The 72,089-nt window shown below is 30.3% G+C and overlaps 3 protein-coding genes and 1 long non-coding RNA gene across 20 annotated transcripts; all 4 read left to right on the top strand.

The window, feature by feature from the left end:
• The first annotated feature begins 7,638 nt into the window (after positions 1-7,638).
• LOC111288005 (endo-1,3;1,4-beta-D-glucanase-like) lies at positions 7,639-16,856 on the top strand. 17 transcript variants are annotated; one of them, XR_016341647.1, is made up of 10 exons: positions 7,666-8,074; positions 8,255-8,332; positions 8,484-8,505; positions 9,956-10,082; positions 10,395-10,485; positions 10,666-10,755; positions 11,979-12,079; positions 13,131-13,267; positions 13,812-13,937; positions 15,311-16,856. XR_016341647.1 is itself a non-coding variant. In XM_089759792.1 (9 exons), exons 1-9 carry the CDS (start codon positions 7,927-7,929, stop codon positions 13,843-13,845), a joined length of 828 nt encoding a protein of 275 aa, XP_089615918.1. In that variant the 5' UTR covers positions 7,667-7,926; the 3' UTR covers positions 13,846-14,115. The 17 variants fall into 17 exon arrangements, 8 of the variants coding, with proteins under 8 accessions (XP_022734478.2, XP_022734479.2, XP_089615923.1 ...); XR_016341646.1 differs by lacking the exon at positions 15,311-16,856 and adding an exon at positions 14,481-14,773 and having other exon boundaries at positions 7,667-8,074; XR_016341645.1 differs by lacking the exon at positions 15,311-16,856 and adding an exon at positions 13,511-13,634 and having other exon boundaries at positions 7,677-8,074; positions 13,812-14,115.
• Positions 16,857-31,684: 14,828 nt separating this feature from the next.
• Positions 31,685-33,804, top strand: LOC111287420 (thioredoxin reductase NTRB-like). Its single transcript, XM_022877968.2, has 2 exons — positions 31,685-32,895; positions 33,498-33,804. The coding sequence occupies exons 1-2, from the start codon at positions 31,833-31,835 to the stop codon at positions 33,566-33,568; spliced, it is 1,134 nt and encodes a 377-aa protein (XP_022733703.2). The 5' UTR covers positions 31,685-31,832; the 3' UTR covers positions 33,569-33,804.
• A 136-nt stretch (positions 33,805-33,940) lies between these two features.
• On the top strand, positions 33,941-40,138 carry LOC149519256 (uncharacterized). The gene is made up of 3 exons (XR_016341643.1): positions 33,941-35,254; positions 39,128-39,238; positions 39,663-40,138. It is a non-coding gene; the product is annotated as an uncharacterized LOC149519256 (long non-coding RNA).
• Positions 40,139-43,662: 3,524 nt separating this feature from the next.
• HSP60-2 (heat shock protein 60-2) lies at positions 43,663-56,785 on the top strand. Its single transcript, XM_089760248.1, is given in 22 exon segments — positions 43,663-43,690; positions 44,420-44,550; positions 45,106-45,157; positions 45,160-45,196; positions 45,198-45,262; positions 45,481-45,656; positions 45,789-45,827; positions 45,829-45,882; positions 46,043-46,147; positions 46,240-46,305; positions 46,472-46,516; positions 54,414-54,491; positions 54,599-54,697; positions 54,790-54,858; positions 55,021-55,098; positions 55,202-55,302; positions 55,411-55,520; positions 55,612-55,715; positions 55,895-55,942; positions 55,944-56,020; positions 56,104-56,181; positions 56,312-56,785. Coding segments are annotated over 22 exon segments (1,746 nt in total). The 3' UTR covers positions 56,418-56,785.
• The last annotated feature ends 15,304 nt before the right edge of the window (positions 56,786-72,089 follow it).

The raw sequence follows: 72,089 nt of genomic DNA, 5'->3' as shown, positions 1-72,089 counted from the left end.
CAAATAGGGGAGGCAGGCACTTCTTTCTGCCTATTTAAATCTAAATATGAAGGAACAATGAATGATTATGACCTAAAACCAATTAATGAATATAAGCTAGTATTTCCAAATGCTCAGGTTCCATTAATCCCAAAATAGAACATATAGCTAGCCAATCTACTTTTTTTTTTATCCACTGCATATGGATGTGGATTTGATAAGCTAGAAACACATTAATATCATCTTAAAAGACATAAATTTTCAAACTAATCCTCATTAAATAAATTCCAAGACATGAATTATTGTCTTGAACAATGTGTATGATTCATAAAAACAAAACCAATGGCTGAAATGTTATCTAAAAATGAGGAAACTCTAATTTAGGTAAATTATAGTGAGAATTTTTTAACCAAATTTTTAGTTGTACCTAGCAACCGAATAGTTGAATACAACTTCATATAGCAAAAACAACTTTTTTTCCATTGATTGGAGTTGATGTTATTAAGGTCCTAAATAAATATCATGCAAAATGTGATTGGTTTCATCAATCATTCCACCCCTACCATTTTCTATGTTGTAATAACACCTTATTATGTCATATAACCACCCATATCTTAGTTCTTTCTAGTATACAATATTTCTATTTCACTAAAATTACCTAATATGCATATGAGATAGAACAAGTGAGAAAGAGGCATAGGATTTTTTGTTCATTTTTTATCTTAATAAAAATAGACATGTAAAGGGAAAAAAAATTAGGAGAAAGGAGAAGGATGGTGGAAAAAGGAAGGAAAAATGAATTTTACATATTTACAACTGAATTTTGAAAAACAAAGGTAACCCAATACGAGTTCCACCAATAATTTAACTAACCTTTTTTCAGATAACAGATTCAAGAAAAAAAAATTAACAAAATAGATTTGATTAATTAAAAGAAATAAAAAAAATAAGTAATTCAAGATATATAAAACAATCAAAATGTCTATTGCTATGGCAAGATCAATCAAAACTCAAAGTAATTAAAATTGAAAATTGAAAAAAGAAAGCAATTATGATTACCTTGAAAAAGAATTTGTACAAAGCGTCAATAAGAAACAAATTAGATTTGTTTTTATTTTGATGTTTATGGCCTATATTTGCAATGAAATGAACTAATGTTATATATAAATTGTTAATTGAAGCTAATATGCCCATCTGCATCAAACTTGTAAATAGAGTAATTAAAAAAAGGATTAGATGTGATGGTACATAGTTTATAAATTAAAAATGAAACTTGATTCATAAGTAAAACAGATGAGTTAGGGACACGTATATCAATTATATGCAACTATAGAGGCAAACTTTGGATTAAGGCCAACCTTGAGAAATTCACCATTCAAGCATTCTTAAAAAAAAATATTAGTAACATACAATAATAGGTAATTGACTAAAAAATTAAATCCATTTAATTAGTTCAATTGCAACCATTTTACTAAAGTAATAGTAAAGGTAAGCATTTTAGTCAAAAAAGCATAAATAAGAAAGAATATTTTCTTATCCTCTCTAACTAAGGAATAGAGACTTTCATTGAAAGATTTTACTAAGTAGGAGTTTAAGTAGTTTTAGCTTATAATGAAGTGGCCTTTGACAGGAAGATCTTTAGTGGGAAGAATTTTGTTAAGAGCGAAAGCAAAGTTACCCAACAAATAATGCTAAGGTTGTGAAAAATCTTACATTAGCTTAACTATTAACTTCTCAAACCAGTCAATCAGCTTGGAGCTCAATCTTTTTTGAGGGCTTATAAGATACCTCCAAGATTTTATCCCACTACTCTATCATCTCTGGTAAAAGCCAACAAAAAAAAGCCAATTTAGAGCTAAAAGCACATATGAAACCCAATAATTCAGAGCATTAGTTTAGAATTCAAATATTCAAAAAATTTAAAAATTTTTATTTCAAGTTGCTAATAAATCAAAATCCTTGCATCTAACATTACATCATCCAAAATCCAAATGCAATTGATGCAAACTTGACATGCAAAAATTTTATAGGCAACAGAACTAACCCATATAGGTTTTTCCCAACCAAAATTAGCTTCATATAAAGAAAACCCATATAGTCAGACGTGGACATACTAGATAAGTGAATGGTGATAGAGAGGCATACTCATGCTTTGGTTGGTGAAAGAAAGATTCAAACCTAAACGAACCAGATAAGTAATTGTTTTAGATATGCTTGATGATGGAGTAGCTAGCAATGTGGTGACTTTTATGATGACAGTGGAACCACTAGCTGTGGCTATAATGGTATCATATTGATATAATGGCATGGTTGTCAAACCTAAATATGACGTCCAATGTTGAGGTCTAAAAAAATTTATGGAGAAGTCAAAAGATGGTGATGAGTCTAGATAGGTTGGGTACTTTTCCATTCATGCCACCAACCACTAAAGCAATTGAGATATCAGTTTAGGCGGCAGAGAGTGAAATGGCAAATGAAAAAGCTTTGGTAAACAACAAAAATGAGAAAACAACAAATTAAGCAAAGCAGAAAGAATATGAATAAAAAATAAACAAAAAAAACACATGCAAGAAAATTTCAAACCCACATAAAATTCACAATACAAAAAAGAAATGAAAGGAAACCCAGAATTACAAAATGAAAGAAAAACAGAAGAAAAAGAATGGCAAAGAAATTAATTAATATTAAAACTACTTTTGAGAAACTTTTAGAGAATTTTCCCTTAGTTTTTCAAGTCCAAAATTACCCTTTAATTCCTTTCTTTTTACATTGTCAATATATTCGTTCAATAGTTAAAAGAGGATAGTTTTTATTTAAAGTTATAGATTATTCAAACTATGAATAATTAAAATAAATATTAAACCTATTCACCAATACACAACATTCTAAACTACTAACAATTAATAGAAACCTTTATATATTAAGGCTTAAAGACTATTTTTTATTTATAATTCTTTGTATGATTATCTATATCTTAGACACATTAGCTAGTATAGTTTTGATGTAGCAAAATTTTTGTTTTTCTTGAATAAATAAAATTTTTTTATTTATAAAAAAAAAAACTTATCAGACAATTAGGTGCAAAGGAATTTTTTTTCATGCATTTTCAAGCAACATGACGCATGCCCTTTTCATGCCTTTATCATAAAAAGATAGTAAATAATATTGTTTTTCAAGTTTATATTCCTACTAAAAAGGAAAACTTTAAGTTGGCATTTGGTTGGTGGAAAATAGGATTTCTGATTGGAATTTTATTTTTCATAATATGATACTTTTTAGTTTGATTGATTTTTTTTTTTACATCAAGAATCTTACATTTCTAATGGTATTAAAAAGGAAGAAAATAAGGGGAATCTGAAGCCCTCCTTGATGTTTTTTAATAGAGTTAATTATACTTTTCATACATAAACTTTAGGAATATAAACAAATTGATACCTAGAGAAATAAAATGTACAATTTGCATCTTGAATTTTCAAATAATGTACAATTAGCACATTGAACTTTCAAATTATATACCATATTAATCGAAACTCTAACACCGCTAACTGTATCAACTTATATATGTGAAATTTGACAAATATTATCAAGTTATTTGTTAACTACACATACCATCAACATCTTTTTTCAATATACATTAAAATATATATATTTTTCACTTGAACCGTAAAAACTTTCTGGGATCAATCAATCATTTTTGTCATGCGATATCCATTTGAAGGTTTTTACAAAATATTTAATATTTTATTTAACAAATAATATGCATATAACAAAATTATATTGATTACATAACATATAAGCGATTTGAGTTAATAATATTAAAATTTGGATTAAAATAATACATTATTTGAAAATCTAGAGTGCAAATTATATTTTAGATGCTAATTTATACATTTTCTCAAAATTTAGATACAAAGTAATGATCTCATTCTAATATTTCTCCAAAATATTATTTGTCATAATATTTGCTTCAAAAAATATTAGTTTCGATCCATTTTATCATTCAATATCAAACAAATTACATACCAAACTAACACCCAAGCTAACACATGCAAAGGCATCCCAAGCTCAATCCTAATCGTAGCCTAATGTACCATACAAAAGAAAAAAAAAAAGAATATACAAAAATATTATGCTTTCTAAAAATAAAAAAGGCAGTTTAATGTATTATACAACAAAAAAGAATATAAAAAAATATATTTTCTCAAAAAAATCATAGTCTTAAAACAAAAGATTATAATTTTTCATAAAACTATAGCCTAATATACAAAAAGACTAATTTTACATAAAACTATACATATACACAAAAGACTACAATTTTTCAAAAAATTGAAGTCTAATATTAAAAAAAAAACAATATTTTTTTTATATATAAACAAATAAACAATTTACCTATTTACAATAAATAATTTATTAATAAAAAATCTAAGCTATGTTGCCTTCCACTATACATTTGACTACCTTCCTTGGAAGTTCAAAATATATTCTGTCAAAAAAAAAATCCCAAATACCCTTGAGTAATCGATCCAGGTATTTGCTTTATGTAGAATAATAATTAGACTTCACACACAATTTAACATTTTATTTAATAAATAATATGCATATAACAAAATTATATTGACTACATAACATATAAGCTATTTAAGTTAATAATATTAAAATTTGGATTAAAATAATACATTATTTGAAAATCTAGAGTGCAAATTATATTTTAGATGCTAATTTATACATTTTCTCAAAATTTAGATACAAAGTAATGATCTTGTTCTAATATTTCTCCAAAATATTATTTTTCATAATATTTGCTTCAAAAAATATTAGTTTCGATCCATTTTATCATTCAATATCAAACAAATTACATACCAAACCAACACCCAAGCTAACACATGCAAAGGCATCCCAAGCTCAATCCTTAAACACCTAACTTAAGGTTAAATATCTTTTTTATATAGAAATTACTTCCCTTTTATTTTCTTTTTCCTTTCTACTTTATTTATTTTTTAATAAAAATATAATAATTAATTAATAACATATGTATATATTTTTAAAATTTTTAATTTTTTGAAATTAAAATATATTTAACAAAAATTTTAATTATTTAAAATTATTGATTTCTACTTTTGAAACATTTTTATTATTTAATTTATTTTACTTGTGAAATCATAAATTTTCCTATGTAGTAGTTGTATTTTAAAAAAATGTAAATTAATAAAGAATTTTATTATGATCCAAAATATGACAACCTTGTACACTTGTTTGAGTAGAATTTAAAAAGAAATGTTAGAAGAAATTATAATATATTTAACAATTTTTTTAATTCTAAAATAATTATTATTTTTATTTTTTAAAATTATAATATATTTAACAAATTTTTAGTTCTAAAATAAATTTTATTTTTATTTTTTTTAAGTAATTCCACAAAAGATTATAATTTTTCCAAAAATTGTAGTCTAATGTACTAAACAGAGAAAAGAATAGACAGAAAAATACTAAGTTTTCTAAAAAAGGTCGTAGCCTAATGTACCATACAAAAGAAAAAAAAAAGAATATACAAAAATATTATGCTTTCTAAAAAAAAAAGGCAGTCTAATGTATTATACAACAAAAAAGAATATAAAAAAACATATATTTTCTCAAAAAAATCATAGTCTTAAAACAAAAAGATTATAATTTTTCATAAAACTATAGCCTAATATACAAAAAGACTAATTTTTCATAAAACTATACATATACACAAAAGACTACAAATTTTCAAAAAATTGAAGTCTAATATTAAAAAAAACAATTTTTTTTTTTATATATAAACAAATTAGCAATTTACTTGTTTACAATAAATAATTTATTAATAAAAAATCTAAGCTATGTTGCCTTCCACTATACATTTGACTGCCTTCCTTGGAAGTTCAAAATATATTCTATGTCAAAAAAAAAAATCCCAAATACCCTTGAGTAATCGATCCAGGTATTTGCTTTATGTAGAATAATAATTAGACTTCACACACAATTTGATAAAATATACATATACATATTTTTAAAATATTTATTTATAAAATTATTATTTAATATATAAATAATTTAAATAAATTTAAATTATTTATTAATTTTATAAATATTAAATAAAATAATTTACATGTTGTATAAATAAATAATTTAACACGTTCAATAAATAAGTAATTTAAATATAACTCTTTGTCATGTGTAATTCACGTAACATCAATTAATATTATAATTAACGATAATATAATAAAAGTTAAAACATTAAAAAAAATTTTAAATTATTATTATTATTTTAAAATAAATCATTATATTTTTATTACATCTAAACAAATTTTTTATTTTAATTTATATTTAAATAAATCCTCATTTTACATGAAAAATAATTTATATTAAAAGATTATTTAGATATAAATTAAAAGTTTAAGATTTATTTAAAAATAAATTAAAAATTAAAAACTCATTTAAATATAATAAATTATAAAGGTCTATCTAAATAAAATTTTAAAATTTTCTTATTATTTTTATGTAAAATATCAATAAATATCTTAAATTCTCTTAAAAACATGAAAATCTCTCATTTTATTTCAGCTGAATCCAAATATCTACCATTTCTTGAAATCATTAGATATAATGATGAATGGAATCAAATTCCCAATATAACTTATCCAACCAAACACCCTATCTAGCGATGATGTAAGAATCTTTTTCGGTCAAAAGGGTCAACTATTATTTTCTAGATACCCCAAACAGAAAGTTAGTGTGTGCTTGGTTTAAAAAAATAAAAGCTGTTTTTTATTTTTATTTTCGTAAAAAATAGAAAATGAATTAGAAAATTTGTTTGATTAAAAAAATAAAATAAAAATTTAAAAATAAAAATAAAAACAAGTCAAAATAAAAAAATTGTTTTGATTATTTTCAATGAAAATTTAAAAGAGGAAATGAAAAAGTTGAAAATATGCAATAAAAAAAATTATTTTGATTATTTTTCATGAAAATGGAATGGAGGAAAAGGAAAAGTTGAAAATATGAAATTTGAAAAATTTTTATTTTATTTTGAGACAAATTGCTAAGGAGCAGGTTCGAATCTTGAGATCTCCAAAATAATATTTCTACAATCGTAAAACCCAAAAACACTTACAAAAGTAGCATGAAAGCATCCAAATTTTCCGGATTCGAATCATGAGGTCTTAGTGCCTAACCGGTCACCACTTGTATTGCTTGAAGTCTTGAAGTTCCCACTTGCTTCGAAATTCCCAGCATGAAAGCATCCCAAAAAAAAAAAAAAAAGTAGCGTTTTTTGTGGGTTCATTTTTATTTTTCATATAAAAATTGAGTTTTTTTTAAAAGTTGATGATATTTTATCATTATATTATAAAATTTACAGTTATTGAATGATTAATAAATTTTTTATTTGAATTTTTATGTTTATTTTAATTATAATTTACTTTTATTATTTAATTATATAATTTTAAAAGATGTAATTTATTTAATTGTTATTTTAATATTTTTTATTTTAAAAATACACGTACCAAATATATTCTCACAAATTTTATATTTAAAAATAAATTTTTATTTTATATAGAAAACATATCTTTTAAATTTCAAAAAATAAAAAATAAAAATAAAAATATATATATTTTCATAAACTAATCGCAACCTTAATGTTTCCAAATTGATTTTTGCTTCTCGAAGATACCTTCACTTTCCTAGCCAAACGCCTCCAAATATGGTGACGCCACAGATGATGTACGAATCTTGTTTTGAGCGTTCACTATGATTTTCCTAATACCCTAAAACAGAAAGTAAAATGTTTCCAAATTGATTTATGCTTCCTTTATCGTCACACTACCATCTTATAAAAAAAGTGACGTACATTTTTGCCCTTTTCATTTCTAGTTAGTGTTTTTGTTTGATCAAACAAAAAGGGTAAAGTTTACTTAGAAAGAAGGGAGAATGTCAGTTTCTCAGTGCTGCTCAAACCCACCAACATTGAATCCTCGAAGTGGAGTTGGTCATGTTGAGGAGCTTGCTGGGTTCATGACTTATGTCACTGGATCTTTTGACTCCAAACTTGCTGTTCTTCTTGTCTCTGATGTTTTTGGTAATTACCCATTTCCCCCAAAATTTGCCCGACTCCAAGCTCTTCACTTTTTTGTTCACATTTCTGCTTCAGTCTTTAATTTGGGTTTTTTTTTTTCTTTTGTGTTTGAACATATTCTATCTGGCTTTTGTTTGAAATTGATGATGCATTGCCTGTTTCATTGTTCAAACAAATTGGTAGAGCAGAAGGACGTTAGGGGTGCTTGTTTCATTGTTCCTCATCCATCTGTAACAGATTTTTTCCTTTATCATGGTTTTGGTATTCTTTTACTATATATTTACTTTCATTTAGCATTGTTTCTGCAATTGTATGTCTTTCCTCCATGAAAATGTTGTCCTCATGATCATGATAATCATGGCCATCATCTCGATTATCTGCTAATTTCGTTGTTCTTGTCGTGGCTCTGCAGGATATGAGGCACCAAACCTAAGGTAAGACTAATTCTGCAAGTTAACCAATTTTTGCTGATGTTTTGCCTTTATTGTCTCTTCTATGACTCCTGGAAAATGTAGTCGTTACTTTAAAGATGTTACTTTTCAAATCTCATATTGATACTTGTTCTTCTGTGGGACAGGCTGTCCCAAATCTGTGTTTCATTGGATTTCGAATTCCATGTTTTTGCTCTAGTTTTTACTTTTCCATTCAAAAATAGATTTTATTATACTCTTTTTTTTTTTTTTTATCTTGAAGAATAATTGAAATCTTCTGGTACTAATATTCCCTGATACATTTTGTCCTTAGGTTTTATTTACTTACTCCTCTATTGCCTGCCTCTTTTCCTAAAAAGTACATAACCATACTGAGATAACTGGCCAGTGAAGGAAAGAGCTAAAATCTAGAGTTCTCATTGACAATTCACTTAGGCTGTTGCTCACTGTGTTCCCATTGTTATTATTAGCTCTTAAAGTCATCACATTAGTATTATCACTCTTTAAGGAATTAAGAAATTAATCTAATCTGCCCATGTTAATTATGGAACCAAAATTTTCATCTATCAGCATATCAATACTGGAATGTGTGTAGTGTATTCCTTTGCTTTAATACCTGTTTGGCATTGCGACTAGAGTTGCATTTGATCACAATTATTGAATTTGACGGTAAATACATTGCCCGAACAAGTTAAAATTTGCAGTAAATAATCCCAATCACAAGTGATTTAATCTTAATCACAAAAGCAGGTAAAAACTTGCTTTTGCAATTGCGTTGAGAGCTTTCAAATGCAATTTTATATTACACTCTCCAATCGGAATCACAATGCCAAGATAGGCCTTATTATACTTATATCTCAGGCAAGGCTATTATAACAGAAAAAAAAAAATTTTTTAGTGGTTGGAATAAACAGTATAATAATTCAAGTTTTTAAGATAGAAAGGCGACATAGCAAGGCTGTTTGACATACTGAATGCTTCTGGCAGTCCATCAATGTGGTCGCACATCTCATGACATTCAATTTTATGACTCACCGACATCCGGCGAAAATTGTATTAGATGATATATCTTGCTTCCATTTTTCAATAGTTGTATGGATTGATTGTTCTTTTATTGAAGTGTTCTCTCCTATCGATGCTGGTTATTCTTGGCTTAAAATGTGGAGTGACCTCTCATTGTAACATTTAGAAAAATGAAAATAACTACTTTTGATATGAGAATACGGATTCTGAAAATTATAATTTAGCAAATTAAAATTTGGCATGCCTCTAACTGATTTTTGGTGCAATTAGATTATTTTATGGGATTGTGATAGTATGGGAGTGAGTCTGTGGTAGGGTGGCTGGTGGCATGACATCAATTTATTTTAACTACATAGTTTGTTCTATCTAGCAGCTAGAGTTGAATGGTACAAGCTTCTGGAGCTAATTTCAGTTGCTTTTGATTGTATAGAAAACTTGCAGACAAGGTTGCAGCTGCTGGGTTCTATGTGGTGGCTCCTGACTTCTTATATGGAGATCCCTATGTTCCCAAGAGATCTGGTAGACCTTTAGGTGTTTGGCTAAGGGACCATGGAGTGGTTAGTGGCCTTTTGACATATACCTGAAATTGTTTATGTCTAGTTGTATAAGAAAGGACCTTATTTGATTCTTAATTTTACTCTTTTTAGTTCCAATTCTGTTTTAGACTCTCCTAAATTTATAGAATGTCTTTAGTTTCTTTACAATTCGATGTAGGTTTGATTTTGAATTTACGGGGTGCATTCTGGCTTTGTTCACCACTATAGTAACTGCTATTTTACTATATCTCTTTACCTAGACAATAATCTAATGCTTAATGTTGCATCACTTTTGAAGTTTTATGCTCTGAAGCATTGCAATTGCTCTTTTAGGATAAAGGTTTGGAGGATGCAAAGCTAGTAATTAATGCTTTGAAAAGTAAAGGGGTTGCAGCAATTGGAGCTGCTGGCTTCTGTTGGGGTGGTGAGTTTTCATTTATGCTTTATGTCTTAAGTGGTTTCATTAGCATATCTTTACTATTTTTAGACAACCATGTGCTGTACTTTTGCAATTGCATATGATTTAACTATTTTATCTTTTCATCAGTTTAAGGATCACTTTATTACCTGAGATGGCTAATATTAAGTCTTTGGGTTATCTCAGCTAAAGTTGTGGTTGGACTAGCAAAGGATGCTCTTATCCAAGCAGCTGTGATGTTACATCCTACATTTGTGACTGTGGATGATATCAAGAGTAAGATTCTAGTTTTTTGAATATTTCAATTATGATTTTCTCATTTCATTAGCAAATTGTTTTTGATTTAGTGACTTTAAGGTTAGGTCTGCTGAGCTTTAGGGTGGAACATCCGGTTGAACTCCCTGCGAAATGTTTTGCATAGGCTCTTGCAGTAGGATTCAGTTTATTTTCAGTAGGCCATATTGCCTGAGCAGTTTCTAAATGATTAATGTCATTTTAATTGAAGATTCTTATACCATTTTAGTCAAAAAGATTCTCTCTTGCCACTGTAACTGTTGTGTAAAGTGTCTGAAAATCTTAGTCACTCTAGACCTACTTGCCCAAATTCAAGAATATGAAGTTATGGCTACCCTCTCTCTTTTCTCTAGTGGTTCTTATTTTGACAACCCATTTTGAAGAATCAGGAAGAAGCACAGCAAGGCACATATCTGAAGTCAACTCATCAATGGTCCGTCAATTCACCATCACAATATTTGTAACCTAATACAATTAGCAAGATCATTCCACCGTCCAGAGATGAGAAAACCTGGCCTTATGTGATGATCGCCAACAGAAACTGCATGTTGTACAGTATTGCCAAAATTCTTCTGTCCTAGAATCAATAGTTCTTTTTCCATAAACTGTAGCATGAAACTGTTGTGATGATACTTACTCAAAAGTTGAAGTTTAGGTTTGGTTGGTGTTATTAGCTGATTCTCTAAAAGAGTTTTTGTATTTTACTAGGATTATTTTATCATATAAAGATGTATGTTGCCGTATACTATTAGAATCCCTTTTGACTTGAAAATGGATAAAATATATAGTTTATCATAGCATATCAGATGCCAGATCTCTAGAAATTCTCTGTGGCTTTAATACTACTTTTTCTTTATAATACTTATGTAATACCTCCATTGTAGTATTAGCTATTACTAACTTGGATGAGGGCATTAAACCTTTGCTGTTTTTTATATTGTAGGGCAGTGTTTCACTGAACAAATACCCATGTACAACTTTTATACCAAGCCAAATAGATCATACTTCCTTTCTGTGATTATACATTTGAACTAGTATAGGCTTGTAAAAACAATTAGATTCTGGTGACCATGTTACTGAAAAGGAATTGTTTAACAGATTTGGTGCTTTGGTGCTTTGGTGCTTTGGTGCTTCCCTTTCTCTCATAGTTCTATGTGGTGTGGGTGGTAGGGCAAGTGTACCTTATTACTAATGATTATGTGCAGGTGTGAAGGTTCCCATTGCGATATTGGGAGCTGAGATTGACCAAAGATCTCCCCCAGAACTTGTGAAACAGTTTGATAAGATCTTAAGTGCTAAACCTGAGGTAAGAAGGCTTGGTGCGTGGTCTCAATTTACTGTCAGTAGCTGTCATCTTAAAAAATTATTGGCTGCTGTATGTTCTCTTTATTGAATAAGCCAAATAATTTGGTAAAAGTTTGTATTTTCTATGATCTAGTCAGATTTTCGTTCAATGATAAAAATGCGCTTTGACATTTATATTTTCTAGAAATGAGGAAATTCTCTCTCCTGTATCCTTTCTTCACTGCTGCAAGCATTCATATTACAATTAGATGATATCCTCTCACTGGCGTTGCATATCACTGTTGGTTTTTCTTATTCTTGGTTAGAAATTTACTTGTAATGAACAGTGACATTGAGTTACATTTCACTCAGTCACACATATTCGTAAAACACATATTCAAATTGATGTCTAGGTTTTATATTTTCCATATTATAAGTGCTGTTAACTTAATGTGTGTCTTTGTCCTTAGTTGCTGAATGCTTGAACCTATGCATCGAACAAAAGCTTAGTTGTTGTTAATGTTGTCCTTAGTTAATAAATAGCTGGTATTATTTCAAAGGCTTCTATGGAAATACGATAATGCTAAGTCTTTGACAACTGGTTGTGAATAAGTTTTAAGATAGTGGGAGTAATAGGTAGTAGTAGCTGGCTATATATGTCAAACGACCAATCCCCAATGCCCACCACATTTTTGTGGGGCCCTGAGGGGTGCCCTTTTCTATCATTGCCTTGCCCTGGAAGTCTGTTACTTATCAACCAAACAAAATACCACTCCAATTACTTGGGTCTGGGTATGGCTTTTTCCCAGTCCCTTTTTCTTTTGGTCTATAGTTTATCCATGGCCCATTCAAATTTGGGACTTTGAAGATCTTGCTTCTTTCAATCCTAGGGTGCAAGTGGCCATAGGTCTGTGTCTACATGTATTCTTCACCTGAAGTTTTTGTTGTTCTCCCGTTAGATCCCCAGGCAAACTGTTTTTTCCAGAATCTATTGAATTACATTCTTTATGGACATTTCATCACTACATTATCTCTCATTATCTCAGTTACAAAGTAACTTCTTCATTTTGCAGGTTGATAGCTTTGTGAAGATATTTCCTAAATGTGCTCATGGATGGACGGTCAGGTACAATGTTGATGATGCAGCAGCTGTGTCGCGTGCAGATGAAGCTCATCAAAATATGCTGGAGTGGTTCACCAAGTATGTTAGGTGAGAAACTTACCTGATGATGGAATTAATGTGTATTACCTAGAACTCTGTTGGTTTTAGTGTTAAATGGCTGTGAATATGCTAGTGTTTGCAAAGAATAAGAAAGTGAATTCTAATGCAGTGTGCCTTAACTACGTGGGTGAGACTAAACATTGTAGCACGGGGAATTGTTGTCTATATTGTTTCTTTCAGCCTATGCATTGAAATTTCTGCCACATGACTTGACGTGAATTATGTGCCTAGGGCTTTGCCGCGGACATTACAGCGTGCAAGTTGTTTATAATTGGACCATGTGGAATCCTCAGCTGCAAGAATGATAGAACATTCTACGCTGTTGAATCGGTAAAAGGGAAAGAGTGGGAATCATGTTATGTCTTGATCTCTGATCTCATCTTTCTTATCCATTACAAATTCTAAGAACCACCGCGGGAATTCATATTTTGAAATAATGTTGGGATTATACAGTGAGGGTTCCAAACTTTTGAAATGTCTACTATAAAGCAAAAATTATTTATATTACTTAAAATTCATGAATGTGATGTAGATATCGAGCCCATTCTTTCCTCCTACACAAATGATTGAAGGAAAAAAAGAGGTGAATTGGACCATTCAGAGTCAAGAAACTCACCAGGGTTATACGCGACGGCTTCAACAGACTCATCTCATGGCTGTAAGTAAATAGTTATGAACAGAATTTTGTTTGGAATGAAAGCTTGGTGTCTATACTAAATTATTCCAATTATGCATTTTGTTGAATAACCTTATTTTCGGTCTTTTATTGACTGCAATCCAACCCAACTCTTGTGATCTATTAGTTTTATGATATATATGCTTTTGTCATTTTTTAACTTTTTTTTTTTATTCTATATTACGATTTACATTAAATTTTACATCTAATCCGCTCTTCATATCTTTAAAGGTGCATTCTCACAAAAGATTTTAAAAGCATACTTCCTATATCAATATGGGTGCATTCATAATTTATCTATAAAATCTTCCTATTAAAATCGAACTGTTTAATAAGAAAATATAGAACTCCTTTAAGTTTTACCGTAAGATTAACTCTTGTGATTCATGAGTATTTTGTTTCGGATGTTGTACATAAATAAATATATGTATTAATATATTTTTATTAAAATATATATTATTATTATTATTTAAGTAACACAATGAAGTTTAACAAAGCTTAGCCTCCTCCCCTTTCCAACTCCAGAATGAATTCAAGAAAAAGACGCCACAGCAGCAGAGCCAAGAAATACACAAGCGGGTCTTTACTTCTACCTCATGAGATTGTTTATGATATAATTTTGTCGCTGCTAAGTCTCTACAACGATTTAAGCTTGCATCCTAGCATGTAGTCGTTCAATATCTGATACTAACTTTGCTATATCTCAACTCCATCGAGCAAACGCATCTCAGAGTCAATATTTTTTGGGTTAGGCAGACAACAGCCAACCGTAATATACATTTGTTACTCTATTCAATAAACTCCAATGGATCGTCGAATTTTGAAGTTTTAACGTTTATGCCTAGGTAGAGTACATAATTTGAAACACAACATGATTGTATCATTAAAAAAATGATACGAAAAAATTTAAAATTTTAATATAAATTATATATAAATTTAATAAAAATAAAAAAAATATATATATTTTGTATTTTACATATCAACTTAAATTATAATATGATAATTTTCATTTTATACACATTTTATATGAAACAAATATAATATGTATACATGAATTGTGAAGTCTATGCCAAAAGCAATGACCTCCAAATCGACCGTGCTCAAATCTTGCTGTTTTATAATGGTGTTTGTTATTAATTATAGTAGCTGATCTTATGGCATCCGTAAGGTATTTTTTATGGAATCTATCAAGCAGTATATACAAAAAGGCCTATAGTTATTTTTCGGATGAGGATCGTTTTATTTCAGGACTTGGTTATGAGTCCACCCGGAAACTATAAGGGAATACTAGTTTCTCGTTATATTAGGGGATCATACACACTGCTTTCAGAATGCTTTGACTTTATTAATTCCAGGTCGAACTATTGATGATGTGGAAAGAAGATACGCCTATAAAGCTTTTAAGCTACTCTAAAAACCATACAGACATGGAGGTCGAAAATGAAACAGAGATAGAGAATGGCGCATCATAGGCTTCCATGGGGAACCAGAAGGAACGAGCCATAAGAGCTGCTACGTAGCTTAACACAGGTTTCATCGAAACCTTGGTTGTGCTATGGTGAGTTCAGTGAGCTCATGTAGGGTCATGAAAAAAATGGAGATCAACTTAGACCAGAACACCAAATGAAGGGTCGCTCAACATGCAATAGAGGAAAGTGGCTTAGTAGATATGGGGTTTGTAGTAAGCTAGTTTCGTTGGACAGAGATAGGGAAGCACAGTCCTTAATTCGGAGAGACTGGATAGAGTTTTAGCAAGTGAAACATGGAGTACAAAATTTCCTCTGTACGTTGTGAGACATTTGACAACATCGGTTTCAGACCATTGTCCTTTACCAGTCAATAAAGAAGGGCATAAAGAAAAGAAAAGGCAAAGATATAGAAGGAAGACGTTTTTCTTTTAAGCATGGTGGAAAAAAGAGGATGGGTGCAAACAGGTTGTACAATCAAGTTGGAGGAAAGGTGTCCAAATTAACTTGGTTGAGAAAGAGTCAGAAGTTGGTGCAGAATTGGTAAGATGGCATAGCGAAAAGTTCCAATGAATTAGGAAAGATATTGATAGGTTAAAGGACGAGATGCAATTTTTTCAGAGCCTACCTACAACAGTTGAGAGTTTGGATCAGGGGAAGAGTGTTAAAGAAAAGCTGAATTTGTTACTCGAAAAAGACGAGGCCTTTTGGATGTAGAGATTAAAAGTGAGTTGGCCGGAGGATGGTGACAAAAATACTGCTCTTTTCCATGTACAAGCCTCTATAAGAAAGAGGCAGAATATCATCAATGTATAAGAAGACTCAAATGTAGTTTGGACAGAAGAAGAAGAAGATATCCATATAATTTGTGTTGGAGTTTTTCAAAAACCTGTTTACGTAACAAAGAACTCACCATTTTGATGTCATTCTTGAGACTGTTGAAACCCGAGTAACGGACGAAATGAATAATTTTCTTTTGACAGAATTCAAGGCTGAAGAGACATATAAACTCCTCAAACACATGCATCCCATCAAAGCACCAGGTCCAAATGGTATGCCTGCTCTTTCCTCCAAAATATTGGCATAATGTAGGTCTTAACATTGTTCAATTTTGCTTGTCTATTTTGAATGGAAAAGAAACTTTGGGTAGGATTAATACTGCTAATATTATCTTTATACCTAAGGTTGAAAACCCAAAATGTATATCTCAATTCCGTCCGATAAGCTTATGCAATGTCATCACAAGATTATAGCTAAAACCTTAGCAAATAGGCTTAAGACTTTCTTGCCTTCATGTATTACTAAGTTACAGAGTGCATTTGTACCAGGGACGGTCATAACTGATAATTTTCTTATGGCTTATGAATTACCTCACACTTCAAAGTCTAGAAGACATGGGAGACAAGGGGTTTTTTGCTTTAAAATTGGACATGAACAAAGCTTATGGTCTTGTTGAATGGAATTTTCTTCGGAGATGATTTTGAAACTTGGGTTTCATGCTAAGAGGATGTCCTTTATTATCAACTGTGCTACCACTTTTTCTTATTCTTTTGTTATTAACGGTAACATTACAGAGGAATTTACATCAGCTAGAGGTCTAAGGCAAGATGAACCTTATCGCCTCACTTTTTCTTGATCTGCTCAAAAGAGTTATCAACACTTATATGTTAAAAGTACGTAAATTTAAATAACGGTCGCGATCACGTTTTCGAATATAACAGAAATCATTATAGTCACTGCAGTCATCGTGGTCATGAATTTTTTTTTACATAATTTATTATAAATATAATAATTATAATTATAATTATAAAAACTCTTATTCAATGATTTTAAAAAAAGTTTATGACAATCTATATTTTTTATTTTCTAAAAAAATTATTTACAATTTTATTTAGATTATAATAAAGCATTCATATTTGGTTTATCCACAAAATTTTTCTTGATCAAATTCACATTCAATATTAATTCTAGATTTGATACACTAATTGATATAAAATTTTTTATCACAAATTACTTTCAATAATTATATAATAAATAGAATTTTCAATAATTACACAAAAATAATAAAAATTAATCTTATATAAAAAAAATTGACAACAATATAAATACCAAAACAACAAAAAAAATTATTAAATTTCAAATACAAAATCATAAATTAATATATAACAAAATTAAAATATAATATTTAATTTTAATTATTTTTTTATCTAACTTATACAAAAAAATTTACCAAAATTTTTCATCTAAAATCTCTATATATATTATATTAAATTACAAATCTCTTATTTTTTTTAATTATAAATTTTCAAAACTTCTAATTAAATTTTATCTAAAAACTTTTCAAAAATTAATTATAAAATTAAATAAAAAAATTCATCCCCCCTAATCCCCCACCCAACGGCCCCACCCCCATTCCATTCCATCCCACCCCAACCTAACCCACCCAACCCAAACCATCATGCACCCATGTGCCCCAATTCCCTCAATTTGTCTAATCCCAACAGACCCACCTAAGAACCAGCTTACTATCTTCTGTTCGTCTTCTTCGTGCTTCGCCTTCGAGAATTTTCTTCTTCTTTTTTTTTTTTCATATCTCATTTTCTCTCGTATCTCTTCATCATTATCACTTGCCTAGTACCTACAAAATACTTTATTCATCTTTCTCAAACTCTCATAACAGACATCATTTTACAAAACTTTTACAAAAAAATAAAGATAATTAAACTTTCTTTTCTTACTTTATTTGATCTTGAATATTGATTGAGAACTTGAGGTTGATTTGAATTTGGATGCCGAAGTACCGATTGAATGGTTGATAAATAATTTGTCTGTTTTCTAACTTGTTTTTAGATTGATTTTGATGTTGAGGACTGAGATTCTGAGTTTTATTTTTTGCTTTTGCTTTTACTTTTATTTTTGCAAGCTTATGGCTTTATTCTGCAATGTTGAAATTTTGTTTTTTTCTTGAACTGTTGATCCGTGAGTAAAAAAAAAAAAAAGCTACAATAATGGTTCGTTATTTTTGCTATTCCTCGTTACGCCATTATTTTGCGACCATTATGCACCGTTTTGACTATGAATGAATTTCTCAACCGTATTTTATCTAATAATGGTGGAAGTTAGTGGCACTACCATAATTTTACGGCCTTTATTCCACTATTAAACCACTATTTGAATCCTAGAAGTCAACAAATTAGTTTATAATAGGTGTTCAAGAAAAATTATATGGACCCAAGGTTTCTTACTTATTTTTTACTTATAATAGTCTTTTGTTTACAAAAGCTAACAAGAATGAAGGTGAAAGGGTGATGGACATGTTGTAAAAATATCAGGATGGCTTAGATTAAAAATTAGTTTTGCAAAATCAAATTTGTTCTTTAGCAAGAACACAAGTCAATAATAGAAAAATATTGTCAATGAGGTGTTTGCAATTCGGGTTCTCATAAATCCAAAAAAGTATTTGGGTTTATCTACTATGGTAGGTAAAGGAAGGAAAAAAGCATTCAGGGAACTTAAGGAGTGGATCGGTATGAAATGAGGGACGTATATAATGTTATCTGTTAGAACCTAGGGTTCAAAAAAACATGAGAAATTAAAAAAAAGTTTCAAGGCATGGAATGGTGTTATTTTTTTTTTTAAGATTTTATTTATTCTCACTATTTTATTAATTGATATGCAAAAGAGTTACTGGCAATAAATCTCGAAAATATAATGAAACCCAATGATTGGCTGCATCTTATATTGAATAAATTAATCCATTGAGCGTTCACTAACATGAAAACAAAATTATTTGATTTGGCTATAGAAAACATGTGAGACTTTTTTTGGCTTTTGTTTCATATGCAAAATATTTCTGCATGATAATTTTATCTTGTATCTTCCAAAAACTAGAAGAGTGTTATTTATAATTAAATAGAAGTCTCTTTGTACTAACATAATTGTCCATAAAGATGCCTATTTGTATAGATATAATTCTTTATAAGATATAACTCTTAGTAAATAATTATATCATTTAAAGAGATATGATTTTTCACTATCACATGCAATTTATGTCATTTATTATTTTAAAAATATTCCAACAATCCCCCATTTTTTTCAAAATAAACCAAATCTTTGATAATTATGGAAATCTTTCGCATTAATGAAGGTATCTTCCGATTTGAACATTTACTTAATAAAAACAAGTTAAAGTTAACTGAAATTGTATGGTAAGCTATGCTTGGAACCAACTATTTAGTTTGGTTAACCAAACTAATCTCACACAAAAGACTTTTACACCCAATTAACACTCAATATTCGAGGGCACTATTTTGGCCATATGTTTGTATCTTCTTTGTATGAGTATTGTTATAGTCAAGCCCTTGAACTTTTACGAAGTGATCATACTTCACACTCACATAGATAGCTTCCATTAAGAGTGTTTTTATAACTATAACACTTTAACATATTTATGTTATGAGTTAATTAAGAGTATAACCTTATCCTTCTTTTATCGTTATAGGTACCAAGCACTTTACTTGGGATGAAAACACAAGATTATAATGCTTGTAGCCACATATAGATGATGTACTTTAGCTCATTGAACTCAAGATTTGACGTTATATGGAGTGTTAAGTTGAGTTTCCATCATGGTTAACTTCATATTATAAGCTTGAACCTCATCCCCAAATTTTCAACATAGCTATGTTAATTTTTCATACTACATAATAAAATTTTCACTTATTTTATCTTGAAGGTTTATAAAACCAATACCACCACCACATATGTATATTCATTTTTCAAAGAATGCTCTTCCCATAGTAATTCATCTATTATGAACATCCCTTTATCATAAATTCTTTTAGTTTATAGTGATCACTTTATTATTATTCTTGTCATAATGGTTTCACATCTTTTCATTTTATATATTTCTTGGTATCCTAAGAAATTAATGTCATTGCCACCAAATTATGAATCATACATCATATTGTCTTTTTCACTAAGTAAATTATTGTAACAGAGGTCTCAAATCTATTGGTAAGACAAGACAATGTCTTTTTGCTATAGATATATATATATATATATATTCTTATGACTTCTTATTATATCAATTTAAGACTTAAAACTTATTTTGTATATATACTCAAATAGCATGACTTTTCATCAACAAATTACATATATACACAAGGGTGCTTCACATATCTTTTTTAAAATATATTCATTTTAGAAAATTATCAATAGACTTATCAAATGACTATCAAAATATCATATATATATATATATACACACACACACACACCATTTATCATGGACATTATTAGCCATTTTTATAGCCTTAATCGAAACCATGTCCACCACCCAAATAAGTTATAACATTTATGGCATTAAATTTGGCTTATGACTATTCTAAGCCAATCTACATCAAACCTACAAATCATGTCAGTTTGACTATTGAAGCTATCTCTGTTTGCATTAAAATAAACTTTATTTTTGTTTGTTTTAATGGTAAACCGTGTCATTTTCTCCATGGTATTCCAACATGAAACTTTTTAAATTCATAAACATAACTAAAGACCTATTGAATGAGTTTCCTTCAAACCTATGATAACTGGTTGTAGACACCTAATTTCGTTTTAATTATTCTCCAATCTCAAGTTAATTTAAATCAGGCGTTGGACCTAATCCATTTGATTTGGATTTATCATTTGAGTATTAAACTCAAATTATATTTTAGACTCAATGCAAACCCATTTGTTTTTATTGTTTTATTTATTTATTTTTGCTTTTATCATTATTTTGGAATAAATAAAAAGATTAAAAAAAGGGATAAAATGAAATGATAAGATTTTTGAAATTTCAATGCTTCTAGAAATCAAAATTCTTGAAATCAAATTTAGATTGAAAGGGACAAGATGCTCAATTTTTGAATTGGAATCTTATCTTCATCATCTTTATATACAATTATTGTTTAGAATACAAAAGCAGAGTGAAAAATATAGAGAAAAACCTAACAATTATTGATAGCTCCCAATCACCATCTTTACTTTACAATAACTAAACCATACTTAGTATAAAAAACCTCCTATCGCCACTATCATCACTTGTCCTCCTCTACCTAACTCTCACTGAATACACCACCAGTCCAGACCACCATCCCTTAAACATAAATTATACTCAAATGAGTGTAGATGTTTTTCTTGTTTTTTAGATTGGAAAAATTTATGATTAATTTACCTTTTTTTAAGTATAATTGAAACCGTAGTATAATTTATGATATTTGACATTAAATAAATAAATAAATAATAAAAATATTATCTTAAATATATAAAACAAAAATTTTGAATTGTTAAAAAATTTGTAAAATATATTTTAATTTAAAAAATTAACAAAATTAAAAAAAAAACATTGTTATAAATTAATTTTACTAAAAATTCATATTAAGAATAAACATATAAAAATAAAAAAACTAAAGTCATTTCTATTTAAAAATAATAAAATTTAATCCTGAGCATTATTAGGTGTCAAAGAATCGAGTTGTAATACTTTTGTACATGTAAGTTTGGATGTTAGTTTGTTATGTAATTTGTTTCATATTAAAGGGTAAAATGGCACCAAAACTAATTTTTTTAGGTCAAATGGTAAAAAATTTAACATTCAATTTGAAATTTTAAAAATTTTAAAATATCCTAAGAAGATGTTTGATTTGAGAGAAAGTTTGATTACCTTTGGGATTCTTACTTGTCATAATTTGATTTTTTAGTTTGGTTTACGGTATTTGATTCCTTGAGATATTTTAAGATTCCCAACAGTGTCTAAATGGTCCAAAATAAAAAAAAAAAAAAAGAAAAAAAAACCTTACATCTTCTTAAGATTTTTTAAGATTCTTGAAAGAAGATAAATTTTGTCTTACTTCTAACCTCAATAATAAATTTTTTCAATCTATTTTACCCCTAAAGATCAATCTAATTATATGATAAATTGAGATCTATTCTAACATAGAAGGCTACATTCATAGCCATATGATTAGGCAAAACTACATTCTTAATCATACGATTAGAGACATTTGGCAACGATTGGACATGTAATAGATTACATATAACAAAAACAACATTTTAAAAAGAACAAATGTAGATTACTGCAAATTTAGGATAAATGAAAAAAAATTTGAACTTGTGTAAATGAAAATTTTTTGGAGTTATATACAAAATTATGTGTTAAATATAAAAATTTACATCAAACCAAAAAGGAAAAGACTCATTGTCTTAGTTTTCACTGTATAAATCTGGATATATAATTATGCCATTCATTTTGCACTTCATCAATTTACTTTTGTGTGAATTCTTCTTTGCCAACCCACTAAAAATAATTAAATGAATAATCAATAATCAATATGCATTTCATAATTATGTTCCACATAGAAACATGTATATGTAATTTAAAACAATAATTAATCTTATCTTGTGTACTCATAAGATTATTACTAACAATTTTTTTCATAAAATGAATGATATAATACCTATATTCTTAAGTTCTTGGTTAATGAAGAACCTACCTACAAATCATTATTGGGTTGTCAAATGCTTCTTATATTGGTGTAAATAATTGAACAAAATAAAATATTTTAAGCAAACATACCAAAAATGTAACCTAAGTAATTTTTTTCTTTTTATTACAAATAGTCAATCTATTAAAGTAACACCAAAATGTAACTGTAAATATAAAATTATACCCATAAATAAACTGCTTGCAATAACGAAAATTATTTCACATAACTAAGATAAATACCTCTTTATTACATTTTTAAGTTCTTGTGATGGTTGTAGGTTACCTTTTCTTAAGTCAAAAAAATAAACTATATGGTTTGCATATTTAATAACAACCAATTGCCAATGACACCTAAATAAATAATATTGATTCCAACATTAGAATGTAAAACTTTTAACAATTACAAATCCGTATAAAACAATATAAAGTATATAATGAATAATTACACAAGATTATAAGGCATAATAAAGTATTAGGACTCTCTTTCCATTGCATATGCCAAAGCAAATGTATTATTATGTATAGAACCTGTGCCAATAGATATAAGACTTAGGTTAACAAATCTATAGGTAGTAGTCATCTGTTTTACCTTTACATGTTTATAAAGAAGGCTACAATGATAAATATAAATAAATTATAATACAACTATATACTATATATGAATAAATATATATTATTTATAAAATAAATATATATTATTTATAAAATAAATATATATGAGCTAACCTTATGTAGGCCAAAATTTTTATAAATGATATTTCCATCATTGAACAAAATCTAACAATCTCCTCATATCCAATCCATAAAGGTTATGGATAATTAAATATTTCATCTTTAATTTCCACGTTTTTTTAGTGATCTACCTATTAATTGATGTTTTGCATAATAGATAAGGGAATGCATACTAGATTCCTTAGGTGAAATTTGGCTAATCTCAGTCTCTAAAACCATTACATACAAAATTCTAGTGTATTTATATAAAAGTCAGAATGTGTATTACCGAAGAAGATGATTGGTTAAAAGCTTTATCCACAAATTCATTTCCTACATTGTTACTAAAATACTAACCCATTGCCCTAGTTGCCATAACTTCCAATTGTGCCTCTATCTCAGCAATTCATTTATTTTGTTGAGTTATTATAGATTTTAATTCAATAGTCTTATATGTGTGGGATTTAGGTTTTGTCTTGAAATAAGTTGTTGTACAAACAAAGCTCTCAACACCCTTAAAACGACCAAATCTATCTTTAGAACCAAAAGCCAAGGATAGTATATCTATGCCATCACCAATTTTAGTTTCACCCTAATGTGCATCTTATAGCTAAGTCATCTTAAACATAAAATGCTTACATAAGTGAAAATGATATATTAACATGCACAAATGGGGAAATAGCAAATGAGATATTTATAAACTTATCATCTTCTTAGTCATTTTTTTCGTTGCTTCATCAGTATACTATCTAATTTTTTACACATAAACTTTTTTCCAAACACCTAACCTTGATATTTCATTGTTTGATCCAAATATTTCCTACAACTATATGAAAATATAAGTTTGTAACTGAAATATAAATGAATTTCAAATTCCCTAATCAAGAATATAATACACAATAAAAAAAACTTACAAGTCCGTACTTCATATTTGCATACCCTTTTTTTTATGCTTGATGATTATACTTTTTTTGGACCCTTTTTTTGTTGGGCTTCTTTAATTTCTATGACAAAATAGGATAAGAATTACTACATATTAAGAACACATGAAATAAAAAATTTCAATAAGAATTGCTCTTTAATAATTTTTTACAAAAAAAATTACTATACATATGCTAATTCATCTAATAACCAAACTGAAACAAATTTTGTCCATCTATGTCACTAATTACAAATGAATATATGGCTAGGGGATGGGCTAAAAGTTCAGAATTATCATATTAGGTAATATATATTTATGAGTCAATTTGCCTTTAAAATCTTTGAATTTTAGATTAGTATATTGCAATGCAAGCTTCTTATACTCAACTAGAATGCCAAAGCATTCTAATAAAGAATAAAATAATACATTGGATTTTATAATCAATAAACATCAATCGAGCAATGTAATTGCATTCAGCTAGAATGCCAAAAGCATTCCAATAAAGAATAAAATAATACATTGGATTTTATAATCAATAAACATCAATTGAGCAATGTAATTGCATTCCATATTCAATAGATAGTATAACTGCATTCCATAATCAATAGACATCAATCAAGCAATGTAATAGCATTCTATAATCAATAGATAGTGTAATTACATTCCATAATCAATAAACATCAACCGAGTAATGTAATTGCATTTCATAATCAATAGACATTAATCGAGCAATGCAATGTAATTGCATTAGATAGTGTAATTGCATTCTATAATCAATAGACTATGTAATTGCTTTCCATAATAAATAGACAGTGTAATTGCATTCCATAATCAATATACATCAATCAAGCAATAGTTTTAATTTGATTAATGTAACTTACCACAACTGATTCCTTTTTATGGTCTTTTTTCTTTGATAGAATGTTCCTTCAACTGTTGTAGTTAATGGAGATTGTTTCTCAAAAAAGATATCCAATATGCTAGTCATCTTTGACCCATCACTTAAGACAAGTTGGCCATCGGCATTGAACTTAGCATGTATTTTCTTTTTTAGTTGCTTGAAGTAACATAGATCATTTCTTAGCTTTTTTTTTTTTTTTTTTGAACATGATATGTCAACCGAATTTTCTTTTCATGTTTAGTTGAAGTAGATATGTGTTCTTAAGAATCCATTAAAACAATCTTTATCTATACAAATAAATAAGAATAATGTTTATTTACATTGTTTACAAAGCTAACCTTATGTACTTTATTATTGACATTGTTTTATAAAATAAGAATGATGTCCAAAAGATTTCTTACTCGAAACAATGGTGACAACAACAACGGCAAGGATAGAGGCAACAACTGAGGCAACGATTGCGATTTGACGGTGTAGGGTTTAAGGTATGAATATCAAGAGATGTCAAGAGACTTTTAATTTGATTTTAGGAAAAATGTTTATTAAGAATATTAAACGCTAAGTTTATAATTTGATAAACATCATGCTTGTTAAATTAAATTTTTTTATGATTTGTCAAACACTACACTTATAGTGGTAAAAATGTCAACTTGTCTTTGAATATAAACTGTGTTTATAATTTCAAAACATCGTGCTTATTTAATTGTTAAATACTGCATTTATAATTATACAAGCATCATGTTTAATTAAAAGACTATATTTATAAATCCAAGAGATGTCGAGAAACTCGTAATTTGATTTTAGGAAAAATGTTTGTTAAGAATATTAAACACTATGTTTATAATTTAATAAATATCATGCTTGTTAAATTAAATTTTTTTATGATTTGTAAAACACTATACTTATAATGGCAGAAACATCATTTTGTCTTTGAGTATAGACTACGTTTGTAATTTCAAAATATCATGCTTATTTAACTATCAAATATTGCGTTTATAATTATACGAACATCATGTTTAATTAAAAGACTACAATTATAAAACCAAAATGTAGTTCTTGTGTGCTTGTTTATAAACCAATACAAAGTGCTTGGTTCTTTATTAAACAATACGTTTGTTATGTTAGAAACATCTTGTTTGTTAGCAAACATTACATTTATATATAAAAAAAAAAAGTCATGTTTGTTTATAATAAATTTTTTTTTTATTTTTCAAAGATATACATTTATTAGTTCAAAAACATCATCCTTCGAACTTTATTCTATATATTTTTTTTCATATATATTATGTTATTTTTAACATAATAAAAATGAAATTTTTTTTTATTTTTATTGTTTAATGGTTGTCACATATTTAATTTTAATAATATAATTGACAATTAAAATGTTTGTCACATGTTATTTACATATAATGAAAGATATTATATTAAAAAGTCTTTATTAAGTAATATGAGATTCTGCAAATTAAACACTGAAATTCAATATTCCCATAATAAGAAGAATAATTCATTCTTAAGAATTCACACATCTTCATAAATCACTTTTTTTTCAAAATTTAACATTATGCAAACAAACACCCCTTAAGAAGAAAAGGGTTTTGAATTTTCCTTATTTTTTATTTTTGAAATTGTTGGAAATGTAAAATTCTTGATACAATAAATTAAAAGTTTTCAAATTAAACAAAACAATCAAATTATCAAAAATAAGATTTCAATAAAAATTTTATTTTCATAAACTAATTGCCTTTTAAGAGTATTTTAATTAATTACATTTATCACTTTGAGAGTTCAATTTTTATACATAATTGATAAATGATATATTTGTAAATACATAAAATAAGCATGAATTCAAATATTAATTAATTAATTATGTCAGAACAACATTTCCAAGACCTAACCAACAATTGAACCATAATTCATTTTTCGACCTTTTGGTAAAATTAAATATTCAATTTAAAATTCAAAATTTAGATTTTTTTAATTAAAAATATAATTTTTAATTTGATTCAATTAATAATTAAATATTTACGGATTAGTTTAGAATATTTTAAAAGAGTAAATTACACTCGCGTTATAAGAGAGTGATACTTATTATGAAATAAAAAAAGGTAAATCATATCTTTTAGGCGTTAAACTAAAATAAAAAAAAAAAAGATTAAACCAAATTAATCTGAGACAAGATGGGTTTTAGGGTTTTTACCCAGAGCATTTAGAAGAAAAAACAATTTACCAGAAAATTTTGAGATAACAAAATTAGGTATAAAAATTAAATCGGATTTACCGATTCAGCCACTATGTTCTTGGTTAGACCAAAAAAAAAAAAATATTCGTGACCTGGAAAAAGGGGCAACCCAACCCAAAAAGCGTCATTTTTCCCCTAGCAGGATCCCTAAAGAAGAGATCTGGACCGTTTCCTTTTGTGCTGCTATTCCAGAGTGGCATTCATCCAACCCACGACTTAGGACCCGTGGTGAGTCCCCTGCTTCCTTTTTGTTGATTCACTCATCTCTTAGGCAAAGCAGAAAATAAAGGCTAAAAAGAAAAGAAGCCATGTCTGCTACATCTGCCTTATCTCTCTCAAACCCAAAACCTTAACTTCATCTAACGCAAGACCCATTTCACTTTCCTTCTTCTTTCTTTTCTACATGCTTCATGAGAGGCCTCTCTTCTGTTACTCTCTTCAAAGTTTCAAACTTTAACCCAAAAGTCTGATTCTTTGTTCTTCTAACTTTGTTAGAAACATTATCGTTTCATCTGAGTATGGTCAGGAAGGGAGTTATTTGGTAGTGATGATAGAGAAGGGGCTCCCAGTTTCTCCCCTGACTTGAAACTTTTTGTGGGTAATCTTCCTTCTCATATGGATAGTGCCCAGCTTGCTGGTTTGTTTGGAAGCGTTGGAAATGTTTAGATGGTTAAGGTATTTTTGTTTTATTCCAAGTACTATTTTCTTTTCAAGATTTTAGCAAACTTGTTTGCTTTTTTTTTTTTTTTTTACAACTTTTGCTTCAGTGGAAGAAGAGACAATACCGTGATTGGAAGATAAAAATGAACTCGACGGCTAAATGTCACTTTACGACGCGTGCAATTCATGACTGTTAACAAATCTTGAATTGAGAACACCCTTGAACATTTAATTCTGAATCAAATTAAAGATTCTTTCTTCAATTGAAAGAAACTCAATTGTTATGTCCTAAATTAAGTATTTAACCTTTTTATTTTGGACAAATAAGAAAAATAAGTCGAAAAGTTGGTTCTCTTACTACCCACTTCTTTCGAAGCAAATGTGTCTTTCCAAACCAATAATTGATGACAAATTAATAACTTTTTTTAATCAGATAAAGCAACTATTCCTAATGAATCATTTTATTTTTATTAGTAACAATATTATATTTCCGGTTGAAAATCAAGGAATGATTCATTAGCGCACAATCCCAGTACAAAAAATTGTCATAACTCTGTTATATTTCAAGGTTGTAACACCCTCAACATAACTTCCTTGAAAGGAAAATGACTATTAAATCCAATGAAAATCTCAACCATAAAACCGATTGGAGGGAGGCTGCTTTTTGCGTTTTAGGTGTTCATGTGGGCCTGTCAGTGCACTAGTTTCATAATTGTATATTTGGCCATCAGAACTAGACTGCATGTATTGTTTACTATTTAGACTGGTTGGAAAAAAAAAAAAGAACATTACATGAATATGGTATAGATTATAAAAAATTGTTGCAAATGTGATAAGATTTAAAAATAACTTTGTATGTTTCATGAATATGCTATAGATGTCGTTACAATTTTTTTTGTCATTGTACACCTTTTTTATCGTTATCAATTTGATAGAAATTTGCAACAACATAGGAAATGTTATTACAAATTTATTAAAATTTAGTAACGACTTTTTTTATTGTTATAAATATATTATAGATATCGTAACAATTATTTTTGTTATTGTATAAAATATTTAAAAAATTATTTAAGTAACAAGAATGAAAAATCATTACAAAAATAATAATATATTGCAAGATTTATTATTATTATTATTAATTTAATAAAACTTTGCAACAACAAAAATTATCGTTTATATAAAATATTAAAAAATTAAAACAAACAACGATTATAAAAAATTGTTATATATATAATAAAATTTTACAACAATATTTTCAATTGTTTATGGTTGCTAAAAACCCAGTTTCTAGTAGTGAAATTAGTCCTTCAAAATTAATTAATCTATTCTCATCTTTACTCTAAAAAAAAAAAACCGAAAACAAAACATTTAAAACCTTAATTTCCTGATATCAGTTTTATAAATTAAAATCTGTCTTGCTTGCTTGAGTAAATTATATATTTGGTCACTGAATTATACTTATCTTCCCATCCCTAAAATTTAATTTGTCCTATTGAAATCACTAAATTTCATTAAGTATCTCAAAAATCAATAACTTAACAAATTTCATCCAATTTCTTTGTTAAAAACATGACATGATTATCGTATTCGTGTCACATCGGCCACTATGTTAACTAATTCAATCACAATAAATTGAAAAAACAATTTTTATTTTTATATTTTTTCTCTTTTTAAATTTCTTCCTCTCTCTCAAAAGAAATTTGACAACCACCATTGCATTGTAGACCATTGGACCATCACGATGGCCATCGCCCTCCGTCATAGCCCAGCATTAATATCTCACCAAATTTCATTTCCAAACTCCTGTCAACCTCTTCTTTGCCTTCTTCGATTCTGATTTTTACAAGAAAAAATATAGATTAGGCTAAATCTAACTCGAAATCTTACGGCTCCTCCATAAATCTTCATTTCCCTGCTGCTAAAACCTGAAGCAAACATATAAATCCTTTCCTCTATTAGTTTCCCTTTATTTTAATTATTAAATCGTTAAAAAAAAAACTAATAAAATCCTTAAATATGAAATAGTTAGCATAAGGATGCCGTTGCCTACGGCTCCTCTTCCCACCACCGACTAGAGCAACCCCTCTTTTTCCTCTTTCCTCCTCCTATCTTAGATTTCCTAAAAAATTAAAAAAAAAAAATCCCTAAGACCTGAAATCCTAGCTTCATTTCTCTTTTCTTCTTTTTTTTTTTGTGATTTTAATATTTATTATTCTTGTGTTGCTTCCTCATTAGAGGATAGTTCTCATTTTATATTATTATGCATTTGTGCTTGTTGACTGAAAATGTGTGGGATTTTGGACGGTGATTTGGGTATTCGATTATGTTAAGCGGGGGTGATTTTTTCTTTTCTTATTTTTTTTTGGTGTATGATCTGATGGTATTTAGAATATCGTGTGCTTCGGAACTATCAAGGTTCTGGGAATGCTAAGATAGGAATAGGAGATGACAATGGTGTTACTGGGATTTTTTTTTGTTGGTATCAAATTTCAATTGTTAGTAATGCTAAAGCAGTTTTCTTTTCTTTTTTTTTTTGCTATGAAGTTGTCGACTTTAAGCTTGTGCATGGATGGTGTAACATGGGAGGAGATCAACAAAAAAAAAAAAATGGTTATACAAGTAGCCATGTGGCATCTTAAGTGGCAGCTGATATGACAGACATGGCAATCATGTCATGTTTTTGTCAAATTGATTGAATGAAATTTTTAAAGTGATTAATTTTGAGATATTTAATAAAATTTAATAAATATTAATGGAATAAATTAAATTTCAAAGGCCTAATTAGAAAGAAAGGTATACTTCAATGACCAAATGTGTAATATATTCCTTTGCATTCTAACTTATCTTGTTTTTCACAATATTCTTCAAACATCCCTAGCTTTCAACGAAGGAGAAAAACTCCTTTTCTGTTTCAGGTTCAATGTTCACATTGTATTTCTCAAAAAATAAAAAAAATCACATTGTAAATAGCTTTGCAAACAATGCTTGCTTGTAAAGCCATTGATGATTCATTGCCATTCAAATGATGATGATGATCTTAGACAAGGCACCCTTTAAAAAGCCAAGAATTTAAGTTTAAATACAATATTTTTATCCTTTATTTATATTTATTAAATATATTAAGAAAATAAAAGTTTAATTAAATTTTAAAATTTTTAAAATTAGATATGAAATTACTAATACTCGATTTGATTCATTACTTGCTCGGGGAGGGAAGCAATCGGCAATTTGGATTTTGGATTGTGGATTTTGACAACTATCAAATACGAATATAAACCCTCAAAAGTCAAAACCAAACACTGACGTTTCAAACTCGGAGAGAATTAGACAAAGGCATAGCGGAAAAAAAAAATTAGAGGAGTTTTTGCCGCCTAAAATGTGAAAGAAAAAAGGATTAGAAGTCCGAGGGGCGGCCGCAAACGCGTCTACAAAAAAGGAAACATAAAAGTAAAAGATGAATTATAAGTCGAACCCTAGCAGGCTGAAAAACCTGTTGAGAAAAGCCCGCACTTTGATAGGCCTTACGACCACTTCCGCTGCAGCTACCTACATTACAACCTCAGCGTCTTTTTCCAACTCCGCCTCTTCAGCCATGGACTCTCCCCTCAGGACAAAGGTTTGCATCATTGGCAGCGGCCCCGCGGCCCACACGGCCGCCATCTACGCCGCCCGTGCTGAGCTCAAGCCTATTCTCTTCGAGGGCTGGATGGCTAATGACATCGCCCCTGGCGGCCAGCTTACCACCACATCCGACGTGGAGAACTTTCCTGGATTCCCGAAGGGTATCTTGGGCATAGAGCTTATGGACCGCTGCCGCAATCAGTCGCTCCGCTTCGGCACCACCATCTTCACTGAAACTGTTAACAAGGTTGACTTTTCTTCGTTTCCGTTCAAGATCTTCACCGATGCCAAAACCGTCCTGGCTGACTCGGTGATCGTGGCCACAGGTGCTGTAGCCAAGCGGCTCAATTTCCCGGGGTCAGGGGATGGGCAAGGAGGCTTTTGGAACAGAGGAATCTCAGCGTGCGCTGTGTGTGATGGGGCGGCCCCAATCTTTAGAAACAAGCCCCTGGCAGTGATCGGTGGGGGTGACTCCGCAATGGAGGAATCCACCTTCCTCACCAAGTACGGTTCCAAGGTCTATATCATTCACAGGAGAGATACGTTTAGGGCATCGAAAATCATGCAGAGCAGGGTTGTTTCGAACCCGAAGATAGAGGTGATATGGAATTCAGTGGTGGTTGAGGCGTATGGGGGTGGGGAGAGAGGGGTTTTGGGAGGGCTCAAGGTGAAGAACCTGCTCACAGGGGAAGTTTCTGATCTGAAAGTTTCTGGTTTGTTCTTTGCCATTGGGCACGAGCCTGCCACCAAGTTCTTGGAAGGCCAGCTGCAGCTTGATTCAGATAGCTACATTCTCACTAAGCCAGGTACAACTCAGACCAGCGTGCGCGGCGTTTTTGCTGCTGGAGATGTCCAGGACAAGAAGTACAGACAGGCTATTACTGCAGCTGGCACTGGTTTGTCCTCTTCTCTCCACATTTTTGCTATCTTCCAAGTTTTTTTTTTTTTTGCTCTTTGATTGTCATCAAGCTTTCTTACATGACATAAATTGGCACGAATTGCAAAAGAATCAATCACCTGAGGCATGGATTTTTTACTTGTCATTTTACATGGTAGAATAAGATCTGACCAAACATTAATTTATTGTATGCTACATCTTTAGATGAATCTTCTCTCCTTTTCTCTTGGAACAAATGAAAACAAAAGGGGAAAATAAAAGTTCTTGCAGGACTTATACAATTCTTCAACCTCTTTCCCGTACTTGCATCAACGTGCAAGACCTACAATGAAAAGGAAAGAGCTGCTGAATATTGCCAATCACTGGCTTATAAAATAGTTTTATTGTGACTTATACAGAAACTTAGGCCATTTCATATGCAATTGCTCTATTTGTATACTGTTCATGATAATAATTCATATGGAAAACCAAAATCCATTTCCTCTTGAATCTGCAAAATTGTGCTTTTATGTGGATTACATGCATATTTGCTGCTGCATTAAGTTCTTTACCTATTCTCATCTAGCTTATTTTACATTTGTTTGCATTGCAACAATGCAGGGTGCATGGCAGCCTTGGAAGCTGAGCATTACTTGCAAGAGATTGGATCTCAGGAGGACAAGAGCGATTGATCATTGATGTGCCAGGGATTTTAAAAGCTACTTGCTTAGAAGTAACTTCAATGTCTAGATGTATCTTTATCTGGATCAATGTTAGAATTAACATTGTTTTTTTATATTCAATATCTGCTTTCAATGGAATTACAACAGCCTTATCTTGTCTGTTGTTTAACTTGAACCAAAAGAATAATCATGTATTGCACTTATAAGTGCATGTTTCTTGATCAATTGGCATGAGGATTTTGCAATTTTATTGTAGCAAAGCTTATTGAGATCGGATTTGCAAAATTGTAGAGTTTTAAAGTTGCAGTCAAAGTTACAATTTTGCAGGTCAATTACATTTCCGAACTTGGTTTTTTGGTTGATGACTATGATAAAGTTTTAGGGGAACATCCTTCATAAAGCTTGCTGTATGAATTTGATTATGAGGACATTTTACAAAAAAATTGCCTGGCTTTTATGAGTAGGAGAAACTCAGGATTTGTGGAGTGAAATTATCTAATGATGTCTTTCAACATGTTTTTGGGAGAGAAGGGATCTGTTTCCACATTAATGGTTTTTGTGTGAATTCTAGTTGATAATTATCAGCCAAAATTCAGGCTTGTTCTCTGGGTAGGAAAAGAAAATGTTGAATTCGTAGAATCATTAAAGTTTGTTATCGTCAGAATCTTTCTCTTTACTCCCCCTAGCCCAATTCTGGAAACCAGATGCTGTAGCCCCTTTCTGCCGTTCCCTGTTGTCATTTTTTTCTCAAGGAAATAGATGATTTGATGATAACCAGATGTTTATGACACATATCATAAATTTATTGTGTATTTATTCCATGTTGGCTACTTAGCTGACGATAATAATGTTGGAAATGCCAGTTTTATGAATGAAAGTTTAAGTATTTAATTATGAATTTTTATTATTTAAGTATCAATTGACAGGAAATATATAATGAAGGGGAGTGGAGATACAACTTGGAGCTTGGAAGGGCAAAGAAACCATCGAGGTAATACCCTTGGATGATTTTGAGTTTGTGATTGAGTTAGATTTCCTTGTTTAGATTAACGCTCTCATTGTGCCTTTTGTCAACTGCATATGCATTCTGGAAGCACAGTGCCAATGCCTTGTACCATTAAGACGTGGGTCTAGGATTGGGTCTAAAGTGCTATTGATTATTCAATTCGCCAAGGTGGTGAATAGGGATGAAGACACCTTTTTGGTTGCCTTGAAGTATGAGGAACCAAGGGAGAAGGAGACCGACACCCTCTTGGACTCTTTCTTGGGTGGCAGTTTGCTAGGCAGCTTTCCAGGCATCACCTCGCTAAAAGTCTCCAGCACCTCTAGCACCTCTGAGAGGGTGTCGGTCTATTTATCCCTCGATTTTTCATACTTTAGGCAGTCAAAAAGGTGTCTTCATCCTTGCTCACTACTTTGGCAAATTGAATGGCCGACAGCACTTTGGACCTAATCTCGGATTCGTGCTTCAATGGTATAATGTATTGGCACCGTGCATCTAGAATGTATATATAGTTTGCAAAAGGCACAAGAAGGGTGTTAATCCGAACAAGGAAATCTAACCCAATCGCAAACTCATAATCATCCAAGGGTATTACCTCAATGGTTTTCTTGCCCTTCCAAGCTCCATGCTGTGTCTCTACTCCCCGTGCTACTCAAATGGTTGGAACCTTATTGGAGTTCATCGTTGTGATGGTACCAATTTTTTTATGCACTTTTAGGTTTAGTTTTTAGGTTTTATCACCTGAAACAAACAAATGCAAGGCATTTATCTCCATCAGTATGCTCATTTTCTTGCCCGTAACCATCAGAGCAGCATATATAAACCTTTTTTACTTGCAACTCCCTTTACCTTGGACAACACTAAGCACTAACGACCCAAGCTTTGCAGTCCCATTTTCTGGCTCTTTATTCGACTTTTTATTTACAGTAGCTAGCTTGCCTCTTTTTGGGTAGTTTCAAGCTAAATGTGATTTTCCACACAAGTAGCATGAGACTCGTTCTCAATCTCCCTTTGTCTTCCATTTCCCTGCTAGTGATTTGCCTTGGACGTTTTTGTTCGAATGGTCTTTTCTCTCTTTTTGAATTGTTGGTCACGGTCTTTACCCTTGGATTTTGTTCTCGACCCCTCTTATCCTTACTCTGTCTTTTGGGCTTGGTAGACTTTGACTTGTTCTACAGCTTGAACTCTACCAAGGACTCAGCGGTGGTCATGGCCTTAACCAGTTCACAAACTCCCTTCTTTTGTAACTCATGCTTTACCCATGGTTTGAGCCCATCCATAAAGGCAAACAGACCTTCGGTCTCGTTCAGATCTGAAATTTGCAGCATCAATTTAGAGAACTTTTGGACATATTCTCATATATCCTCTTGCTGAGTAAATGGTCGTAATTTTGCTCGAGCCTTATCATTGGCGTACTCTAAGTAAAATTGCTCTTTGAACTAACTCTTTTTGGAACTCTTCCCAAGTTCCAATCAAGGCACCTCCGTGCCTCATATCATCACACTTGTGCCTCTACCATAATAAGGTAACATCAATAAGATACATTAAAACGGTGTTTACCTTAGTAGCATTGTCCTACATGCTCGTGGCCTGAAAGTATTGCTGTATCCCTCAGAGATAACTATCTACTTCTTTAGCCATTCTAGTCCCTTTGAACTCTTTGGGCTTGGGAATTTTCACATGGGTCTTAAATACTTTAGCGATCATACCATTCCTAATGGCTATCTTGCAAGTAGTGAGCTCTTTCTTGAGCTCTTTCATCTCCTTATCATCACACTTGTGCCTCTACCACAATAAGGTAACATCAATAAGATACATTGAAACGGTGCTTACCTTAGTATCAATAAGATACATTGAAACGGTGCTTGCCTTAGTAGCATTGTCCTACATGCTCGTGGCCTGAAAGTATTACTGTATCCCCTAGAGATAACTATCTACTTCTTTAGCCATTCTAGTCCTTTTGAACTCTTTGGGCTTGGGAATTTTCACATGGGTCTTAAATACTTTAGCGATCATACCATTCCTAATGGCTGTCTTGCAAGTAGTGAGCTCTCTCTTGAGCTCTTTCATCTCCTTACGTATGGTCTCCATCTGGGCCTCCAAGGTTGCATTCCGCTAGGTGATCATGTTGATGCCCTCATTCAAAGTAGCTTATAACTCACTTTTGAGCTCCTCTTCCATAGAGTCTAATGCATCGAAGTGAGCATCTACTTTGTCAAGCTTTTCTTTCACATTGCCCACTGTCACTTCCACCTTAGCCATATGCCCATCTAGGGTAGACCAGATGTCCTTTGAACTGGCTTTCTTACCCCTTTCACAACCTTGTTCTTGGGCCTCTGGTTGTTGGCTAACAACATCACTCTGGGTTGTCATTTTTGTAAACTCCTTAAGTGTAAGCTGAACACCACCAAACAGGACTTGCATAAAACCTACTTGATATCAACTGTCATAAGCTCCGACCTTTGACTTAAAATCAATGCGGCCTTAGACTAGGAATGTGTTCCTTAGGTCTAAGTTAGCCTATAAACCAAGCGTACGGGCAAACAAATAATTGAAAAGGTAGAATATGCAAGTTAGAGAGAACACAGAGAATATTGGAATATGCAGTGTATCACTGAAGAACAGTGTCTCTGATGATGTATAATTGAGGGTAGGGCGATCATTTATTTATAGTTGAGGCCCCCAGCTCTACTTATATCCTAAAATCAAGGTATTTACAAGATTTTTAAAAATCAAGGATTACACATTATTACACAGATTACATAAGGCTCTTCCTGATTTTCAGGGTCAACCAGATTCTTTTACTGAATGCTATCGATCTTGGATGTCTTTGAAAGATTCTAGATTGGTCAAGCTCCCATGGGTCCACCTAGGTGCGGTGCGGGCATGTTACAGGCCTAGCCCTGGCTGTACTAGCAGGCCTGCATGCTATGTGGGTGGTTTAGACTCTTCTCCCATGCTTATTGCGCCAACTCTCGTAGTTGTCCCTGGTGCTTGAGCTTTGGTCCCTGATACTCGAGCCTGAGTGCCTGGTGCACTCGCCCAAGGCATGACATTTTCCCCCAGTTGATTGTGCGACACCCTCGTTACGTCATTTACGTGAAAGTGCTTGATCTGGTGCTGGAACCGCCATAAATCATTCACTGGTTCCCAGTTCGTCTCACTGTCTGGAAGTCCCTTCCAGCGCACCAAGCACTCCTGTCTTGGTTGATGGTTCTTCTGTTTCACCTCCCGATCAGCAATGATGCTATGGACCTCCCTTTTCATATGAGGCCATGGCTCCCAATAGTACACGCTTCAACTCTGCCAGTCCTGGATCCCCTTCGTCCATATGAAATGGCTTGAGCATGCTAACATGGAACATCAGGTGTACCCTTGGCTTGGGAGATATATCTAGCTTGTAGGCAATCTTGCCTATCCTCTTTAGAACTCTGAAAGGTCCCTCGTACCTCTTGACTAAGCCCTTACGTAGCCCCTTGTGGCACATGATGGGGTGCAGCTTCACCATGACCAAGTCCTTTACTTGGAACTGCACGTCCCTTATGTTTTGGTCTGCCCACTTCTTTGACCTCTTCACGACTTTGTGTAGACAGACTCTAGCCAAGTTGGCTTGCTTCTGCCAAGTTTTGGCAAACTTATATGCTACTAGATTAGGCCTTGTATAACCTGTAGCAATCGAACTGGGTATTAGCGGTTGCTGACCTATCATAATCTTGAAAGGACTCTAATTCGTTGCTTCACTCCTCTGTAAGTTGTATGAGAACTGGGCGACATCTAGCAACATGGGCCAGTCTCGTTGCATGGCACTCACAGAGTGCTTGAGGTAGACCTTCAACAATCAATTCACTCCCTCAGGCTGCCTGTTAGTCTGCGGATGCATGCTGGTGGAAAAGTTTAAGTTTGACTCCAACAGTTTGAACAACTCAGTTCAGAACCACCCTGTGAATCACACGTCCCGATCACTAACAATGGTCCTCGGTACTTCCCAATGCTTCATCACGTTCTTCAGGAACAAACGGGCTGTCTCCCTAGCTGGGCACTCCTTGGTTGTTGGAATGAAAATCCCATACTTGAAAAACCTGTCCACCATTACTATGATGCTCCTAAACCCCTCCACCTTCGATAGACTGACTATGAAGTCCAGAGTGACGCTCACCAATGGTCGCTCTGGTAATCTGACCAGACCCCTCTCCTTTGCGTTATGTTTGGTTGGAGGACTGAATAGGTATTCCAATGCCCTATTCTTTCTCAAAGTCAGAGTTGTGCTTGTCCAACAGATATACAAATGCATAGGCATAAAAAGCATATACAGTGTGTTACTTGCCATCTATTTTTGTGAGGAATTTGATTTTCCAACACATTAAGCAAGAATTACTTTTCAAATCTTCAAACATGCCTGACATGAACATATACGCTAAGAGTTAATATAGTTGTAATGGCACGCATGCGGGAGAAAAATTTTTTTTGTTTGATGGCTGGAATCTTAATTAGTAACACTTTGAAGGGACTCTTATAGAGTTTTAGCAGCAATACGTTGATGCTGGTGGATGATTATTTATTTGCAGCATTTCAATCATGAGATTCTGAAAATTATTGTTGAGGTGTTGGATGATGCTGATTCTTCAACCAGGGAATTCAGCTTACAATTAGTAGCTGGAATGGTGAAGAACAAACAGGTATGTGGGACTAAAATTAACATTCTATCCAACAAGTGATGTGCTGAATTGTTTTATTCTCTCCAAAATTTTATTTTCACCTTTTTTTTTTTTTTGGTGTGTGTGTTTCTAATCTATGTTTTGTAAATCCGGAGAGATGCGATGGAAGATTCTATTGAAATTGTACTAGAAAAGTTACTTCATATTGCAAAGGATGTAGTTTCCAAGGTGCCATTGTTTTCATCAGTTGTTTAACCCGACTAACTCCTAATGTTAACCCTTCCCCTGAAGCTAATAGCATGCAGATTCTGTGTTCAGGTTGCAATCGAAGCAGATAAATGCTAATCTATTATTTTATCAGAATATGGTCCCTTCAGATATTTACTTAACTTTCATGAGATTTTTTCCATTAGTGTTGAATTTCTTTGACATTATCTTGTTGCAGATCATTGCAGCCCTGTTAATCACTGAACATGAGAAAACACTTATTGTTTGCATCAATTTGACCTTATGATGTCTTGAGGTGGTGTACTTTAATGATGGTGACCAAAAATCCTACAACGTAAAAAGGTGGTTCGCTGAAACTAAAGATCCAAAATGTCAGGCTATTTGCACGGTGGGAGGGAGGATTCAACAGTTGCAGACTATAAGTAGTTCATCCAAATAAGAATGACATAAAATGAAAATTCAAAATAAATAAGCAATATCATCCAGTTGTAACCTTATATTCAAGATAGGTGAATCCACCTACGGCCAATAATTGTTATTAAATCCGATGTAGTTTGTTCCCATTATAATATTTCATCGTCATTCATCACATAATACACTCGTACAAATGGAGTGGTATAGCCACCAATCATCAATTAGGTTACAGCATAAGTTTCTTCAAGTCCATCTTGTTGCAATCTATTTGTGTACACTGACATTTAGAATTGATCTGTCAGAGTTGCACATTAAGCATTATTGTGTTTTACATTTCGTTCGTGGTGAATATGCTAGGTTACATCCTAAAATGATATCAAGTCAATTAAGTGTTAGGGATCCAAATGCTAAAAAAAAATTTTAGTTCCAAATAATATAAGAATGCAGAAAGGCTGCATTTGACTATTCATCCAAGTGCCTAATTACCAATTTCATTTTAGTGAATAATCAGTATAATCAATACTTTTTTTTGGCTCTGGGACCTCCGTATTTGGTAACCATTTTGAATCTCAACTATTTCGAAGTTAAATCGAGTCGAATCTTATAAAAAAATAAATTATTTTAATTTTTATTTTCTTCATTCATAAAACTCGAAATCAAAACTTTATTTACAGAGAATTGAGCTCCTTATCACTTGAACCAACAAACATTGGTAGCAAAATTAATACATGATCAATGCTTTTTTTTTTCTTTTTTCTTTTTTAGTTTCTCCTTGACGGGTATTAATTGATCAATCATGCTCTCTAATTCCAACTATCTGTTTGGCCATGCTGGTAGTGACTGTTGTTTTCTGCCTTGTCGACATTCACATCATGCTTGGGAAGGCATTCCTGTCATGCTGGCAGGATCTCAATGATGCCCAGTTGCGTCAGGTGACCAATTATACCAACAGAATTGCACAGGCCAGAAAAAGGAACTTTTTTGAAGCAATCAATGGCCAGCAGTTTCAACTTGTGAACTAGCAGGGTTTTCAATGCATTGTTTATTTAATTAAATAACTTTGCATTTGCCTAGATGTGACTTTGGCCTTCTTGTGCTTTTGAGTTGCAATATTAGGTTAGAAATACTGTCTAATTGTGAATTAGAATGGGAGAAGTGTAGCAAATTGTAGGTTTCAAGGCTTTGTTAGGCTTGACCTTTGTCTGTGTAATACAAGAAAGTCTTCACTGGCTTCAATCTAAAATTATTGTCCAAACTTTCCAGAGTTGATCTTTAGTTGTTGTGGATTGCAATAGAATTTCAACTTATTTACATGCCTTTGCCTATCAAATTAAGTTTATACAAATCTCTTCATTTCTTCAATCGAAAAAAAGATTAATTATTCTTTTTTATCTTAGTAAATTGTAGTTAAATTCTCAATTTGGTATTTGTAACTTTTAAAAGAATTCATGAATTGTCATTCATTTAATTAATGATAATGCCAACTCAATATTAATCAATATGACATGCATCTTGGATATGTTCTTAAAAATTATTGGACAATTAAAAGTGTAATAACCTCTTTAAATGAGTTAATCATATAGGAATTGAAAAATTAAAAGATAGATCAAAAATTTCAAAAATAAATATAATGATGTTAATTCAATGTGCAAATTAATGAAAAAAAGCAAAGTTTGAATATTTAAAGATAGATCGATAAACTTTTAAGTGCTAAATCAAAAATTTAAATTTGGATATGTAATTAATTTAAAAAAAACTTTTTAAAATTTTTAATCACCTTTAACCCCTTCCATTACCTGATTATTCCTCTTGAGAATTGAAAGGTCAAATGGATTAAATTCTACAAGAAATTTCCTCAAATCTTTACATTTCATTTGACAAAAAAAGACAACAAAAATTTTGTGCCATTTGAATTTACCTGTAGCATTAGTGTAGTTGGATAATTTATGTATTTATACAATGTAAAATATTGATAATTTATGTATTTATATTGTATTTTACACAAAATTTACGTTTCTTAATTCATGTTGACACATAAATACGAAATATAATTTTTTTGTTTTGTTAAACTTATATATATTTTTACTAAAATTTTAAATCATATTACATTCGTGTCTCCTTTTCATATTATTTTCTTATCGTGTTTCAAATGGTTAGATCTAAGATTTTTTTTTTTTTGTGTAATTGCCCCATTTTGTTTTGTTTGGATATTCAGTGATTGGTTTCCTCAACTGCACTGAACCAACATTTTTCAATTGGAAGTTAAAGGTCAATGAATCACTACATTGGATTTTTTTTTATCAAAATACCCACTATATATTTTTATTTCTTATTATTTCTTATATTTTATTTTATTTTTATATTAAAATTATTTTATCTTTTATATTTTACATATTTAATATTACTTTGGTAAAAAAAATTTATAATTGTTATAAATATTATTTCTTTAAACATTAAATATTTTAAAATATTTTTATAATTTTTAGTATTTCAAATCCTAATTATTATCAATTTTTTTTAATATATATTTGACAAAAAAATAATTTTAGTAATTTTTAATTATTTATTAACTTCATAAATGTCAAATAATTTCAAATTTTCATTATATACAAACTTTGATCTAATACTGTTAATTATCCTTTTCTTTTCTTACTATAATTCATCTCACAATTATCATTGCATTTGCATTTTAGCATATCTCTTGTAACATATTTTAATCTCATCAGTACCATAATTAATTTTTTTCATTATTATTATTTTTAATCTTACTGAAGCTAATCTCACTGTCCATCCAAATAAACTCTTAATCAAATAGTTAAATTACCGGATAAAACAAGTTGTTATGAATTAAATTATGAGATTGAAAAATGGTTATTCTCTCATTTTTATTCTCTTTACCAAACACAACATTAATTAAATTTAAATCCATTTTAGATTAAAAAAAAAAAAAACAGGTTGAGTCCAATCTAAATTCGAGAAAAAAACAAGGGTCAGATCAAACAAAGAGTTCGCTAAGTGAACAAAATCCCTTTAAAGGGTGTTTAGTTCACGTAATTTTAGATTCTAGAAAAAAGTGTGATATCTAAGAAAGTACAATATTCATAGTTTTCTTACATTTTTAGGGTATCCTGTATTCGAATTGATTCGTTTGGTTCGGGAGAATCTACATATATTAATTTTTGTATAATTACCATAATCTCTTTGATATATATGATGGTAACTTTTCATTTTGTTTTATTAATAATAAATACCCAAACAACAAATGATACCTTTAGTTGCAAAAGAAAATAAATATTTTAATTGATTGTTGTTTTTATTTATCAAATATCATCAATTGAGATGTTTCAAAACATTAACACCTTAATTGATAAGGAAAATTATTAGAAAAAAAGATCAATTAAACTGTTGGGCACTTTGCACGCCTTAATTGGTCTCTTTATTTTTTTTTTATAAAAAGATTATTTAAGATGTTTTTGTACAAAAATACCTTAAATAATCATTTTAATATTTTTATAACACATTCGTAAATGGGTCATGTAAGGCGTTTTTGTACAAAAACACCTTAAATGATCTTTTTTTTTTATAGTAGTGCCTTAAATAATCTTTTTAATTTTTTTAGAACTCCTTATTAAAAAGGTCATTTACGGCATTTCTATAAAAAGGGTCATTTAAGAAGGTGTTAGAAAAAAAATTAAATTGATATGTTTTTTAAAAAGGTAATGACTATGTCATAACTTTTTATTTAGGCCAAATTTGGAAATAAGACAACTTTCACTCCTAGAATCTTAAAATATCATAGGAAAATGTGGGTTTTTGATTTCGAGATTTTGGGTACTATAAAAAATTTGATATTTTTCTTTTAATCAGATTACCCTAAACCAAATGTGAAAAACAAATACCCACCATCAAAATTCCAAGAGAAAATTTGTGAATTCCTTCGAACCAAATGTGCTCTTAATCCATTAAGTTGAAAAGTTAAAAGAAAAAATGAAAACAAAGATGGAAATGTTAACACCCAAACCCCTAAACAAAAAAAAAAAAAAAAAGAAAGAATAAGTTGAATAACTAGAAACTGGTGGGTGCGCTACTTCTTCTAGGCCCTTTTTCTTTCGCTTCTATTTTTGGGTTTTTTTTTCTTTAAACACACAACCCCCAAATCTTCTCATTACCTTTTGTCTTCCAAAACTCTCTCATTTCCTTTCTTTCTCTTTCTCTCTCTTTTTCTTGAGCTTTCATTTTTTCTTTCTTTCTTCCCAAACAAACCAGGTATCATTTCGCTTTAAGCTTTGCTTCTAAAGCTAGGTACTACTTTGAAAACATTTATTCATTATTAATTTTTTGTAGTTTTTTTTTTTGTTCCTTTAAAATGAAATAATTCTTTATCTCTCTCACACACATATATGTGTGTGTGTGTGTGTGTATTATTCTTTGGTTTCAGGATTGCTAGGAATGCTACACATCATGTTGTTACTTAGTTGTATTTACTCATTTCTCTTTTTTTTTTGGATAATGTTGATTTGATTTTTATTTGTTGATTTTTAGTTTTTTGGTGTGTGTTAGATGGTTGTAGGTTGAGTTGGAATAGGAACTATGTAGCAACAGATATAAATTTTGGGGTAAAAGATCAGACTTTGATGCTTAAAGGTGTTAAGTAGCTTGCTAATGCTGTTAAAGTTACAATGGGTCCTAAGGTAAACCTAATATACCCCATTTTCATTCAATGAGTATTTTCTTTAGGTTTTCAAGGTTAATCGTTGATGGCAACAATTTATGCCTTTTCTTTTTGATTGGATAAAAAGTAGTACTTAAAATTCATAGGTAGTAGGAATATTGATTAAAATAAGAAATGGTGTTATGTATTTTTATGTGATGAACCATTTCTTAATTTTTTTGGCTTAAGTATAAAAAAGCCCCCAAACAAAAATTAAATAATTATCCAAGCCCCTTTTGTTTTATTACAATCAATTGAGCCCTCAAATATTTATTTTCACCAATTGAGCTTTTAAATATTTATTTTCACCAAATTGAATCCTTAAACATATACTTTCACCGAACTGAACTCTTGATTGGATGAAAATGATTGTTGGAAGTTAACCAATTTTCATGTAATAAAAGGCTTTATTGAAGAAAATAGAGGTTTGAGGGCTTAATTTTTTGCAATAAAATGATAAGGGTTTGAATGGTTATTTAATTTTGGTTTAAGGGCCTTTTTATACATAATGCCATGTTTTTTCTTTTGTTCAAAGGGACAGAATGTGGTTACTGAACAAAGTTATGGTGCTCTAAAAGTGACTAAAGATGTGTAACTATCACAAAGAGCATTGAATTCAACGATAAGTCAATAATGTGGGTGCTAGTTTGTGAAACAAGTTGCAAATGCCACCAATGATGTAGCTAGTGATGGTAAGGAACATGTACTTTCGTCAACCTAATTGGTTTGTTTGAAGTCTTAAACTATGTTTTAGATATTTTCTTGCAGTTATTAGTCTTTAACTCTGTTGTTGATACATCCTATTTGCATGTACTAACTTAGTTAGCCTAGGCATTCATGTTTCCAAACTGCATACATGTTGTCTATATGTAGAGAGCTGAGTCATGAGAATTCTTTGACATGTTTGCAGGTACTACATGTGCAATAGTGCTTACACAAGCAATATTTACAGAATAATGCAAGTTTGTTGTTGCAGGAATGACTGCAATGGACCTAAGGTATGGCATAATGATGTTAGTTAATGTTATTATAACAAACTTGAAAATATGGGCATAGATGATTAACATATCTGAAGAGATAGCTCAAGTCAATTTAGTTATTCAAAGTTTTTCTTTCAAAAGCTTATTGTTGTTAAGGTGATGCAGTTCTTTACAATCAAAATGAAAATGGTAGTGAACTTTAATTTATTAAGATTTGAACTTAAATATTTCATAATAGGTTGGAACAATTTTGACTAAAAAGAGAAGGAAATTGGTGAGGTAATGTAAAAGCAATGGAGAAGGTTGGTAAAGAATGGGTGATTATGACTCAAGTAAGTTTTGATGCCTTCATGGTATTTTTGCTTGTTTTTATTCTTTTTTTTTCCAATTTTAAATTTTGATTGCTTATTCGTGTCATATATATATATATATAATCTCTTGCATTTTTTTACACATGATATGACATCTTTACCATGGGTTTAACTTTTGGAGGATGGAAAAACATTATTTAATAAGTTTGTAGTTATTGAGGGAATGAAGCTTGAAAGGGGCTACATATCATCATACTTCATCACCAATACAAAAAACCAAAAATGTGTTGAATAACTCTTTTTTTTTTTTAACTGAGCTCCTGGCATATTGATTGAGTCTTAACCATGCCATGAAGTTGATTCAATTTTTTTTTTGAGGAATTAGATGATCATCTTATCTTAATCCATGAGAGGAGAATATCTAGCTTAAATGTAGTGGTGAAAGTATTTAAGTTAGCTTTAAAGGTAAGTAAATTTTGGTCAATGCATGCTTTCAGACCATTCTACCTAACCACATTTAGGTTAATCATCATTCATCAAAATTTATTGTTTTTCTCACTAAAACTCTCTTAAACTTCTCATTCCACATTTGATTTCTAAAATTAATAAGTTTTATGCTATATTTGTTTATAGACAAAGGCCCTTGTTAATTTTTGTTAGCCTTGAATTGATCCTTATTTTGAAATAACAAAATATTAAGCTAAGTAAACTTGATCAAGATTTTGAAAAAGATTTATTTAGTACATGTTCTTAAGTTTTATATTTTGGTACTAAATAAATAATATGTTTTTCAAAGTATAAATAAACCTTTCTTTGCTTTCATAATTCTCAAACCAAATCTATCTTTAAAGATTATTTATTTGAGCTTAAATGAAAGTCCAATTGTTTTTTTTAAAGTGAACTTATTCATTTTGTACTTAATATAATTTTGATAATTGTAGTTTTGAGAAATAGATTACCTTTAGAAAGTTGTTTTACAAGAATAAAGTTTTCCAACATTGAACTTTTTTTATTTTTCTGTATTAATTCACAAAGTTTTAAGATTTGAATTTTATATGGTTGGAAAGCTATTTGAGTATACTTTATAATGGATCAAACAAAATCAAAATCCAAGTTTTCTAATAAAAGATTTTGAATTTTTACTAGACACTCTGCAGTTGTCTAAAAACTGCACAAGGGGTAGATTTAAAAATTCACTAAAATTCTTATACAATGAATTAGTGATGAATTTTGTATGTATAGAAAGCCCTTTTAGTCTAGTTTCTAAATCTTCAAATGATTTGTGATTTGGATTTGTATAACTCAAGATATGATCAAATTAGTGAGTAGAGTGCAAAATAGGATACAATAGAGCAACTCAACCAGATCGATCCCTTAGCTGAACCAATAGATCGAGGACCTTACCTAATCGATTGGGGTCATGTTTTTCAAGTGAAAAATGGCACAAAACTTGAACCAATCGATCCCCTCATGGAAAGGATCGATCGGGTCTAGGCAAAAACTTTTCAACGGCTAGTTTTTCATGCTTCCAACGAGCAGTTCTTCTTCCAAACCTTCCCCAACAGCTAGTTCTTCAATTTCTCTATATATTGGTCACTCCAACATACCAAGAAGGTTGATGAATCAAGAGAGTAAGATCAAACAAATCATATATTCATTCTCTCAAAAGTTTTAGAGCTTTAAAGTTAGCTTTGTATTTATTATATCCAAAATCATATTTGTTGTTCATTTATCATTTTCTTGTACTTAAACTTAGCAAACACTTAGCCTTAGAGAGGTTGTTCAATTGTTTGCAAAATTAACTTTGATATACAAGGGTGGAAAAGAACAAGAGGTGAAGTATTCTCTTGAGAGCTTTATAGTGAGATTGGGTAAAATACTACAAAGGGTAAAGGTTTCTATTTTAAGCCTGAGAAAGAAAAATATAGGTTGTATTTTCAATTCAAGAATAGTGGATTGAAGTCTTGGTGTGGACAACAAAAAAGAGAGAACATAGGTGCCTTGTGGAGAAGGGTCGAACCTTTATAAATCATTGTGTTTGATTTCTCTATCCTAACTCTTTACAATTTATTGTTGTTTATATTTGATTTTAGGTTCATTAATTGTTATTGTTTGCATTATATTTTCATCAAGAGTGCTTATTGTTTTAATTTTCATTCAATTATATTGAAATCATTTGTTTGGAAAAAATTTGAAGAAATCTAATTCACCCCTTCTTGGATCACCATCTCACCTAAAAAGCTAACAACTGGTATCAAAGCTTTGGTCTCTTTTTATAGGTTTAACTACCTTAAGTAAAGATCCTATAGCTCAATTTTGGCTCCAAGATGGTGAGAAAGTCCTTAAAGCTTCTATGATTAATAAATTTAAATTTTATGAATGAAGAAGGAGGATAAAGATGTTCTTGACTCCCACAAATTCAACTTGGTGTCAAAATGTCTAACTTCAAATGAGATATGAGAGAAGTTGGATGAAATACATGAAAGATAACAATCCAACCGAAATGTATCATGTCTCATGGCTCTTGAAGATCCAGAGGTAACTTCTAATTCTATTGATTCAAATTCATATGCTTTTGATGAATTGCAAGATGCTTATAATGAGCTATATGTTGAATGTGAATCAATGAAGAAGAAATATAAGAAAATGATTTCAAAACTGAAATTAGAGAATGGGTTTTTAATGAATGCAAAAAATGTTTTGGAAAAAGAAAATGAAAAATTTAAAATAAATTTTGAAACCTCTCAAAATAGGTATGAAATTTTAAAAAAAGAAAATTTTGATTTGTAAAAGAAATTGGATGTTTTGATGAATGAAAAAAAAAAGTTTTTAGATAAGAGTTTAAGTGCTAAAATGATTAAATGCAATTTTTGTAATTTTTATGATCATACTATACATATTTGTCCTATTAAAAGAAAAGTTTTATTTAGAATTAGGCAAGTATGGGTTCCTAAAAGAACAAGAGACTTGATCACTAACTCTTAAGAACCTAAAGCAATTTTGGTACAAAAAATCAAATGAGATTGTCTCTTGTAGATGTGCTAGAGCAAGGAGTTATAATGTGAGTTGAACATTTAATACTCTAGACACACAATGGAGATGAGTAACCTTTAAACTTTTATTTGAAAAGAATTTGAATTTGGTTACCTATTCTTAATGAAATTTGAATGCTTAATTGATTATGCAAAATTTGATTGACAGTGATTACAAGACATAGGTTGCATAATCTTAAGAAAATGTGAGCTTGAATTAAATATGCATTTATTTTGCTCTTAAATATGTTTGAGATGCTTGTTGAAATTGTTGTGGTGTTAAATTACTTAAAAATAATTTTGTTGATGAATTTTTTATTGATGCTTGGAGTAATTATTTATGTGCTAAATTGTTTTTATATTTATGCACAAACTTAAGGGGAGCACTTAAAGCTTAATGATTTTGAGACTTTATGTTTTGCTTTGCAAATGATTTTTGCTAGAGTCAATCCTTAAAATATGAAATTTTGTTTTAACAAGTTTTTAATTGTAAAATAAATTTGAATATCTTGAATTTAATAATTTAAACTTGCTCAAACAAAAAAAACTTGATAACTTGTATTGATTTTAATTTTTCATAGTGTTATATGCAAGTTTCAAAGGATTGTTGAACTTAAAAGATCAAATCTTATTTTTGAACATACATGGGCATAAAAACCATTTAGACAATTTCAAATTGTGATATAAAATTTTCTAAATGGTTTGAAGAGCTTAAATATGTTTAAACATATTTGCCCATCTTAATAGCCTTTTTCAAGGAAATATGGGATTAAGAGCTGACTTTCTAATTTTCTTATTTTTAATGCCAAATGATCACTTGAACAACTTTGTTTTGTCATTTAAAATTTGTTGGAATGGTTTAAGTCAGTTAAAAATGAGCTTGACTAGTTATGAGATTTATTAAGGTCCTTTTCAAGTAAAAATGAGTTTCAAAATATCAAAAATAAAAATCTTGAAAATATTAAGTTTTGAATAATTTTTCTTATGGTATTTTGCATAAATATATTTGTTTGAGTGATTTTAGCATGATGGAAATGATTTTGTGATTTTTATGCATATTGATTTGTGATTGTTGAATATACCTGTATGACCATATTGTTTGAAATTACTTAACTTGTTTATAATGCTTGGATCTTGTGAAATATTATTTAAACTTGATTATTTTATTCTCAATTGTTTTAACTTTTGATTTGTGATTTTAGAGATTGATGATCATCTTGTGCTTAAATCATATATATTGATGTTTGATTGTTCATCTCTTGACTTTTTATGAAATAATCTTGAAATATGATTTAATTCTTTATCCTTATTAATTCAAGACTTATTTCTTCTCTTGTGTTAATGAATTGATAATTTTATGTGCTTAAAAGATATATATTGATTCTTTGTTCATCTATATTTTTGGTCAAGATATATGCTCATATGATGATTGATTCAATTTGACTTTAATGCCTGTGATTTAAAATGATTGAATTATTTATCTCTTGATTGTGGAAGATATTTATGAAATATGCTTTTTTTTTACTTAAATATTTTATTAATTTTGTGAAATATTTTGGATCTTGGTGTTCAATTGATATATCTCTTGATTTGTGATTTTGAATATGATGAACTACTTGTTTGTAAATGAAATATGTTGTTAGTTCATCTATTGTTCTTTTTAAGTGTATACTTATGTGATAAATATTATTTATCTTTACGTGACATACTTGCAACATGACTTAAGTAAATGAATTTCTTATGATGCTTATTTTTAGCTTAAGTCATTATTGATTATGGCCTATAATTTGTGTAGACATATTTATGCTTTTGTGTTAAAATTTTCTTGAATATGTTTTTTATGACAAATATCACTTCCTTAAGTTTTTAGTTTTCATATGGCCTAAATTTTATTTTGATATATTCCTTGGTGATTTATTGAATAGATATTAATATTGAATATGTCTATTTTGTGTTCATGAATGTTCTAAAAGCTTTGATTTTTGCCCATTACATGAGAACTTTTGCTTTAATACCGTTCTTATGCTATTTGATGTTTAAATTGATATATGGCCTCTAGCTTAAGTATATATCTCCCTTGTAATTGGCAACTTGTGCTTAGTGAATAAATTTTGTTTTGCCTATAATGACTTAGAATATGGAATTATTTTCTCACAATTGGTATAATTTATATCAATTGATTTTCTTAATGTTTTTAATTAAAATCATTTGTCAAGAAATTTTTCTAAGTCTATGCTAGGAGACTTTGAAATAAACATGAATGAACTTACATTTTTTAGATTCTAAGTGGAATAAGCAAAGCAAGTAATCTTCATCATTCAAGCCCAAGTACATCAAAGACTAGCTCAAATGATATGGAATGGAGGATTTAAAACCTCACTCAACTACAATGAGCACAACAACATAACTTGATAAGGATATAAGTAATTGTATTGAATCTATGCTATGTGCTTATGATTTATAATGTTTAATGCATGATTTGATAAATGTTTGCTTTGATATATGCAAAAAATATTATATTTGAATTAGTGAACACTTTTCACAAATTAATCACCAAGCTACTTAATAAAATTTGTCTTAACTTTGTTAAATCCTTGGATTGATTAATATTCATGCTTAATTCTTGATTGCTTTGATTACTAGTTTTTATTGCATGAATATTCGTTTGAATCTTTGGACATGGATATAGTTAAATAGATTGATTTCTTTGAACATATTCATTGATTGAGTCAATTGAGATGCCTGTACCAGATTATGTCTAAAGATTTGCATTTTTTTTGGTATATTGCTATACATGTTTTGAAATGTTCTTGCATATACTTAAATGATTTTGTTTCAAATAAATATATGTTTGATTACTTGCATATGCTTAGATTAAGTACATTGCTATGCATTGAAATAATTTGGATTATAATAGAATAATTATGTTTTTATTATTTCTTTGCTATAGCATATGTGCTCATCATGTTTGAAAAATCATGTTTATATAATCTTTGTTAGGACATGATGATTGAACCTCATTACTTATTAGTACTTCTGATTTATTATATACATATGAACTTTTGGTTCTTGTTTGGATAGGATAGTTTACGAAAGATTACTATTATCATTTATACATGTATTGAATGAATCTTTCATATGCTTGAAGTATGTTTGTTCTATGAAAGTGGTTGAATAAAATTGCTAACAATTAGTAACAATTGATATCAAAATTGCTAAAGATTTTTTTATCTTTCATAGATGCTTATTTATGTGTCTATCTTTGATATAGCTTGTACCTCTCATGCAAAATTGTGTATGGCTTATATTGATTAATCCTTATTTTGAAAATGACAAAAAATCTTAGAATACAATTTTGTTTGATTTGTTTTGTGATAACAATTAGTATACTTTATCATAACATATCTTTAACAATTAGTATCTATAACAATTGATATAAGCTTGTATGTATGTGCTTGAATTTATGCTTAATTGCTATTGATGTTTTAGTTTCTAAGCACATCTTATGATAACATGATTTATGAATAGGTTGCATATCTTTATTATCCTTTTGCTCATAAATTTCATGTGATTAGGTTGAATGAATGATTTTGTGCTATAACATTTTAATTAGATACACATATACTTTTGTGCTTGAATACATGTATGTAAATTTCATTGTGCATATTACACTTGATTACATGCATTAAAAATACTCTTGATATTATTGATATCAAGCACTTTGTCTCGTGCATTGAATTGATCTCTCTTTTTTTTTGAAATGACAAAAAGGGGGATAGAGTTTAGAGATATTTCTTCTTGTATGCTTATAACAAATGATATAAGAGCTTAAACATTTGGTATAAAGTGCATAAACAAAAAGGAGGAGAAATGTTTCATGAATATATTTGTTAATGATGGCTTTTTGTGTTTATTTGCTTATTAATTTGCTCATGAGTTTTTGCTATGACAAAAATGGGGAAAAATATCATTTGGACAAATTTGCTTTTGCTTGACTTACATATGTTTGATTGTGTTTATTTCATATATTTGACTAGTATATGTTTGTTGAGTTGTGTTGGATTAGGATGCATTAATTGAGGGAGAGTTTTGCCTTGCATTGTTTAAGGGGGAGTTTTTCAAAATGTTTTTCAAAATCTTCAATGTTTCAAAGAAAAATTTTAATCAAGCAAATTTATCTTTAAGTTTTGTCATATCAAAAAAGAGGAGATTGTTATCATTGAATTGATCTTTATTTTGAAATAATAAAACATTAAGTTAATTAAGCTTGATCAAGATTTTGAAAAAGATTTATTTAGTACATGTTCTTAAGTTTTATATTTTGGTACTAAATAAATAATATGTTTTTCAAAGTATAAACAAACCTTTCTTTGTTTTCATATTTCTCAGATCAAATCTATCTTTAAATATTATTTTTTTTAGCTTAAATGAAAGTCCAATTGTTGTTTTTAAAGTAAACTTATTCATTTTGGACTTAATACAATTTTGATAATATTGGTTTTAAGTCTAGTTTCTAAATCTTCAAATGATTTTTGATTTGGATTTGTATAACTCAAAATATGATCAAATTAGTGAGTAGAGTGTAAAATAAGATACATTAGAGCAGCTTGACCAGATCGATCCCATGGTTGAACCAATTGATCTCCTTGGTTAACCAATCGATCGAGTCGCTTACCTGATTGATTGGGTCATGTTTTTCAAGGGGAAAAGGGCACAAAACTTGAACCAATCGATCCCTTTGTGGAAGGAAAAGGATCAATCAGGTTTGGGTAGAAACTTTCCAACGGCTAGTTTTTCATGCTTTTAATAGGCATTTCTTCTTCCAAACCTTCCCCAACAGCTAGTTCTTCAATTTCTCTATATATTGGCCACTCCAACACACCAAGAAGGTTGATGAATCAAGAGAGCAAGATCAAACAAGTCATATATTCATTCTCTCAAGAGTTTTAGAGCTTTAAAGTCTATATCTTTGTATTTATTGTATCCAAAATCATATTTGTTGTTCATTCATCATTTTCTTGTACTTAAAGTTAGCAAACACTTAGCCTTAGAGAGGTTGTTCAATTGTTTGCAAAATTACCTTTGATATGCAATGGTTGAAGAGAACAAGAGGTGAGGTATCCTCTTGAGAGCTTTGTAGTGAGATTGGGTACAATACTATAAAGAGTAGAGGTTTCTATTTTAAGCCTTAGAAAGAAAAAGATAGGTTATATTTTCAATTTAAGAATAGTGGATAGAAGCCCTAGTATGGACAACTAAGAAGAGAGGACGTAGGTGCCTTATAAAGAAAGATCGAACCTCTATAAATCATTATGTTTTATTTCTCTATTCCTATCTCCTTACAATTTATTATTGTTTATATTTAATTTTAGGTTCATTAATTATTATTGTTTGTATTATATTTTTATCAAAAGTGCTTATTATTTTATTTTCCATTCAATTATATTGAAATCATTTGTTTGGGAAAATTTTAGAGAAATCCAATTTACCCCTTCTTAGATCATCATCTCACCTAAAAAGCTAACAATTATGGCTAAAGATGTAGACAGCGAAGCACTTGCAACATTCATTTTTAACAAGCTTCATGCTGGAATCAAGGTTTGGTGTTCACTATCTAATATGAAAATTTTTCCTTTTATCAATGTAATTTTCCTCATCAATTTTAGGAATGCTTGCTAGTATTTAAATGATTGTTTATGAGGCAGGTTTGTGCCATCAAAGCCCTTGGTTTTTGAGAAAATAGTAAGGCTAGTCTACATGATCTTGCTATCTTCACAAGAGGAGAGATAAGGCACTTTTCTGCTGTATGAGATTGTCTTGTTCATAGCATATAGCACCATTGGCATGAGTTTGCATGACCTCTTAATGAATGATATATGTTACTTTTCTACCATAGGTTATAACTAAAGAACTTGGCATGAACCTTGAAATGGTGGATCTAAACAAGCTTAGCTCTTGTAAAAAGGTATGATATCTATTTTTTAGACATGAAATTCTCTGCCTGATGTGATTTTCTATCATTTCCTATAATGAGGAAGTTATTAAGTTTGGTAAAACAAATTTAATTCCTTTTATATGTATAGACATTAGTTTTGATATATGATTTTTTTTGTTTCAGCTGTTGTAGGTTATTATCTCAAAGAATGACACTGTTATTCTTAATGGGGATGGTGACAAGAAAGACATTGAAGGAAGATGTGAATAGGTTTTGTTGCTTTCTATGAACAATTATTTAGCCCTCTTTTGATTCTTGAACTCTACATAATTTTCTTAAGAATTCATATTATAATGTATGTCCATAATAACAGATTAGGTTAGCAATTAAATTGAGCACTTCTAATTATGATAAGGAAAAGTTGCAAGAAAGATTGGTAAAGCTTCTTAATGGTGTTGCTATCTTAAAGGTATAGTCCTTATAGTTACTGGTATCTAACATTTACTTAAAAAACTGCAATAGCTACTTTATTTCCTATTTGTTGCTTACATGAATGGATTTAATGAAGCTTGGAATTTGTAGGACATAATGGATTGGAAAAGCTAGTGAAGTTAAAGTTGGTGAGAAGAAAAATAGAGTTACAGATGCATTAAATGCCACAAAGGCAAGCGTAGAAGATGGTATTGTGCCAGGTAATAACTTTTAAGTCTTAATAGTTTATCATGAGGGTTCAATTAATCTTTGAATTAGTGAAAACATTACTTAATGATTTATCTTTTTGAGGTGGTGGTGTCACTTTTCTGTATGCATCGAAAGAGTTGGACAAGCTACCTACAATCAACTTTGACCAGAAGATTGGTGTTCAAATTATACATAATGCTCTAAAGGTTTGTAAATCTTTTCCACACATGTTAGATGGATCAACTTTTGAAAATTTTTTTTAAAATTATTTTCTAGATATACTATTGAAAAGTTTAGATAGCTCTTCCACTGTAAAGTTTCAAAATGCTAGAAATTTTATTTGTAAAGTTTCACTCTCCCTTAAAAATGAAATTCTTTATTGTAGACACCTATGTACACAATTGCTTCAAATGTAAGAATGTAGAGAGTTGTTTGTCAATGATATACTGTTAGAGTAGGATAACCTTGATCTTGGATATGATGTTGCCAAAGGTCAATGAATGACATAAAAGTTTCTTTCATTGCATATATTTACCATTCTGATGAAAGTAAGGTAGCTTATGCTCCATTTTTTTTTTTTTTTTGATAACCAAGTGATTGTGTAGACATGGTAAAGGTTGGTATCATTGAACCATTGAAAGTAATTAGAATTGCATTGGTTAATGCTATAAGGTAAGCCACAAATCTCTTTCTCGATTATGCATTATTACTCTACCTTGCCTTTAATTTCTAAAACTAACAAGCTAAGTTATTTTCAAAATATTAATAACAATAAGCTAAGTATGTTGCTTTCTTGATGTAGTGTTACATCATTAATGACAACAACTGAAGTTGTTTTAGTTGAACTTTCCAAGGATGAGAAGGATGTTCTAGCAATGCTTGATGGTATGGGTCGCATGGACTATTGAGGTAATTTCTAACAATATACTGATTGAGATTGCCTTGATCTAATCTTTGTTTTCTTCTTTTCTAACATCTCATAAAGAAATGAATATCAATGATTTTAGCTATTCTAGTCTTTTATTTCTTCACTTGGAAGGCATCCATGTAATCATAAAAAGAAAGAAACTTATAAGTAGTTTTGGTGATCAAGGTCAAAACTAATTGTATTGCTAGGAAGAATTGGTTGTATCAAAACCATATTTTTGGGCAATAAAAAAAATTCATCATCTTTCTTACACTTTTGACTTTGATTGATGTGAATTCTTACTAAGTCTTTTTTTATTGTTCTTAGAGGGCATTTAGTTCGAAGGAATCTATATTTGTGCGCATGTGATTCCCATATTTGGTTCATAGATATTTGATTCCTAGGGTAATCTTAGATTCCCAATAGTACAAAAAAGTGTCGGGATTAGAAACTCACATTTTCCTATGGTTTTTTAAGACTAGGAGGAAAGTTACATTTGTCCCACTTTTGACTTGAATAAAAATGTTTTCTTTTTATTTTATCCTTTTGAAAATTAACGTATGTAAAGAAATTTAAGTTTGATTTTTTATTTACAAACCTAATATTGAAAACAAATAGCACAAATACTACTTTTGAGGCTTTGAAATGCAATAATTGCAATTATTTAATTTGTTTCTTTGAACAGAAACACAATATTTGACAACTGGTAAATTTTTGTTACATTTTCTCACTTGAATACTACATTTTGAAACTTTAAAATGCAGTAAATATGATTATTTGTTGCATTTCTTTGAATAGAAATGCAGTAATTGTGAGAACTCGTTCTACATTGACAAATGCAAGGAAAATGTTATTGACAAAATAGGCTTAATGATTCATAGCCATGCAAGCCAAAAGACAAGTAAAGTAAAGCCAAATGATTCATAGCCACACAATTTCAATTATAGAGAAAATAAATAAAAGATAAGAAAACCAAAGATAAAGTGCCTTGGCATGAAAGAATGCTGCATTTATTACGTTTCTTTCAAGTTAAACACATTATTTGAGTAATTATGGTATATTATTGCATTTCTTTAAAGTTATCTGTAGTAATTGTTCATATATATTCTATGATTTCAAATGCAATAATTATAGTATATACTTCATTTCTTGGAATAGAAATGCTATAATTGATATCAAAATTTTTTTATAAACCATTAGGATATTGTATTTTTAGACTGTGAAACATAGTAACTGTGCTTTATTTCCCATATTTTCTTGGATAAATTTAACGAAGTAATTGATGACTAATTTTTTTTTATAATTCGACACTTGAATACCGTGTTTCTATGATTTGAAATGCATTATTTGTTGATTATTTTTACTGAAAAATTGTTGTGTTTGTTATGTAGTGAAATACATTATAGTCAAAATACATGATTAAGTAATTTACTTTTCCCTTAATTAAATACAAGAATCTAACAATCCCATGCCATGAAAAATCACCCCTCATTAGGAATTCACACTTTCCTGGAGATCATATTTTCTCTTAGAATCTAAGATTTTATGAACCAAACGCCCCTTTATGGTTTTCCTAGTATTATGCTAGAAGGGAAACAGGGAATAGTTTCGCAAGATAGTCACAAAGCACTCCAGTAAGATAGCCAACATTTTTCCTGGCTATGACTAATCTTTTTTATCCTAAATTTTGTATTTCATATCCTACAAAGCAAGTTAAGAAAAGAAATGCACAAACAATGTTTCAAAAAAAAAATTAGGGCATTTATAGGTTTGAAGGTAAATATGGTAATTTTAAATATGACATGATAACATGATGTGAAAATGATATAAAAGAAGACATTAAAATGCATTTGGGTTTGATAAAAGTTAAAAAATTTATATAAGTTTAATGTGTTTACACGAATTGTGACATTATAATTTTTATGTTTTATACGAATTTAACATGAAATAGACACGAGTCGGGTATATGAATTGCCATATCTACTTAGTGGGGACTTATATGTCATATCTACTTGGAAAGGATAATGGGTAATAACTTTTTATGATGCAAGATTCGATTGGTGAAATTCCCCCACCCCTTCTAAATGGTTAAGGCGAATCAAAGAAGTGGTTGAGTGTTGGAGATTACTTTTTTTGAACCAATACTTGTAATAAGCATGAAAACTGAATAAGGACTATTTATGGTTACAAACAAAAGTTGTTGAATCATAGGAAAGTGCAAAACCATGTTTTTTTTATTTTACTGGTGATGCATTTGCATCGTATGCAAAGGAAGAGGAATTTGAGATATTTCCTTTTTTGTGTTTTCTTCCCAATTCACTAGTAATACGAACATAACAAAAACATGATGAATGAGTGAAATCAAAGCCTAGTACATCGACTTTGTTTCTATTTGAACAATAATCGGATCGAGGAGAGGCACTTAGCATAGAGAAAGTAAAGGTTAGAAATAAAGGTTAGAGGTGACTTCAACATTTGTGTTTAAATGCTCAAGTTAACGGAGAGCAAGAGAAGGAAGGAATTAAGGAAAATGAGAAGGAGTGGCTTAAGATTACCTATGAAAAAATACAAGGTATTTATACCTAAAGTGATGTGGCTTGCATGATTTAACCTAGAATAGGCTAGGCTGACATGGATCTAAGTGGACCAATAGTGGAGTGTCATATCAGCATGTCCATTTGAGTGCATGTAAAGCAAGGTTAGAATCCACATTAGCAACATAAGAGGTATAGTTCTTCTCCAATAACAAACTAGCCACTTCAATTTCAACAAAGAGATGAAAATATCCTAGGTAGGTCAAAAGACCAAAATCTTTTTAGATTCTTAAGATATTTTCCTTAACTCACAATGACTATTTTGATTTTGGGTTTCAATATGACTACATCATTCTATCCTATCATCAACTAGTTTAATAGTTTAGATTAGATAATTTGGGTTTCATGTAGGTTAGGACTTATTTGGGTAAAATAAGTGCATTTTTACCCTTATGTACTTAGGTCGAATAAGTAGGTCAACTGATTAGGTCATTGAGCATTAAAATTGATCTACACATTCTTAAACACACTAACTGAAATGAGTGTTAATGTATGGTACAGCTCAAAAGCTACTAGGTTAGGTTTTTTTAATCCCAACTTGAATAAGGTATTCCTTTCAAATCTTATTGATGCTATCAAGCATTCTTGGTATTCATTCCAAGTATTCTGCTTAATGTCATAACTTATGAAAATTTGTGCAAAACTTCTAAGGTATCACAAATATCAAGATATATTTATTGAAGAGAGAGAATGTCAAGCCAGTTGGCCTATCATGAATGATTTTTTAAAGCTGGAAAGTCGACAAGTCACCATTTTACCTATATATACCTTTTTCTTCCGTCAAAATTAGTTTACTTCAATTTCTTAAGAAAACTCTTACTTGTTGAGAATTTCTTAAGCAGTTTAGCTATTTGTAAGGGGTTTTAGGTATTCTTAAAGTGCTTTAGGGATTCTTGAAAGATTTTAGGTGTTCTTTTTTAATCTTTTTAGGTTCTCTTGTGTTTTTAGGTATCCTTGGTGTCACCCCATGGTTAGTTATTTTTTGTCGATTACATGTATTTTTATCTCCATCACATCTAGGCATGTCTTCCTTGACCACATTTTCCAATTCAGATTCTTATGGTTCACTAGGAGTTGAATCAAATTTGAGAGCCAAGATCTCGGCTAATATGGCTCAATCTGCCATGATGAATGCCACCTCCACTTGAGGCTTAGGTATAAAGTTTCCATTCATGTCTCTTTAATGCCAAAGGTCAAGAGCTCAAAGTCTATAAGTGGTTATGGCCTATGTTCGAGAATAAACAAAAAGTTCTCTATTAAAGCTTACAAACTCAATAAGTGTCTATGTTAGATCGAGGTTCTATTCCTAGCCAACTAATTTTTCTTATTAACGTCCAACTACCTTTTTTACTTATCAATGAAGAACCTGGGTTTAAATCTTAAGATTCTTCTAACCATTCCTCGACCAAGGATATATCTTGAGTTGACGATGAGATTCAAACTAATTCACCTCGAATCAATAATATTTTCTTATATAACAACCTTTTAGAAACCATGAGATCTTTGAAAGGCCGAGCTTTTTTAGAGAATTGTTCTAATCTATGTACCCCTAGCCATGTAGACAAGCTAGGGAGCATTTTCGATCTCTTTGAAGACTATGTCATTGAATTTTTCCATCCTTTTGATAAAATAACCTAACATTAACGTAGGAATAAGCTATGGGTATATAGGGATACCATTATAGCCAAGCTGAGATTTCTCTTCCACCTTTTCATTATGACTGTACTGAACTTCTTCAAACTATGACCTTTTTTTTCTTGTCACAAATGTGGCATAGCATTGTAATGTTCATAATTTTAGTTGAAGGTTTAGGTCAGCCTCTAACACTTAGTTTTTTTAGAATTTTCTTCTCTGTAAAAGCCCATCCTAAAAATAAGAGTTGATATTATGCTACAACTCAAGCTAGTAAGAAGTTATTTGATCAAATTCCTACCTCAATCAAGACCTGGAAATTATTTTTTTTTCGTGGTTACCCCAAACAAGGTATGAGAGGTCCGAACTAGTTCAAGTTGATTTATTAGCCATTCTGAAAGGAATAATTCTCTTTTTGTGGCAGACATTTTTACTTTTTAAAATTTGAAAGTTCAAGGACTTTCGATAGATGTGAATCTTCTCTCCTCAGTGAAAACCTCACATTAGTTTAAGATCGAGGTATTTAGGAATAGCTAATCCTTAAAGTCACTTATATCTTTCTTGCATCTTTTATTTATATATATACTTAATAGCTTTTTCATGTTTCTTTTCAAGTATACGAGGTGTTGGAGATCAAGCTGGGTCAAGCTCCTAGGATAGCAAAGGGACGCAAAAAGCTTCTACCTTTAATGTGTTTAACTTCACCAAACCCATCGAAAGGTAAAAATGGGAGCAAAGAAAAGTAAAAGAGCTCATCTAGCCGAGCTCTCCCTAAATTAGTTGCTCAAGTCAAAGCTCTTCATACGCATCCTATCCAAGCTCAATCTCCCTAAAAGTAAAAAGTTATCAAGATCTAGCCTCCCAAATCTGCTAAGCTACCTCGTTCTACTAAGTTTAGGGATCTTAGCTCATCTCTTCCTTCTCTTGCTATTGAGGTCTCTACCAAGGGGATCACTACAAAGATTGTTACCTTCACTACTCAAATCGATGAGAAATAGAGTACCTAACTTCATTAGGTTCTCTTAAAAGATTACCCAAAATATGGTCCCTCTAATAAGTGAGCCCATTTTTTGCTGTTTTTTGTTTTTCCTTTTCCTTTTATTTAAATTGGTGTTCTTACTTTTATTTTATGTTGTAGACTAGGAAAAATTCAATATCCCTTGACTCCATAATGTCAGATTTGCTAGGCATTATGCCTATGCTATCTTAACTCACGCTGGCTGAGCTAAGACTCAAATGAATGAGTATGAAGCTTAGAAGCAATCTCAAAAAGACATGTTCAACAAATTCGATCATTCCTATCACAATGTGAAGTCAAAGTAAGCTAAGTTTGAGGCTAAGTTTAGCAAAGTTAGGTTGAAGTTAAAGGAGAAAAATGTTGAGTTAGAGAGGAAAAAGGTTGAGCTAAGGGAATTCCAAGCCAAGTTGGAAGAGCTTAAATTCAAGAATGACAAGGCAAAGTTAAATTATCAAGAAAAAATTCATGAAGTCATGAATGTTGCTTTATCCAACTTTTAAAAGACAAGAGTTCTAAGCTATTGCTAAAGCCGTGAATATGGTCAGTGTTTGAGGTGCATTCAACATAGTGATGGATGAAGGTATATCTAAATCAATCTTGTCTTATCCATGATCACCAACGAGAATGCAAAGACATTTTGTCCTCTTTTATTTTTAGATTAATGTGCACATTTATAATGCATATATATATTTTAATTATTAATGATTAATATTAATTATATTATTTTTTTGCTTTTTACTACATAAAAAATTCTTAAAAATTAGTTTTAAACAAATAAAATTAAAATAGCATTTTGTAAAATATAACTGTTTGTACTCTACTTAAATGTTAGAATGTCATTAATGATTATCATTTATAAAAAATATTATTTTATTAGTTTTAAAGGAATATTACAATAAATCTTAGATAAAAAAACCTATCTTTGAATTCTACCTTTATGTTGGAGAATTTGAAGGTATTTTTTTAATTTAAAAATTTTCATAATATTCATAAATAAAGTTTTTTTTAACTAATTTTATTTTTTTAAAAATGAAGGAAATTATAATTAAATTTCATAAAAGAAAACATTTTTGGCCAAAGTTATAAATAATGCATAATTAATTAGTATCAATTTTATAGGTGTTACGAGAGTGCTATTCTTTTTTCATGCATAATCGACTCCCGAATCCAATCCTGTTTTCATTGACTAAAATTGTCTTTTTAATAAACTTTAAACTCATTTTATTATTTTATTAAAAAGATAATTTTTTGGGATGACCAATCACACCTTAAAAAAGATTAATGGCGACTCTTCATATTTTTCATGATTTTAAATTTTTAAGTCTAGCTATTAAATCTCCATATCGATACGTTATGACAGATTGACGATTCCATTAGAGACCTTAAGAGAGTCAAGCCAAAAAATTTTTAATTACATGTTATTAAAATTTTTTGGATTTAATTGGTTTTATCTAATATTTAATTTAATTCCTTTTATTTTAATTTCTCAAAAAATAAGTTAATAAACAAAATAAATTGCATGTTTGTTATTTATCTTGTTTTAATTTTGTTCTTGTGATTTATTTACTTTGTTTTGATTAACATAGTACTTTGCACACTTTTGTATATTCACTTACATGCATGAGCTCTAAACTCGAGTTCTGTCCTATTAGGAGGAAGTGAAGTAGTTACATTCTCATGAGATGATAACCTCCACATTTGCTAATGAAATACTTATACTCAGATTAAACTTTTTTCGTTTATAGTCTATAATGGATGAGGATTGGTATGCCTCATTAATCTGTAATGGATAATGATGTAAGATTGATTTAGGAACTTTTAGATAAATAAATCCTAACCTAGCATATCATGAGCCATAAGAAACCTACCTAGGGTAAAGCCTTGCCACCTTTTAAAAAATTACCAAAGGTTAAGATACTATATATATTATGTTATTTTGTTTTATTATATGGTCGTTTTGTTATTTTAATTGTTTGTTTATTTGGATTGTTTATTTCTTTTCTTTATATAGTATTTAATTGTGTTGCATACATCATATAGCCATTGCATTTTAAGAGAGGTATTTGTTTAGATCAATCAATAGTAAAAGAAGCATTCATATAGCCATTAGTAGCATCAGCCCTTAGCAAGAATTATTTAGAGGTTACAAACCAATCAAAAAGCACTCAAGAAAAAGAAAGAGATTGCATATGGGTCAGTTATATTTTTACACTTCCATAGTTGATGCATGTGAGTTTGAGTCAGAATGATGTAGCCAAGTTGGAAACTATATGGCAACTATAAGGAGTTAAGAAAAAAGAGTCTTTTTCGAATAAGTATAGGATATGGTACTATGTCAGTAAAAATTGATGAGTAACAAGTTAAGACTACTATATAGTTTTGAGATCTATCTTATCGATGTTTCATATTCAACCAACAAGACTTAGCCCTCACAATTGAAGAGTACTCATCCTTACTCTAGATAGAGTCTACTAGTTGAAACATGATCTATTGGAAGGAGCAAAAGACCACTGAATATAGAAAGAAATTAGCCAAGTTATGCAAATAGGGGTTGAGGAGATAAACAAGCATAAAAAAGAAAATAATTGAGTTGAGACAATTCCATCAGCTTTTTTGTTATTCACTTTAGCCATGTATGGGTTGATGATATTCCCCAAGGTATTAGGACACATAGAGCAATCAGTGGTCGGCTTCTTCAAGCAGTTGGATAAAGGTATAAATCATTTTCCTACCATTTTAATAAAGATCATTAGATCATTAAATTTCTATCGTACGAAGAGTAAAGGGTGATTCATAGGATATGCTCAGTTACTTTTTGTTTGGCTTAGAATTCAATTTTAGAGAAAAAAGAAGATATTGTTTTGACCATTCTTCATTCATTATATTCCAATCAAGGAGTTTGTCATTAAAGAATGCAGATAGATTGGACAAAAAAACAATGGACGACATTCTTTCTAAAGTAGACTAGTGAGGATGTAATATAGAGAGCACCATAAATGCTTTCCATAGCCATTTTGTATAATTGTGGAGACAAGTCATGGGTAACATTGCTAGGAATATGATGGACAGTGAACTATGCACCTCATATAATTCAAAAACAATATGATTCTAATCAGTTCATCCCTATGACTTATGGACTCAATCTACTCAAATTTGATTATAGGGCACCTGGTTACATGAAAAAGGTTCGAGAAGTCATCAAGGCATGGATGCAAACCAATCAAATGAACCTAGCTAGATTTGCAGATAATGTCACAAAAGGGTACCTTGCATGAAAAATGAAAAAAGTCAATGAAGCTAAGCCCCTACCAATAGATGTTTCAGATCTGTTGCCCACTTCTACTTCAAAGTAGATATTATCAACTCTTGAGATCGTTTAACAAGAATTTAAGATTGAAAAAAAGAAAATGAAGATGATAGATCAGGTGAACCAATTGAGGTATGATTTAATAATTATAATGATACATTAAAAAAGTTGACTAAGAAATGAAAGGTGTTGAAAGAAGATTTACAAGATCTTCACCAGGAGAATAAAAAATTAAAGATAGACATCAAACCTTCAAGGGGATCTAAAATGGAAGTGTAAAAACTAAGAAAAATGATGGAGTATTGGAAGAGTAGAGCCTAAGAAAACAAGGAAGTGATCTCTGCACTCACCAAAGAACAGCTAGCATGGAAAGATAAGCTTTTTGGAGTCTCTACAAAGGTAGCCAAGTATTAAGAGAGAAATGATAAGCTAAGGGTCGGATTGAAAGAAGAGTAGAATAGGAATTCTGATTTGCAAAAAGAGAAAAAAGCTTTGGAATAAGAGCTGATGAGCTTGGAAATTTAGTTAGTCAATAATCAGAACCATATAGATAAGATTTTGACTGAATAGCAAGAAAATAAAGATTATTGGGCTTATACCTGCAACATAAAAATGGAAGCTTGAGAAATGTGAAGAGCAGAAACCTTAAAAAAGCAACAGTACATAGAGCATTTAACTTTTTAAATCTACAAGGTTATGCAAAAAGCCAATAAAATGGTTAAAAAAGCTAAAGAACTTGAACAAGAGGTCATATCAACTCAAGATTGTAGTTTTACAACTATTGAGTTTCTTATGTGAAGCTAGAGAGCAATATGCCTAAGTTAGGTGTTTTTATGGTTTTAATGCATGGATGCTTAGTTGATGTACAAAGATTTCTATGATTAATGAACATTTCTTTTACTTAGATTGATCAAAAGCAATACCTCTCCACATTACATTACATTCATTGCATACATGTGAATTAATAATAATAACAATAATAATAACAATAATAATAATAATGATGATGATGATAACAATAATAATTATACCATATATTCTAATTCATGATTAATAAATAGAGGTTCAAGGATAGCAAAGATAAAAAAGTCAGGTCAAGTAATTTCACACAAGTATAATACTTGTTCCAATTTACAAATTATGAAAGAAGAGAATACAGCTAGGTTTGAGAAGGTTAAGAAAGCATAAGAAGAGATAAATGAAAGAGTGATAGAAATACAATTGAAAATCAATGCATAGATGTCCTAATTAAGACAATTGTTAATTAGCTCCCTAAAGGGCAAAGAAGTTGCTAGCACACAAGGATTAAGAGATAGGATTAATATGAAGGAACTAGCATATCTTCTGTGGTTTACTCCACTTTGAGTTCATACTTCTCGAAGAATCCATTGTAGCCACCGGTCACACAACTTTTTGCTTTTGCTAGTCCTTTAGTTAGTCAACCCTAGCCTTACGTTGGACCTTCTACTAGTCAACCCCAAGTACATGTGAATGTCAATCAAGGATAGAGTATTGTCGATCTTATCATTGTACCAAATTTAGATAATCCTGTTAAACAAGAAAAACTACACTATATGTTTGTGTGGGTAGTGAGTACAAAGTTGAAAAATAAGTATGATATACTATAAGAAAGATGAAGAGCCATGAAAGGGAATGATACTTTGAGAGCATGGATGAAAATGAGTTTAAGTTGGTGCCTGATTTGGTTATACTAGTAAAATTCAAAGTTCTCGATTTTAAAAAATTCAATGAAACTAAACGTCTTTATGCTCATATTATGATGTTTTATCGTAAAATGGCAAGTCATACTCATAATGATAAGCTTTTGATACATTATTTTCAAGATAGTTTAACTAGATTAACAACAAAATGGTGTGTCCAATTGGATCAAAGTCAGATCCATTCATGAAAAGACTTAACTAAAGCTTTTTTAGCTCAATATAAGCATATCATTGACATAACACCGGACAGCTTATCTCTACAGAATATGGAAAAAAAAGTAAAAAAAAAAAACCTTTAAAGAGCATGTGCATCATTAAAAAGATACAGTAGCTTAAGTCCAACCACCACTAACTAAAAAAGAAGTTACAGTGTTGTTTATTAGCACATTAAAGGCCTTATATTATGATAAGCTAGTAGAAATGCTACAAAGAATTTCTCTGGCATGGTGATTTCCAGAGAAATGATTGAAAATGCTATTAAAACTGACAAAATTAAAGGGCTTGAAGATTTTGGTACCAAGAAATTAGTTAACCTAAGAACAAAAGAGCAAGAGACATATTCTGTGTCTATTGGAAATCCCTCATTCTGACCATTTATCCCATATAACCCAAAGCCACAATTTCTTGCCTATTATCTAAGCACTAATCAAAATACCCAACCACCACAGCACTATCAACCATCCCAACAGCCATCATATAGACCAAAATTTAATCCATAACCACCAAGTTTCACCCTTGTAATGTCAACTCAGCCAACCAATTTAAGCCAAAATAATCCACAAAGCAGCAACAATTGAGAGAAACCTTAGTTTACCTTATCCCTATGTCATACACTAGTTTATATCCACAGTTGATGAGAGGTCACCTTATTGCTTCCAAGTGTGTAATGCCATTAAAGCTGCCATACCCAAAATGATATAACCCCAATGCCAAGTATGATTATCATTATGGTACAACTGATCATTTTACTCAACATTTCACAACTCTAAAACATAAGGTGCAGGAGTTAATAGCTCAGGGCTTATTGAATTTCAACTCTAAGTCTAAACCTAATATTGCTAAAAACCCTCTTTTCAATCATTCTAGTGGTAATATTAATACAATCTCGTATGGACAAGGGTTAAAAGTGAAAGGATGCGTCTGTGAGGTGGAAACCCTAATGAAGAAAATTTTTGACTGTTTGGTTAAGATAAACATGATTTTACCCATAATTGATGACAAAGGTAGTATAAATGATGACCATGATTATCACTATAATGGAAAGAATGTGAGGCATATGAACCAAGACTGTCAAGAATTTTGAATAATGTTGCAACAATTGATGGGGTTATTGAATTTTATGTTGAGAAGAATGTTAGTAATCTGAGCATGATAGGCGATGAGTCAAAAACAACTTTCATTCCAAAACCCCTCACCATATTTTATGATAATGAAACAAAGCTAGCTATAGAGGAACCAATGCATTTTCCTATAACATCATTGACAATTTATATTCCTAGTCTTTTTCCTTACAATAGTGATAAATTAGTCCCATGGGACTATAATTGTGAAGTGAAGGTTCACGAGTCTAGGGATAAAGCAATCTTAAAGAATAAAAAAATGTGAATACACCACAAATATAACAGGCATAAAAGGAATGACTAGAAATGGCCATTATTACACTCTCAAAATTTTAGAAAAGTTTAGGAAAGAAAAGTAAAGGAAGGATAGAAGGTCACATTAGAAAGAGAATCTAGTTCATTATGACAAATCTAGAAGTTCAGTATAAAAAGCCTATGTCTGAAAAAGAAGCTTGTGAATTTCTCAAAGTTATCAAACACGGTGAGTATAATATAGTTGACTAGTTAAACAAGGTTCTAGCTCATATTTCGTTATTATCACTACTACTGAACTCCGAACCACATAGGAATGCTTTACTGAATGTGCTCAATCAAGCTTATGTTGAGCATAATATTTTTGTAGAGAATGTGGATTACATGGTGAGGAATATCATAGCCTCAAATTTTATTTCTTTTAAAGAAGATGAGATACTTCCTAATAGATAAGGTAGTGTCAAGGCCTTATACATATTGTTAAGTATAAAACTTATATGATGGCCAAAGTGCTTATTGATAATAAGTCATTCATTAATGTGATGCCTATGACCATGCTTTCATAGCTACCAGTAGATTAGTCACATATGAGAAATAACCACATGATAGTTAAGGTTTTTGATGAGACTCAAAGAAAAGTAATTAGAGATTTTGAAATTCCATTATAGATTGGTATATATACCTTTAATGTTTAGTTCTAACTTATGAACATTATGCCATCATATAGTTGTTTACTTGAAAGACTTTGGATTCATACAATGAGAGCTATACCTTCATTCTTGCATCAAAAGGTAAAATTTATTATGAAAGGAAAGCAAGTTTATTTGGATGTCGAAGAAAACTTGTTAGTAACTAAAGCTCTTACTACTACTTATGTCGAAGTTGCAAAAAAAGCACTCGAATACTCATTTAAAGCTTTTGAAATAATAAATGCTACATATGTTGGAGAAGGGTTAAAGATACCTATGCCTCGGTTGTTAAAAACCACAAACATGATAGTCAAGCAGACCATCGGTAAAGGTTAACGAGCTAGACAAGGTTTAAGGGTATCTTTGTAAGGAATCAAGAAAGCATCAATCACAATTGAAAACAATAAAAGGTGAGGTTTAGGTTTTAAGCTTACTACTGCAAATAGGAGAAGAATGATGATGGAAAAGAGAGAAAAGAGAATGCCACGCATCAAAGGGCATGATTCAAATGTTGGAATATAGATGTAACCTTATTTGTATAAAACTTTCCATTCTAGCAAGTACATTTATCCTAGATCAATAGAAGTAAAAAAAAAAAAAAAAAACCAATTGCTGAAGTGAAAGAAGCTTTATCTCAAGTTTAGATCAAAGAGAATGTATAGGAGATACAAAAAGATGAGATGTTATGTTTTCCTTTTCTAGGATTAGGAGTTTGAAAATGATGTTTTGCTGCTGTTATCCTTGGAACATCTAAAACTTTAAATTTTAATTACTTCTACCTAAAAGCATATGGAGGGTAAATGTATGGGCTTGTTTTTAATTATCCTAGTTTAAGTAATGGATATAGTGCATTTCTAATACATCATCTTCCTATATCTCTTTTCTTTGTTACTTATATTTTTCCTAGTTTTACCCAATTAGTCTACATTTCCTTGTGATTATACCTATTTTCAGGTCTTTAAATAATTAACATTATGAATGAACGAAACAGTAATGCCAAATTTGAGTTCAAAAATTCAACTGACATCGGTGAGCTTGATGATGATGTTAACTTTAAAGATTATGAGTTGCCTCATGAATTGTTAAAGTGGGTGGAACAAGAAAAGAAACCTATAAAGCCTCATTAGAAGACCATAAATTTGTTGAATTTAAAAGATAAGGAGAATAAGAAAGAAGTTAGGATCGGTTCTTCATTACTATAGATAGAAAAGCAAAAGTTAGTAGACTTGTTGAAGGAATATGTAGATATATTTTCATGGTCTTATCAAGATATGACTGAGCTTAGTATAGATATTGTTGAACATAGATTGCCTTTAAAGATAGATTATCAACTAGTATAATAGAATTTGAGGCATATGAAGCCAGAGATGTTGTTAAAAATAAAGAAAAAAGTGAATAAGCAATTTGATGCGGGTTTTCTAGAAGTAGCCAAATACCTAGAATGGGTAAACAATATAGTCTCAGTTCTTAAAATATATGAAAAAATGAGAATGTGTGTAGATTATTAAGATTTAAATAGGGCTAGCCTAAAATATAATTTTCTATTGCCACATATTGATACCCTTATATATATATATATATATATATTACTGCTAAGCATTCTACTTTTTCGTTTATGGATGGGTTTTCTAGATATAACCAAATCAAAATGGCTTGAGAGGAGAAGATCATGTAGCTAACCTCAAAAAGCTATTTGAAAGGTTATGGAAGTACTTGTTTAAGCTAAATCTGGCCAAATGTACATTTGATGCTAAGTCAAAGAAATTATTAAGATTTGTAGTCAGTGAAAGGGTATTAAGGTAAACCTTAATAAGATTCAAGCCATTTGAAATTTAGTGGCTCCATACACTTAAAAAGAGGTGAGAAGATTTTTAGGGTAATTGAATTATATCTCCCGCTTTATATCCCAACTTATTTCAAAATATGATCCAATTTTTAAGTTGTTATGCAAAAATAATCTTGGCAGTTAGGATAAAAAATGTCAAAATGCTTTTGAAAATATTAAAGAGTATTTGACAAACCTACCGGTGTTAATACCACCCATTGTAGAAAGGCCATTAATCGTGTATTTAATAATATAAGAAAACTTAATAGGTTGTGTATTAGGGCAAAGAAATGAAACTTGCAAGAAAGAATAGGATATTTATTACCTGAGTAAAAAATTTAGGAGTATGAAACTAAATACTCTCAGTTGAAAAAAATGTGCTACATGTTGGTGTGGACTACTTGTAGGCTTAAGCAGTATATTCTTTATAATACAACCTGACTTATATCGTAGCTAGATCCCCTCAGATACAAGTTTAAGAAGCCATCATTTTCAGGCAGAATAGTTAGATGGCAAGTTATGTTGTTGGAGTATGATATTGTATGTGTCACAAAAATCCATAAAAAGGAGGTGTGATAGTTGATTTTTTTGTCGGTAGGGCCACAGAAGATTATGAGGCCACAGAAGATTATGAGTCCATAAAGCTTAACTTTTTCGATCAACATTTACTGGCAATCTTAGAAGATAAAGATGAAGAACCTATGAAAAAGTTATGGAAGATGTTTTTTGATAAAGCATTCAATATAATGAGAAATGGCGTTGGGGTATTATTAATATCCCTAATAGGAAATTATTATCCTAGCACTGCAAGGCTAGATTTTAATTGCACAAATAATGTAGCTGAACATGAAACATGTGCTATAGGATTACAAATGGTTGTTGAAAAAAAGATCGATATATTAGAAGTATATAGGAATTTAGCCCTAGTAATACACCAACTGAAAGGTGAATGGGAATGGGAAACTAAGAACCTGAAATTGTTGTTATATCAAAAGCATATAGTTGATTTGATTAAGCAGTTTAAAGAGATCCAATTTCAACTTGTTCCTTATGAAGAAAATTATATTGCTAATGCATTGGTTACTTTGGCTGTGATCTTCAAATTAAATTTAATATGGGAACCCAGCCCATTAGAGCATAGATGTAGGATTCACTAGCTTATTGTTCAAATGTTAAAGAAGAAGTAGATCACCGACCTTGGTATTATGACATTGTATAGTATATTAAGTGTCAAGAATATCTCAAGCAAGCTTCAGAGAATTATAAGAGGATTATTCAAAGATTAGCAATAAAGT

Source organism: Durio zibethinus, chromosome 4 (assembly GCF_047325235.1).
Source record: "Durio zibethinus cultivar Kanyao isolate XHJ-2024 chromosome 4, ASM4732523v1, whole genome shotgun sequence".
Taxonomy (NCBI): Eukaryota; Viridiplantae; Streptophyta; class Magnoliopsida; order Malvales; family Malvaceae; genus Durio; species Durio zibethinus.
Note: the sequence above shows the minus strand (reverse complement) of the source record. Positions and strands in the feature narration are given on the sequence as shown.

Excerpts from the sequence above, each read along its gene's own strand:
- LOC111288005 (XM_089759791.1), top strand. The coding sequence starts at position 7,927 with ATGTCAGTTTCTCAGTGCTGCTCAAACCCACCAACATTGAATCCTCGA. Across the intron at positions 8,075-8,254 it reads TCTTGTCTCTGATGTTTTTG|AGCAGAAGGACGTTAGGGGT; the intron begins GTAATTACCCAT and ends ACAAATTGGTAG. Across the intron at positions 10,486-10,665 it reads TGCTGGCTTCTGTTGGGGTG|CTAAAGTTGTGGTTGGACTA; the intron begins GTGAGTTTTCAT and ends GGGTTATCTCAG.
- LOC111287420 (XM_022877968.2), top strand. The coding sequence starts at position 31,833 with ATGAATTATAAGTCGAACCCTAGCAGGCTGAAAAACCTGTTGAGAAAA. Across the intron at positions 32,896-33,497 it reads TATTACTGCAGCTGGCACTG|GGTGCATGGCAGCCTTGGAA; the intron begins GTTTGTCCTCTT and ends GCAACAATGCAG.